This window comes from Nicotiana tabacum, chromosome 3 (genome assembly GCF_000715075.1).
Source record: "Nicotiana tabacum cultivar K326 chromosome 3, ASM71507v2, whole genome shotgun sequence".
Classification (NCBI taxonomy): Eukaryota; Viridiplantae; Streptophyta; class Magnoliopsida; order Solanales; family Solanaceae; genus Nicotiana; species Nicotiana tabacum.
Genome location: NC_134082.1, coordinates 176,857,182 through 176,929,270, shown reverse-complemented (window position 1 = coordinate 176,929,270; position 72,089 = coordinate 176,857,182). Strand labels below are relative to the sequence as shown.

Below are 72,089 nucleotides of genomic sequence, written 5' to 3'. Positions count from 1 at the left end.
AAAAAGTTGGAATATCTGGAGTACAGTCTGCTGGAATTGGAAGGGAAAGTGAGGAAGAGAGTCACCGACTGCCAGAATGCCGAGAGAAATGAAGGAGAACACATGGCAAAGGCATTTTTATTGGTGAACCTACTCGAACTAGAGGATTTGATCAACAAGAGCATTCAACCCGAGGAAGGTCCTTCTGGGACCAAATAGATAGGATTTTTATCTTTTTGCTTTATGAAATGTAATAAGGCCAATGACCATTAGTGATTTTTCATTTCTTGTTTATTTAGTGTCAATTTGGCATTCGTCTACTTTTTATCAATAAAATGAGGCATTTAGCATTCTAAGTTCTTCAAATTAATTTATCGCTAGGCCTACCTCGGGCACAAAGAGGTTCCAAATTAGGACACGTTTTACATCTCGCACTATGTGTTTAAATATTGCAATACTTCCTATAATCCTCATTAACTTGGTTACCTTTTTGTTTTTACTTTTGTTTTATTATTCCCCTCCCCAAAGGTTAGTTCGTGCACTCTGACAACATCATCCTATTCCACGAGATTCAGGGCCCTCCACCCACTCCTCCTCTTAGTCCTGTCAAAAACAAGAACAAAGAGAAGATGGAAGATTTGAACAACTTCAGAAAAAAGAACACAACTGAACGGGTAGAGGTCGCTCATGGTCATAGTACTCAGGTTCCTAAGGAAAATGCATCCCAACTTGAACAAAAGCTGCTGAAATTCCAAGAAGACTGTCATTTTCCCTCACCACTCCAGATATTAATTTCCCAAATGCTCAGAACCCTACACCTCCGCAGAATATCCTAAAGCAACAAAACCATCCTGCTCCTGACCATCATTGCAACACCTGCCATACCTCAAACAACACCTCGTTGCTTATCCTAGAACTCCAAAACTCCACAAATGACCACTTTCACACCCACCATAACACCCTCATCTACGTGGAGATTGTGCCACACTCCACCTAACCCGAGTCTGATGATAAGGACTTGCTCATCAGGAACCTTGTCGAAGAACTTAAGAAATTGACTAGCCGGATTCAAGGCGTCGAAGGAAGCAAGGAAATTGAAGGGCTGAACTATGAAGATCTTTGCATACAACCCGATGTCGAACTGCCCAGGGGGGTACAAACCTCCGAAGTTCGAAATGTTTGATGGTACAGGGGATCCAAGGGTCCATTTAAGAACGTAGTGTGACAAACTGGTTGGAGTAGGGAAAGACGAGAGAAGCCGCATAAAGCTTTTCATGAGGAGTTTGAAAGGAGATGCTTTGTCTTGGTACATCAGCCAAGATCCGAAGAAGTGGTCAAGCTGGGTAAGCATGGCGTCCGACTTTATGGATAGGTTTAGGTTTAACACAGAGAAAGCGCCGGATGTGTTATATATTCAGAATCTAAAGAAGAAGCCTACAGAAACATTTCGCGAGTATGTTACTCGCTGGAGGTCTGAAGCTGCTAAGGTCAGACCTGTCTTAGAAGAGGAACAAATGAACAAATTCTTTGTCCGGGCCCAAGACCCACAGTATTATGAGCGACTGATGATGATTGAGAGCCACAAATTTTCTGACATTATCAAACTAGGTGAAAGAATTGAAGAGGGTATCAAAAGCGGTATGGTTACAAACTTCGAGGCCTTGCAAGCTACAAATAAGGCCTCACAGTCCGGTGGTGTGTCCAAGAAAAGGGACGTGGGGGTCATAATGGTTGCACAGAGAACCAAGTCTCCCATCAAATACCAAACTTATCCAACACCTCCACTCATATATCAACCAACTCCGAACTGCCAAGCACCATCACCATCCTATCAAGCTCCGTCACCCACTTATCAATCGCCTCCACCTCCCACATATCAGCATACTTCACCCAGATATTCCCAACCCGCATATGTCTACCAAACCTACAATGCTCATCCATCCCACTATCAATCACCTCCTACACGCCAAAACTTCCCTAGACCTCGACCAAATTTTGATTCCAGACCTCCGAAATAATATACAACCATTGCTGAACCTATTGACCAGTTGTACGAGAGACTCAAAGCTACTGGTTATGTCACCCCCATCCTTGCTGCAACTCATGAGAACCCTTCTCAGTGGGTTAACCCAAACAAATCCTACGTATACCACTCCGGCATGAAAGGGTACACCATCGATGAATGTCGTTACTTGAAAGAGACTTTAATTGATAACAAGATTATTGTGGCAAAGGAACCCACTCCAAATGTCCGCAACAACCCTATGTCAGACCATAAGGGTGGAGGTATCCACAATTGAAATAGAGGATGATTGGGATCCAGAGGGATCAATCGGGTTGATCGCAGCCCCAAAGAAGCCAATAGTTACTCTTAATACCATCATAGTCCAGATTTAGTCGTCCGGAGACGTTGAGGTAAATATGTCTGTGCCACTTGAGTTTGAAACAACGTCATCTGCAAAAATACCAGTGCCAATTGAGGTCGAATTCGTGTCTCCAGCAAATGTACCCACACCATTTGAAGTTGCAGTTTTACCACCCAAGGCACATGCTCCGTTCAGAGTGAGGATAGCCACGCCGATCCCAGTGGCAATATCGATCATGACCCCATTCCATACAAAGGCTGTACCCTGGGATTATACAGTCGAGGCAAGGAGTAAAGGCAAGGTTAGGTTCGAAGAGACTATTGCAGCACATGGTATGACAAGAACCGGTAGAGTTTATACCCCATAACATCTGGCTGAGTCAAGCAAGTATGCTTCTAATCGGTCACCCATCATTGAGACAGGTCCAGACAATCTTTGGAGAAAGATACAGGCCAAGGAATACTCAGTCATCGACCAGTTGAACAAAACACTGGCGCAAATCTCCATTCTTGCTTTGCTACAAAATTCCGAAACATGCAAGAATGCTCTATTGAGGGTGCTGAGTGAAGCATACATGCCAAGCAACATCACTGGCGGAGAAATGGCTAACATGGTAGGACAGGTATTGGAAAGTCATAAAATTACTTTTCATAAGGATGAGCTGTCACCTGAAGGGTTGAGTCATAACAAGGCACTGCACATCACCGTGCAATGCGAAGACTATTTTATCACCAGAATCCTAATCGATGGAGGTTCCAGTCTCAACATCTATCCACTGATAACACTCTAGAAGTTGGGTAAAGGATTGCACGAGATAAAGGATGGAGCAATCAATCTGAAAGACTTCGACGGCTCCCAGAGGTCCACTATTAGGGAGATTAGTCTATGTTTACAAATGGGGCCAACCTGGTTCGATGTTGATTTCTAGGTGATAGATATGCCAGCATCTTACAATCTGCTATTGAGACGACCATGGATCCATGCCTCTGGGACCGTAGCATCAATACTGCATCAGCCAGTAAAATTTGAATGGAATCATCAAGAGGTGATCATTCACGGCAATGGGAGCAACCCTATATATAGTCGCCAGACCATTCCGGCAATCGAAGGGAGAAGGAAGCTGGGTGGAAAGACTTACCATCACATTGAACGGGTAAATGCTGTGGACAAAGACAAATGGTGGGATAACAAGATCGAGAGTATACTGAATTGGAGTGGGTACGAACCTGGCAAGGGGCTCGGCAAGAACCTCCAAGGAATCACTAAGCCCATAAAACGCAAGAAACATGGCACCACTTTTGGTACGGGATATGAGTACACCTAGGAAGAATTCAACAACTGGTCGCCACCATGGCACGGTCCTTACTAACCGCTGGGGCAGGCAATACCACGTTTGTAGCAAACTTTCTAGCCGACCGATATTATTTATGGGTCAGATGAGGAGGAAGCACTGACAGCGGTGAAGAACTTGTTCTTAGGAGACAATGACATGGACTGTTGTGTTGTTCTCGAGGAGGAGGGGGAGGAAGGCCCTTCCATACAAGCTGTAAGCAGAGGTGCACGTCTCAATAACTGGACCATCAGGATAATCAGTGCCCGACGAGCCTCGGGGTAGCAAGGATAAAAAAAGCACTGTTTTATTTACTAAAAGATTTTATTTTTCGCATATTTTTCAATTCCCGCAAATAAGATTTACAATGTTCAAAACGATTATGCAATTTATTAAAACATTTTGATTTTCCCTATGAATCAACACTCATTATTACTTCTTACTTCTCTCTCATTATTTTACTTATACATCATTACTATTACTTATCTTGATGAACCAATGAGTGTGACATGTAATGAGACAACGCAACAAACGGACATAGATTCAGATGAAGATGACATACCAAAAGAGATTGTTAAAGAAGTTGAGAATTTTAAAACAGACCGAAGTCCAATCTGGACGAGACTATGATTGTTAACCTAGAGATTCGGAAAACGTCAAAGAAGCATGAATCAGCATCCACTGTTCGCCATCAGAAAAGAAGGAATACATAGATTTTCTAAAGGAATATAAGGACATATTTGCCTAGTCGTATGATGATATGACTGGTCTGAGTACTTTTATTGTCGCTCACAAATTGCCAACTGATCTAATATGTCCGCCGGTAGAGCAAAAGCTCAGAAAGTTCAAGCCTAATATGAGTCTTAAAATCAAGGAGGATGTCACTAAGTAGGTCAAAGCTAAAGTTCTCAGGGTAGTAGAATACCCAACATGGTTAGCCAACATTGTGCCAGTACCAAAGAAGGACGGGAAAGTCAAAGTCTGTGTCGACTACTGGGATCTCAACTGGGTCAGTCCGAAAGATGACTTCCCTTTGCCAAACATACATATTTTGATTGACAATTGTGCCAAGCACGAGTTGCAATCATTTGTAGATTGTTTCGCTGGTTATCATCAGATCTGGATGGATGAAGAAGATGCTGAAAAAATGGCTTTCACTATGCCATGGGGAATGTATTGTTACAAGATGATGACGTTTGGGCTAAAGAATGCTGGGGCCACTTACATGAGGGCCATGACTACCATTTTCCATGATATGTTACACAAGGAGATAGAGGTGTACGTAGATGATGTTATCATCAAGTCCAAGAAGGCCACGGATCACAAGGAAGACTTGAGGAAGTTCTTCAATAGACTGCGAAGGTACAACCTGAAACCGAATCCCGCAAAGTGTGCATTTGGGGTCCCTGCTGGAAAATTACTTGGGTTTATTGTGAGTCACCAAAGAATAGATCTGGATCCATCAAAAGTCAAAGCCATTCAAGAATTACCACTGCCAAAGAGCAAGAAGGACGTGATGAGTTTCCTAGGAAGACTTAACTACATCAACCGGTTCATAGCACAGTCTACAGTCATCTGTGAGTCAATCTTTAAGATGTTGAAAAAGGATGCCGCTACCAAATGGACTGATGACTACCAAAAGGTCTTCGACAGAATCAAGGAATACCTGTCAACACCACCAGTCTTGGTCCTGCCTGATCTAGGTAGACCTTTATTACTCTACCTTGCAGTATTTGATGGAGTTTTCAGTTGCATTCTAGGACAACATGATGAAACGAGGAGAAAGGAGTAGGCCATTTATTACCTCAGTAAGAAGTTCACCCCGTATGAGGCTCGGTATTCTCTGTTAGAGCGCACCTGTTTTGCTTTGACTTGGGTAGCTTAGAAGCTGAGGCACTACTTCTGTGCCTATACTACATATCTCATATCGAGGATGGATCCTTTGAAGTACATCTTCCAGAAGCCCATGCCCACTGGCAAGCTAGCCAAGTGGCAAATCCTGTTGAGTGAGTTCGACATTGTCTACGTGACTCAGAAAGCAATCAAGGGTCAGGCATTGGTAGATCACCTTGCTAAAAATCCCGTAGATGGAGAATATGAACCCCTGAAAACGTATTTTCCTGACGAAGAGGTATCATTCATAGGAGAAGACATTGTAGAATCCTATGATGGTTGGAGAATGTTTTTTGATGGAGCGGAAAATTTCAAAGGAATTGGCATAGGAGCAGTCCTAGTATCTGAAACCGGTCAGCATTATCCGGTGTCTGCCAAACTTAGGTTACCGTGCACCAACAATATGGCTGAATATGAAGCTTGCATCTTAGGGCTTAAAATGGCCATCGATATGAACATTCAAGAGTTGCTAGTGATCGGAGATTCAGACTTGCTTATACATCAGGTACGAGAAGAATGGGCGACAAAGAACTCCAAGATACTCCCGTATTTGCATCATGTACAAGAACTGAGAAAAAGGTTCACGAAGACAGAGTTCCAACATATTCCTAGGGTCCAGAATGAGTTCGCTGATGCATTAGCTACCTGTCATCCATGATACAACATCCAGACAAAAATTTCATTGATCCCATTCCAGTAAAAATCCATGATCAGCCGGCTTACTATGCCCATGTCAAAGAAGAAGCAGATGGAAAGCCTTGGTTTCATGATATCATGGAGTATTTGGCAAAAGGCGAGTACCCAGAACTTGCAAATCCTACTAAAAAACGCACACTTCGGAGGTTGTCCGAAAATATCTTTCACAACGGAGGAATCCTGTATAGGAGAACTCCTAATTTGGGATTATTAAGGTGTGTTGATGCAAAGGAAGCATCCAAGCTACTGGAGGAAATTCACGCTGGGACCTTCGGTCCACATATGAGCGGCTTTGTCTTAGCAAAGAAGATACTCTGAGCTGGTTAGTTTTGGATGACTATGGAAACGGACTGCATCTAGTATGTCCGAAAATGCCACCGCTGTCAGATACATACGAACACGATAAAGGTACTTCCAAATGGGCTTAATGCAACAAGCTCACCATGGCCATTCACCGCCTGGGGGATGGATGTTATTAGACCAATCGAGCCTGCCGCTTCCAATAGACACAAGTTTATCCTAGTAGCAATCGACTATTTCACAAAATAGGTCGAAGCAGTATTTTTCATAGCAGTAACCAAGAAAGTCGTGACGGACTTTGTCCGTGACCGCATCGTTTGTCGATTCGGGATTCCAAAGTCAATCATTACTGATAATGGCTCCAACCTCAAAAGTGACTTGATGAAAGCTATGTGTGAAATTTTCATGATCAACCACAAGAATTCTACAGCCTACAGACCTCAGATAAATGGAGTCGTAGAAGCCGCCAACAAGAATATCAAGAAGATATTGAGGAAAATGATAGAGAAGCATAAACAGTGGCACGAGAAGTTATCATTTGCTCTATTAGGGTATGGCACCACAGTCCGCACATCAACCGGGGCAACCCCCTATATGTTGGTTTATGGTACAGAAGTTGTCATTCTCGCTGAGGTAGAAATCCCTTCCTTAAGGATCATACAAGAAGTTGAGCTCGACGACGCAGAATGGGTAAAAAGTTGTTATGAACAACTAGCTCTTATAGACGGAAAAAGAATGAATGCAGTTTGCCATGGTCAACTTTATCAGAACAGATTGTCCAGGGCCTTCAACAAAAGAGTCAAACCGAGACAGTTCACACTGGGGCAGATGGTGTTAAAGAAAATTTTTTCGTATCAAGATGAAGCCAAAGAGAAGTTCTCTCCCAACTGGCAGGGTCCATACATGGTTCACCGGGTCCTGACAGGAGGAGCCCTCATACTTGTAGAAATGGACGAACAGGTCTGGCCAAAACCAATCAACTCAGATGCAGTCAAGCGTTACTATGTGTAATCTTTATGCCTTCCTATATGATGTAAATTGATTTATGCCTGACCTGATTCCCTTTTAAGAGAGGATACGTAGGAAGCCCTATGGGTTCGGTCATAATTCAATAAAATCTTCATTTCCTCCCGCAATTGGAAACTGGGGCAGAATTTTGAGGAGGACCCTCAAAATTCCATATCAAGAGAGGTTGCAATGTCTTGAGCCACGTCGTAGCCGTCGGTTCATCTAAAGTTGTTTTTTTAATTATATATACTTATGACATATTTTTTTACTAAATCATGCATGTTTATTACTGAAATTGCCTTGTTTAGCAACGCTACCCCAATAATGCAAATAGTATCCCCAGATCAAAGCCGAGTAGATCAAGCAGAGCCAGCGGGGATACAAACTAACCTTCCCCCTTACAAAACTTATGATTTTTCTTTGAACGCAGGCACTTGGATTACGAAAACATCAGACGTACTATACACCCACAGAACTGTCGCACTTACTCACATTTTCCATCCATACACACCGATGACGTTTCGTGCAGTCACAATATCGCAATCTACTATCAGTTAAGAAAGCTCTGTTACCGCTTGCCACATTATTTCTTACATAAGGCTACCATTTTGCCTTCCGAGACTAAACATTGTCTCCATCTGCATCTCTGCATTGCATAAGGCTACTATTCTTCCTTCTGAGACTAAACGATGTCTCCATCTACATTTTTTGCATTGCATAAGGCTACCATTCTGCCTTCCGAGGTAAGCTCTACCTCCTACTGCATCTGCATGGCTAAAAGATTGCCACCTACTGCATCTGCATGGCTGAAAGATTGCCACCTTATCTACATTTGCATGGCTGAAAGATCGCCACCTACTGCATCTGCATAGCTGAAAGATCGCCACCTACTGCATCTGCATGGCTGAAAGATCGCCTCATCTATATTTTCATAGCTGAAAGATCGCCACATCATCTACATTTTCATAGCTAAAAGATCGCCACATCATCCACATTTGCATGGCTGAAAGATCACCACCTCATCTACATTTGCATGGCTGAAAGATCGCAACATACTACATTGCATTGCTGAAAAATCGCCATATATTGCATTTGCATGGCCTGAAAGATCGCCAAATACTGCACCTCATGGGCTGAAAGATCGCCAAATTATCCAAAGACATCATCATTCGGAGGCACCATTTTCGTAGCCCGAGAACACCATGTCATGGCCTGAAGACTCCTTTTAATCTTTTGCATATCATTATTCAAAGGCATCATGGTTCAGAGGCATCATCCTCACAGCCCGAGAGCATCATTTCATGGCTTGTGAATCCTTTATTATACGCTTCATGGCCTAGGACATCATGGTCTAAGGACGTCATTCTAACCGTCCAAAGACAACCTTCATTGTCCGACAGGAATTTGCATCATGTCTAAATTTATGCACAATATATTCTTGTATTGCTTACTTGCAGGTAAACCGACGAGCAACGGCCATCTCAGCAGGAGCGATCCTGCTCCAATTCCTGCAGCCCTATTAGACCTTAACCGTTCACCCCGTCTTGGATATTGCGTTCGTTCTTGAAAAGTCTCCATCGGCATACTCCGCCGACGGATCCTGAACTACATCTGGACTGATTCTTGTAAAACCAAGGATATGTAGGCAATTCAGAAACCAGGGCGCGTCTTAAACCTCTTCGAACCGTTTCGCTCGGTAAATATTGGCCATCATATCTTTACCCGACAACTCTTTCATCCTTCCTGAGTAAAGAGGGGTAGTTGTTGATACCCAATTTTTCCTGTATATTTTAATATGCAAAATACTTATAAAATAGCATATGTGCGCAAATATAAGTATGTCCAATTGTTTTCTTAATTTTTAAAGATTTTTAAACCAATTTATTTCCCTATTTTATTTATAAAAAATCCAATAATATTTCCAATATTATCATTTTGGTAATTCATTCATTGGACTCTCATATTTGTGCCAAAATATAGCTAAAATAATTTTTGTACATTTTTCACAAATTTATTTAGTATTTTTAAAGCTAAATTGCATAGAATTGCAATATTAGCCGCTTTTTAGATTTAATTGCGTTTATATCTATAAAAATTAAGTCCAGTATTTTTATTTTGATAATTATATGTTATAAATCATTTTAGTGCTTTTAATTTATTTTCAAAAATTAATTTAATATTTTTTATAAAATAAATGGGGAAAATTGGCTATTTAAATGTTAGCCCCATTCTATTTCGATTATAACCTAAATTGGACCCCAATTTGAATCCCAAATACCCTGGCCCAATTCCTATTAAACCCCGACCCAATACCATTTAAATAACGCACCCGGACTCCCACCTAATCACAGTCGTTGATCGTTTAGATCAACGGCTCTCATTACCCCTTTCCTAATTAAACCCAAACGAAACCCCCTAAACCCTATCATTTCCCACCATACGTCGACTCTGAATCCCACTCTTCTCTCAAATCCTCTCTACAACAACATCTGACCCTAGCCACCGTCACCTTAATCTACCCTAATCCGTGGCTCTCCAGGATCATCTAAGACCTGTATCAGCCTCCCATGGCTTTTACGTGTTCGTTTCTGTGGTCTCATGACCAGATTCTAAAAGGGCTTGGTCCATCCTTTGCTCGATGACTGCTCTCTGGTCTTTTTTGACCTTTCTCCGGCCAGCCCTGGCCATTCGATTCAAGCCTTTGACTCTCCTGCTTAGATCGATGGCTTTCAAGGCCTTTCTCATCACTTAGGGTTCTTCTGAAACCCTAATCTCTAAGGTTCTTTCGATTTCTTTTAGATCTGCTTCAAATATATGTTTGCTTTGAACTTCTAAGCACTTTTCTCGAAGTTTCTTTTAAAACTTTGCTTTCAGAACTCCTTATCTTTTCTGATTTTGGTTCTTGTGAAGTTATTTCAAAACTTTTCTTTGATTTTTGACATGTTTTGCTATGTTTGCTCATATCATTCTTCTACTTGAGTTTGCATGTTAAAAGGCCTAATTTCTTTTGACTGTTTATTAGACGAATGCTTGTTTGCTTGAGGTTTTGTCTGATTTGTTTGTTTATCCTCTTTTAAAACTCTACTATTGTTGAAAACCCTATGGCTTTGGGCATGAGATTGTTCGTTTAAGTACGTGACTCGATTTGAAGTTCTCTTATTCCTTTGTGTGATTCTTCTGATTTTGGGTTTCTATCATCTCTAAAACTCGATTATGCTCGAAACCCTAATTTTTTTTCTTTTTCAAAAAGGGTTTTCCTCACCTGCTACTATGAGATCTTCACATGCTTTTGATATTCTATATTTTCTTCACTACAGATTCAATGTGACTTGACCTACTGGACTATCATGCTTCGAATGCTGCTATCTACTGAATTTTGTGCTACTATCGTATGCTATTTCCTTTTGCCAATAAGCTTGGCTTCGCGTGTATAGTGTTTGTGCACTCTATTTATATGTTGAGTTTCCTTCTTTGATTGATCTTCAAACTTGTGACTGATTCAAACTTTTCCTTTGTGAAATTCTAATTTCACTCGCCTGTTAAGGTTAATTGATTTCTTTTCCTGTTTTGCCTTATTTAATCCTTTCCAAAATAAGTGTATTTATGTATCTAGACTTAATTACTTACTCTATTGTTTTACTACTACTTTTATGCAACTATCAGCCTGCTTACAAATTGATTTCTTTCCTTATTTTGGACTTGTCATTGCCCGTTAAGCGAGTGATCCCTTAATTAAAGGCAATCACTTGTAGAATTGATTCTTAATTGTGATTGTTTCCATGTTTGTAGCTTTTACTTCTCTTTTAATCATTTTCAAAAAGCTATAAATACCATGTACTTCTTTTCTTTCAAACACACGAACACAAGGCATAAAACACTTGGGTTCAGACACACACTCCACTAAAATCTCTCTCTTTCTCTGTTGCTACTTGTATTGCTGTCTTACCTAGCCGGCTGAAATCCAAGGCTAGGCTGTGGGAAGTTTGCTTATTTTTCCTGCATTTGTATCTTTACTGGTATGTTCTAATTTAGCTTCTGCATCAACAACAACATGCTTCTCTATTGTTTCTTGCATTCTTGTCTGTCCCATGTTTGTATTTAACCAAGTTCCACTATTAAGCATGCTATAATCTGCCCTTTCGTAATTCTGAGTTAATGTTTTGCCATTACTTATCATGACATATGAATCCTAAATCCCCACCCCAATGCGTTTAATACTTGTGATTGGTTTTGGGCATGATAGCATTGGACATTGTTGTGCATGACCCAAACCTGATTCCCCTGGGATCATATCCTCCATGTTTCCTCGAGATGTTGTGTGTTCTGATTGTTTTATAAGCATGTCAGCACCTTCTATTGTTGTACATGCCCAAAACTGATCCATGCCTAAGTGCATGGGCTCCTTGCAATGGATTCCCAACCCTTGACCCCCCTTTGTATGAAGTTATTAACTCTATGTGTTATTGATTACTGTCTCCCTATCATCCCTTACCCTCTCCTTTGTCCCTTCAGTTTTGAAACTCTGTTCCTGCACTTTCACTATCTTCTTAGAACTTAAGTTCTTCTCCCTTGTGTGAGCCTTGCCTTGGGACCCATGAGCTCCCTCTGAACTTGGACACTTAAGGGCTGACACTCCCATACTGCACTCATTTTTATTCTGGTTATGTAACTTGGGTGTGAGCACTGTAGGCATATGATTTTTGACCCTCCCCACGATTTTACACATTTTTAGAGTAAAATATTTAGTTTAGGTTTAATATCGTTATTTAAATAGTTTTGACTCTTTTACTTTAGTTTATCATAAAAAATAAAAATTACAAAAAAATAAAACAAATATTTTCATCTTTAGGTTAAAACCAATTAGTATATTTATATTTATAGTATTATAACATTTGAAAATACAAAAAAATTAGTTTCACTCGTAGTATTTAGTTTTATATTAGTTTATTTTAATTTAGAGTAATTTTTACATTTTTATAGATACATTGTATTATTTGGTCTTTTTAGCCTAAGTTCAAACCCAAAAGACATGGTCCAACCCAATTACCCTTGGCCCATTCTTCTCATCTAATTAGCCTATTTAAGTGCATGATTTAATCCTACCCATCTATTTCCTTCTAATTCAATGGTCATCATACCTTCCCACCTCCATATAAAATACTCAATTATAAAAATACTACCCATGTTTTCAAGACCTAAGACTAAAAAAAAGAACGCCAGCACTTCTAATCTCGAAGACTGCGGTCTCCCAACTTCCCCCAAATCAAAGACCTTCAAGGTCTAATTTCACCAACTCCAAACACACACACACAGAGAACATGCAAGGAATTCTTTGCACAAAAATTGGGGGTGGAAAAATAAAAAGAAATGAAAGAGTCTTCAACCCATATCACTTCACATATATAACCTTAAACCCATTTGAAATTCCATTAAACCAGCTTTAAAAAAAGACCCGAACAGTCATCAATTTCTCCATTTGTTTTCACCGACGAAGCTCCGTTTCAGCCCTGTAATGTCACGGAAGATAGATCGAGATAGTCGAACTTCCATTTGAGAGCTCCGTCTAAAGTTCCGGCAAGGTTCCTGTTTAGTATGGTTAACGTGTTACTGGTCTTATTTCCAGACTTTTGTTGCTTTTTAAAAAGGTCTGTTTCTTGTTGCTACTCTTCGGGATCCAATCTATCCTATGCTTTATTATTGTTATTTTATTTTAGCCTCTTTACTTAAGGTTGATCCATGACTAATTTATTACTTCACTTTGTCTTTCTTTGATGAATACTTTAATCTAGCTGGGTGTTTCTTTTAGTTTTTTTATTTATAAAGATAAATCAATAAGCATGGTTTTGGTATGCTTTGGAATCTGCTGATAATTCCTTTGGGTTAAGATGTGGGTTTTATTTGCTTTATTCTCCTTTTTTCACTATCTTTGTTAGTACCTTTTTTTGGAATAATCTTTGATGCGCAAAATATGGGTTTGGAGTTTAATTGGTGAATGAGGTACTACTATAGTTTCTAGTTTGAATACATGGCCAAAATTGCCAATAAGGCTATAAGCTCGGACATCTTTCCATAAATAATTTAATTTATTCCTTCCACAATAAATTCCATAGCTTATGGCCTTACAATAATCTTAAATTAGATTAGGAAACAAATCAAATATCGTAGTTAGCTTTAGGAGCGATTAATAAATCATCATCACTATGGGTACGGTTCCCGCGGCATGGTCACGATACATAAATCCCAATTCGGGTGTGCATTTCAAGTGACCCGACTACAACTACGAACAATAATTAAAATAAACATGTTGCAAATCGTGGGTGCATTTCATGTAGCGTGGTTTGCGGTGTGTTCCAAAACGGCAAGTATACGACAATCGTAACCTGTTCAAGAAATAATTCCATAAATCCTAAAAGTAGTTAAAATAATTATAAAGCGGTTATAAAGCTAAAAATGCACAATAGAATTAAAATATAAAGTAAATCAGATAATAGGCCAATTATTAATAGTTTAAGCGACCATGCTCGAACCGCGAAACCCGAAAATGCCTAACACCTTCTCCCGGGTTAACAAAATTCCTTATCTAGAATTTCTGGTTTCGCGGACTTTTAAATAAAGTCGAAATTTTCTAGATTTTGGATTTAAAATAAACCAGTGACTTGGGACACCATAATAAATATCCCAAGTGGTGACTCTCAAAAAATTAAATTAAATAATCTCATATCGAATAATGTCACTTAAATTAGAAAAACTCCCTTATATCCGCCCTCGGGTGGTAAAAAGGAGGTGTGATAGTTCTGGCGACTCTGCTGGGGAAAAGAACCCAGAATCTCTGGTTCAGGTTTCAGAATTCGAGCTTAGAATAGCTGTTACGATTGGATTTTATTTGTTATCTGATTTTTACATGTTTGAGCCTAATGTGTTAAATGCCGATTTTTATCGCTTTGATTTTGCTTGACCTGGATATAAATTGTTTTGAAACCCTTCTTCTCTCTGAGTCTTCTAAATCATCTGGGAAGTGTGCACTTCGTGTGACTTCTTTTCTGTTAGAGTCATATCCCAATTTTAGAACAAGGTTCGGACAAGTTGCAAAGCCGGTGAAGCTTCTGTATTCCCGGTACGCTGCCTCCCCCCCCCGGCTCGAGCTGTCCGCTCGGGTAAGCCAGGTCTAGAACAATACACCCAGGTTTTAAACCTAGAATAACATAGCCTCATGCCAGATCCCTAGTAGGAACGCTTGTTTGCATTATGTGCATTTGACTTTGGGGACTCCACATAGGGGTTGGGTACATCTAGGACAGGTGTACCCAAATTAAAAGACCATCCTGATGCATCTTACGTGATATTTGTGTATCTGTCTGTTTCGGCTTGCATGTTGACTGGCTCCTAGAATAGGGAAAGAAAATGAAAAAAAAGGAGAAAATCCAAAAAAATAAAAACAGAAAAAAAAAGAAAAAGAAAAAGAAAAGAGAGTGAGAAGTAGGTATTTGAATTATCCTGAAACTCTACCAAAATTTTGAGAAAAAGAGGAAAAGTCATTTCAAAATAAGTCAATTTCTGTTCCGTCAAAACTGGGCGAACTACGCGGGTCTGATTCTCACCGGATGTGAGATACGTAGGCAAACCTCATCGATTTCGGCCCCAATTTTCAAAAAATCCAAGAATATTTTCCTTTACTTCCTTCTTTAGAAAAATCTTTCTTTGAGACCCCAATTTTTTTAAAAAAAATCCAAAAATATTTTCTTTTAATTTCTTCTAAAAATCCAGAAATATTTTCATTCTTCTTCAAAAGTTTTCCTTTCGAAAATTAAAAAGAAAATTCAAAAATATTTTCTTTTTTCTTTAGAATCATTTCTTTCATAAATTCAAATATGAGTCAAAAAATCTAAAAAATATTTCCTTTCTTCTTTAGAAAATTTTTCATTCAAAATTCCAACAAAAAAAAGAAGTCGAAATTCAAAAAGAAATTATTTCTTCTTTAGAAGTATTTCTTTCGAAAGTCCCAAAAAAAAATTGAAATCAAAAAATATTTTGTTTTTTCTTTATAAGTCTTTCTTGCGGAAATTAAAAAGTTCCAAAATTAAAAAAAAAGAGTTAGTTTATTTACGTTATTTCTGATCTTCCCGAACTACACAAGATCTGATTCATGTTCCCACATGATACGTAGGCAACCCACATCAGGTTCTATCAACCATTGAAAAGAAAAGAAAAAAAATGAAAAAATATGAAAAAAGTGAAAAAATGATGATAATAATAAGGACTGACTGAGTCCATTCTAACATGTCTTGTTTTGAATTGTAAAGAAAGTTGAGGTGGTCGGTTTGTGGTAAGCGGACAACACAAGATCCAAAGAAAAATGATAACTGACATCGAAGCTGTTACAAGTGCTCAAGAGACTCAGGGTCAGAGGGTTCGACAAGAGTCTACTGTGTTTGAGGAAAATAGAATACTGAAACAGCAAATGGCCAAAATGTGTTAAGCATGGGGCAATAGCCAAGGACAGCCTTGTCATGAGTCACAATTTGCTACCCAACAAAAGCAGTACCACTCTCCTGAGTACCACTCGTACTTGTTTGATCTTCCTGCAAACATTGAGAAGCCTGCCCGAAAGATGGCACATGAAGAAATGACCCAAAGAGTGAAAAGCTTATAACAATGATTGAAAAACATGCAAGGTTTGGCAGGTTAGAAGAGTATTGCCTTCAAGGATCTATGTATGTTCCCCGATGTCCATTTACCGCATAGTTTCAAGACTCCTAAATTTGAAAAGTATGATGGACATGGAGACCCCACAGCCCACCTAAAAAGGTATTGCAATCAACTAAGGGGTGTAGGAAAAAATGAATAATTGCTAATAGCTTATTTTGAAGAAAGCCTTACGGGAGTAGCATCCGAATGGTTTATGGATCAAGACACATCTTGCTGGTATGTCTGGGATGACATGGCACAGGCATTTGTCAAACAGTTCCAATACAACATCAACATCGCCCCAAACTGCAATTCCCTTTCAAACCTGAAGAAGAAACCAACTGAATGTTTCAGGGAATATGCCATTAAATGGAGAGAGCAAGCAGCTAGAGTTAAGCCACCCATGGATGACCATGAGCTAATCACTGTTTTTCTTCAGGCTCAAGAGCCAGATTATTTTCAAAACATGATATCCGCAGTGGGTAAATCCTTCTCGGAGGCAATCAAAATGGGGAAAATGGTTGAGAATGGTCTTAAGATAGGTGGAATTATAAGTCAAGCACTTATCAAAGCCGCAACTCAGGATGACCAAATTGAATATGATAATTTTAGTGACACAAATGAGAAGGACGAAGAAATCATGATGACATCAGGGTCGAGAAGAGGTCCTAGGAGAGCATCTCGAAGGTATGACCAGCCTCATCTATTTTTCGATAACTCCCTTGAGCATTACTATCCCCCTCAGAACCCACAATACTCTATCGCTCTACCTCAGTATATTGTCCAGCCACCAAAATACCCTAGTAGGCGGTCACAAGCATCACAAAATCTCCACCAGCCTCTACAAAATTTTCAGGTACCCTATAACCCACATCCAAGCCAAAGGTAAAAAGGAGAACAAAGGTTGAAAGATAATTTTACACCAATAGGAGAGTCCTATGCAAGCTTTATCTGAGGAGTTAAAGCATTATGACATGATTGCACCCGTTCCTCCAAATCATGTGAACCAACGTGCAAGAAGCTTTGACCCTTCTAAAAGGTGTGAATACCATTCCAATGCTTAGGGGCACAATGTTAAAAGATGTCGGGATTTGAAAAGAGAAATAGAAAGGATGATCCAGGAAAAACTGATTGTGAACCAAGACAGTGACAACCAGAGTATCGCGCAGAGTACTTTACCAGCACATGATGATGCACACTTTGTAGGGGTGAGGCGTGGCGACATGGAGTATGAGAATCCACTTGGGAACTTGCCGACTGAAATTGGAAAAGGCCATGGTGATTCTGATGAGCAAATTTGTGGCTAAATGTCAAGCTTAGAAGTTGAAAAGTCATTCTCTCCTCACTAGGGAGGAATCTTGGTAGCTTGTTTTGATGTTTTTTCTATTATCTGGATTATTTCAGGATTGTGATCTAGATTTTATTTGTTTTATTGAGTCAAACCCTTCTATCTCTCTATCCTGTTTGTATGAGTCATGTCTGTCTGTTTTGTTGCTATTTTAATTATCAGGGTTATTTTCGAGTTGTAACTCGATTTTAGGTTGCTTGTTTAGTTGTCAAACCCTTCCATCCTTATTCAATAAAATACAGTTTGTCCTTTCGTATCATTCTGTGCTTAGTTTCTTTCCCGCTAATTTTAGTGATATGACATGCATGCAGACTTTTTGGCCAGATTTTAGAAAATTGATTTAAGCTTGAATTGGATGATTGAGAACAAGACACTTTTGAGGATGAATAAAGAGTTGAAATACTTTGGAATTAAGGTCGAGTAAAATTCACCGTCAAATCATTGTGAAGATCGGGCTTGAGGATATTGAATCAATTGAAGCTTGGTCGAAAGTTTGACATTAAGGGATGGAAAGTGTCTTGTGACCATGACAAACCAAGAATACAAACATGTTTGTCAATGCTGTGATTGTCAAAAGATACAATAATTGGCGTTCTCGAGGCTGGGAGGCCCTTTTTCTGCTATTCAAATACTTTATACTCTTTGTTACCCCTTTTGAGACTGTGTTATTTTCTTTGACCACCCTCTTTTAGAATCAAGTATATAGTCAAGAGTCAAAAAAAGAAAAAAGAAAAAAAAGAAAAGTCCATGTCCTAAGAGTACAAACCGGGGCAATTCTTAGAAAGTTCATGTGAAAAGAAATGAAGAAGAAAAGAGTTGTCAAAGGTCCATGTCCTAAAAAATAGAAGCTGGAGCAACTTTTTTGAAAACAAAAAAATATAGAAAAAAAAAGAAAAGAAAAAACATAAAGAAAAATGAAAAAATTAGTTAGGTCAGATGTTTGAACTACGTTCAACCTGATTCCTTAAAAAAAATACGTAGACAGCCTCACGGTTCGGTCCAACCAAATAAGAGTTTAGACGAAAAAGAAAAAGAAAAAATAGAAAAATCCAAGAAAATTCCCAGTATCTGAAACTGGGGTAAAGATTTTATTTCGCTTTTGAAATAGTCGATTCCAATAGTTGTAAGTCTGCAATCCCTCAGTTCGAGTCTACTTTGAGCCTTCATGCAGTCCTTTCTTTCCAACCTTATCCAAAAACCTTCCAAATAAATACCTCCTGATATGCCATCAAGAATGCCAAGAGAAGCATGCAATGAGCAACGGCTATCAAGCGACATAGAACACTGTCAAGTTGCTCACAAAAGAAAAAGAAAAATGAGAGAGTCTTACTAGTGAAAACCTTCACGGGCACTGTAAGGCGACAATAAGTAGAGATAAATAAATGAGAGAGACTTGTAGGTGAAAATCCCTCGGGGCACCACTAGTCGAAAGTGAGTCACGAAGCTGATGCAAAGAATTGGCACGAACAAGCCCAAATTCAAAGCTCATAAGAATGGCAAAAGGGAATATTGGATTAGTTTGATAGATCATGCCGTTGAGTCCAAAATGCATGTCATGACCATTAAGGCTAGTTATTCGAAAAAAATGAAAAGAAAAAAAAATCTTCATTCTGTCCTTCCGAGAGGGGCATTTCTTGTTAATAATTGTCTCCTTGCATCATTCTGTCCTTCACTCAGAGTCACCCCTTGTCAAAACAAGCAAAAAGAGATTTCAAAATCTGCTGCTAGCTTTTCAGTTACATAAAGTAAATTTGGCCAGCACACTCAGTTGTCACAGTCAACATGCCTTGAGGATTCATGCAAAAGCTCCCCCCAAGACTCTTGTCACCCTATTTGGCGCAAGCAAAGATAACTTGTGATCCTCTCTGACAGCAAATTTCTCAAAAAGAGGAAGTCATTCAAGATATCAGAAAATATCATCTAAGCAAAGATCTCAAGTTGGGATAAGGCTGTTTGAGCTACAAATACAAATGGCACTGGGAGCGAAACAATCAAGGTTGATGTAGAGCAAAGGTCTCTTGAAACCGACTCAAGCTGATTAAGCAAATGGCAAGCTGCCCAGGACTCAAGGCCACAAACCGACCACCATTTTCAAAACTGACAAATTTTTCTGTGTGAAATAGGAACAAAGCAGTGCAAAGAAAGTGATTCCAAAAGGAAAGAGGATGAAAAATCAAAAAACGAAATCAAGAGAAGAGCCGACAAAGGGAAATTTCTCAAATCTTTGCCTTTATTTGTCTTGCTATTGTGCATAAAATCTTACCATTGATCTTCACATTTTTTTCCTCCTAGGATAAAAAGTCCTAGTCTGATGGATTTTTCTCCCAATAAATATCCTAGTCTGATGAATCTTTCTCCTAAGATAGAAAACCTAGTTTGATGAATTTTCTCCTAGGATAAAAATCTTAGTTTGATAAATCTTTCTCCTAAGATAACAAAAAAGGGACCCTAGTCTGACGAATCTTCTCCTAGTATCGCAATCTTAGTCTGATGAATTTTTCTCCTACGATAGAAGACCTAGTCTGATGAACTTTTCTCCTAGGATCGAAATTTTAGTCTGATGAATCTTTCTCCTAAGATAGAAAACCTAGTCTGATGAATTTTCTCATAGGATAAAAATCTTAGTCTAACGAATTTTCTCCTAAGATACAAAAAAAAGACCTAGTCTGATGAACTTTCTCCTAGGATCAAAATCTTAGTCTGATGAACTTTCTCCTAGGATCAAAATCTTAGTCTAATAATCTTTCTCCTAGGATAGAAAACCTAGTCTGATGAATTTTCTCCTAGGATAAAAATCTTAGTCTGATGAATCTTTCTCCTAAGATAACAAAAAAGGGAATCTAGTCTGACGAATCTTCTCCTGGGATCGCAATCTTAGTTTGATGAATTTTTCTCCCAAGATAGAAGACCTAGTCCGATGAACTTTCTCCTGGGATAGAAATCTTAGTTTGATGAATATTTCTCCTAAGATAGAAAACCTAGTCCGATGAATTTTCTCCTACGATAATAATTCAAAAAAAGGGAAGTCTGAATTTGAATAATTCAAAAAAAAGGGTCAATTTTTAGTTTTCTTAAGTTATCAATGTTTAGTTTTCTTGAAATCAGGGGCCCCGCCTAGAAAATAGGGCCAGTCTTTACTTTAGTCAAGCTTAGTTTATAGTTTTCCACAGGTTCAATCACATTTAGGAGACACACATCCTTGTCGAGTCATTAATTTTACTTTCATCATTGCATCCTTCATCAGCAGCGTAGGTGATCTATAGTTCTGCTAACAACTCACAAATATTCCTAGTGCAAACTGGGGCAGAAAAGTTTCTTTTGTTGTCTGTTTTGCTGTAGTATCAGGCGCTCACCTAGAGAATAAGGCAAAACAGTTCAAATTTCAAGGAAAAGCAATTTCGAAGGAAGACAGTTCAAGTTTCAAGGGAGAACAGTTCAAGTTTCAGGGAAAGCAGTTCAAGTTTCAAAGGAAGTCAGTTCAAGTTTTAGCAATCAGGCGCCCACCTGGAGAACGAGGGAAGTCATTTCAGAATCCAATTCAAGTTAGAAGTAGCAGAAGCTCGCCTAAAAATGCGGGTCGACATGGGTCCGAGATAACAAAAAAAAGAAGTCTCAATCAAGAATAAAAGAGAAAAAAAGTGAATCCAAAGTGCAGAAGTGGAGAAAAGATATGGTCTGCTCAAGACATAATTGAAGTCACAAGCTCTGCATGTCCCGTCTTGATCTAAAAAAGCTGAAGAAGGTTGAACCAATACCTGCAGCTAACAAGCATCAAGATTCAGATCAAAGTCCGCATGAAGAACCAACCAAGACTCAAGATCAAGCTTCAGAAGACTCATAGATAGGAATCTTCTAACTCATAGCTGATAGGTTTAGTTAGTCTATTTCATATTTTGATTTTGATGTAATAATAGGACCGCGGACAGGAACCTCGACGGAACGTCACCTCAATCGGCTCACCACCTTGGTACTCTATCACCTCATTCACTTCTGAACTACACGTGGCCTGATTCCTTTATACCCAAGGATATGTAGGCAGCTCAGATACCAGGGCTCGGTTACATTCTCCTTTCTTTTAGTTTTTGGTCTCTCCAAATATGGGTCAGGTCAAAATACCTGTCTCGTCGTTCTTTGTCTGAAAACTCTTCGTGTTTCCAGTTAAAGAGGGGCAACTGTAGGCATGTGATTTTTTACCCTCCCCAAGATTTTACACATTTTTAGCGTAAAATATTTAGTTTAGGTTTAATATCGTTATTTTAAATAGTTTTGACTCTTTTACTATAGTTTATCACAAAAAATAAAAATTACAAAAAAATAAAATAAATATTTTCATCTTTAGGTTAAAGTCAATTAGTATATTTATATTTATAGTATTATAACATTTGAAAATACAAAAAAATTAGTTCCACTCGTAGTATTTAGTTTCATATTAGTTTATTTTAATTTAGAGTGATTTTTACATTTTTATAGATACATTGTATTATTTGGTCTTTTTAGCCTAAGTTCAACCAAAAGATAGGGTCTAACCCAATTACCCTTAGCCCATTCTTCCCAACTCATTAGCCCATTTATATGCAAGATTTAATCCTAGCCATCTATTTCCTTCTAATCCAATGGTCATCATCCCTTCCCATCTACATATAAAATACCCAAGTTTTCAAAACCTAAGACTAAAAAAAGAACGGCAACACTCCTAATCTCGAAGACTGCCGTCTCCCAACTTCCCCCAAATCAAAGACCTTCACGGTCTAATTTCACCAACTCCAAATACACGCACAGAACATACAAGGGATTCTTTGCACAAAAATTGGGGGTGGGAAAATAAAAAGAAACGAAAGAGTCTTCAACCCATATCACTTCACATATATCACCTTAAACCAATTTGAAATTCCATTAAAACCAGCTTTAAAAAAAAGACCCGAACAGTCATCAATTTCTCCATTTTTTTTCCTCCGACGAAGCTCCGTTTCAGCCCTGTAATGTCATGGAAGATAGATCGAGATAGACGAACTTCCATGTGAGAGATCCATCTAAAGTTCCGGTGAGGTTCCCGTTTAGTATGGTTAACGTGTTGCTGGTCTTATTTCCAGACTTTTGTTTCTTTTTAAAAAGGTATGTTTCTTGTCGCTACTCTTCGGGATCCAATCTATCTTATGCTTTATTATTATTATTTTATTTTAGCCTCTTTACTTAAGGTTGATCCATGACTAATTTATTACTTTACTTTGTCTTTCTTTGATGAATACTTTAATCTAGTTGGGTGTTTCTTTTAGTTTTTTTTATTTATAAAGATAAATCAATAAGCATGGTGTTGGTATGCTTTGGAATCTACTGATAATTCCTTTGTGTTAAGATGTGGGCGTTATTTGCTTAATTCTCATTCTTTCACTTTCTTTGTTAGTACCTTTTTTTGGAGTAATCGTTAATGCCCAAAATATGGGTTTGGAGTTTAATTGGTGAATGAGGTACTACTAAAGTTTCTAGTTTGAATACATGACCAAAATTGCCGATAAGGCTATAAGCTAGGATATCTTTCCATAAATAATTTAATTTATTCTTTCCATAATAAATTCCATAACCTATGGCCTTAAAATAATCTTAAATTAGATTAGAAAATAAATCAAATATCGTAGTTAGCTTTAGGCACGATTAATAAATCATCATGACTATGGGTACGGTTCCCGTGGCTTGGTCACGATACATAAATTTCAATTCAGGTGTGCATTTCAAGTGACCCGACCACAACTTCGAACAATAATTAAAATAAACATGTCACAAATCACGGGTGCATTTCATGTAGCGTGGTTTGCGGTGTGTTGTAGAACGGCAAGTGTACGACAATCTTAACTTGTTCAAAAAATAATTCCATAAATCCTAAAAGCAGTTAAAATAATTAAAAAGTGGTTATAAAGCTAAAAATGCATAATAGGTTTAAAACATGTAGGAAATCAGATAATACCCCAATTATTAATAGTTTATGCGGTCGTATTCGAACCACGAACCCCGGGAATGCCTAACACCTTCTCCAGGGTTAACAGAATTCCTTGTTTAGAATTTCTGGTTTCGCGGACTTTTAAATAAAGTCAAAATTTTCTCGATTTGGGATTTAAAATAAACCGGTGACTTGGGACACCATAATAAATATCCCAAGTGGCAACTCTGAAAAAATTAAATAAAATAATCGCATATCGAATAATGTCACTTAAATTAGAAAAACTCCCTTATATCCGTCCTCGTGTGGTAAAAAGGAGGTGTGACAAGTATTGCCCATGGTCCTATTGAGACCCTTAGGGAACTTTGACACACTCAAGTATGAGAAAGACTTTGAATCAATGGCATTTGAGGTGGTTTATTCCATAACTCAGAGAGGAAGTCAAGAGTCAGGTTTCCTCTGGTTGTAACTTTTCTTTGAACTTTTCTGATGTATTTAATTATTTCTGGTCTGTAATAATTTGTAATAATTACTTGGGGCTGGCTAGTGAAAAGGGTTGGGAAATCATGTATGCTCAAGGAGAGAAAGCATGCCTATAGGACTATTTTTTATTCTGCGTGTTCAATTCTGCATTTTAGACACCATGTCTATAGGGTTTATCTTAATTTCTTCATGATCAATTTCACATCTAGATAACCCGCCTATAGGACTTATTTAAAATTCTGCATGCCACTTAGATATCATGCTTTAGGTTCTAAACGGCTATAAGTAAGTATCATGTTCATGATGTTGAAATCATTCAATATTAGATATCATGCCTATAGGGATTAAAATCAGCAACATTAGATACCATTGCCTACATAATCTGGATTTAGTTTAAATCAGCCTATTCTGAACTGGTTTTAAACAACCTAATTCCCTTGTTTAACGAGGTTTAGCAAGCATGCCTATAGGATTTCAAACAATTTGTTTTGAGTTATTACTGTTTCACCACATTCTGAATCAATTAGATATCATGTCTATAGGACCTCATCTAACACTTAGGCAAACCTTAGAGTAATAACCATAAAATTGAATCCGTTTTTGTTAATTGCTACAACCAGCAGGCAGACCTAACTGGGACTTCTTATCTGAATTATGTAATAAACTAATCTGCCTCAATGATCAAACTCCCCTCGTCTTTAGTATTTTAATCAGACCTAAAAGTATGTGCAAATCATACTATTTATGTGTTTTCATTTGAGGAGGTGTACATGGAACTTTATCTGTTTATATGCTTCCCCCAACATGCAGTTTATGTGTTTTGCATGTCGCTTTAGATTTTTACCTTTTGAAACCAAAATCAGCCTAATATCCCTCCCCTTTAGGAAATAGTAGTCCTAAGCTCCTCCGGGACTGATAGGAATGGGACAGGTAATAGCATGCAATAGTGATCGAGACCAATCCGCGCTTTAAATACCTTAACGGGGTGGGAAGGGTAGATATGGATATGATGACCGGTGCGCTAATACCACGTGTATCCCTTATTTTGAGGAGTGTCATACCGGGTATCGTATTGATGTGATCCATATTAAATATAAACCTAGGACCCCTTCCCTTTTATTTGCAAACTTCTTTTCAAAACTCTTCTTTTAATTATCTCTTCTCTTATGTGAGCCTTATCTATTTACTTGTTAATTACACAAATTTACAATAAACTGTCTGGCCGGAAATCACACCAGTGGATCCTGAGGGGTGCATAACACTTTCCTATAAGGATAATTTCAAGTCCTTACCCTATCTCTGGTTATTCAATCAAACTTAGAATTGAACCCTATTGGTGTCCTAATGCACCTTAAATCATTAGGTGGCGACTCTTCAAATGCAAAACCCTGTTCCCAAAAGGAACGAGTTGTCCCAACCAAATGTCATAAACCCAATTTCGCGAGAAAAAGGCTGCGCGACACTGAGGGCCTCAGGTGAGTTTAGGATGGTTGAACGGACCATTTCAAGTTAAAGGAAGTTGTAGTTTTGGCTTCAGCTGTTGTAGAAAATTTGTGCTTCGCGTTCGCGAGTGGGCCCTCGCGTTCACCAAGGGCTAGGATGAGAGGCCGAAAATTTGGCCTTTGCGTTCGCGAGGGAGGTCCCGCGTTCACGAAGGGTCAGAACAGGAAGCATGGCGTTCGCGAGTTGTCTGACGCATTCGCGATGGTTTGGGATGCTGAGGCATCTCGTTCACGATGGTGTGGTCGCATTCGCGTAAGAGAATTTTGGTAAATGGTATTTTTGTGCTTCGTGAACGCGAGGCTTTGACCGCGTTCGGGAAGAAGGATTTCTGATCGCTGGGCAGAATGTTTAAAAGACCATTTTCGTGAGTTTTGGCCTATGTCCACCAATTTTGACTCGGTTTTGGAGATTTTTGAGAGGGATTGAAAGGAAATCAAAGAGAACTTATTGGAGGTAAGAATTTTGGAGTTAATACTCGATCCTATTGTGATTTCTAACCTAATTAAACATGAAATTTGGGGAATTTGAAGCCTAAATTAGGAAGTTAGGGCTTGGAAATTTGAGACTTTAATCTAGGGATTTGAGGGGCCATTTGTGGTCGGATTTTGGTACTCTTGGTATGTATGACCTCGTGGGAGGATAAGGATTCCATTGATGTGACTTATCGAATTTTGAGACATGGGCCCGGTGGTCGGGTTAGACCAATTTCGAGATTTTTGGTATAATTTGATTAATTTCGCATGGGCTTCGTCCCTTTGGCATATTCTAATGTTATGATTCTGATTTTGGGTAGATTCAATGCGAGTTGAGGCCGAGGCGAGAGGCAAAGGCATTGCAGAGTAGTAATTCACCCGGTTTGAGGTAAGTAACCATTGTAAATATGGAATTGAGGGTACAAAACCCCGGTATTTCGTATCGTTTTGATAAATGAGGTGACGCACATGCTAGGTGACGAGCGTGTGAGCGTGCACCGGTAGGGATTGTGACTTAGTCCGCCCCGTAGCCATATTAAGTCACGTACTTGATTTGAAATCTTATGATATCCCGTATTTTAGAAATTTATACTGTATTATGGGTTGTATGCCATGTTTGGGGCCTTGTGACGACCTGTTGAGACCCTTAGGGGCATATTTACTATTTTTCCGCACTCTATTTGTTTGAAAGCATATCCTCAGTCATGTTTCACCTATTTATTATTTAAAACTGATTTTATCACTCTACTTTTTAAAATGTGAGAACTGTTCAGATTGAGTTCCCTGATTTCTACTGTTATGCCCGAGTGGCTGTGAGGTTAATACCTGAGAGAGGCTGAGGACCTAATGGTGATGATTATAAATATTATGGATTGGGAAGCACCCCGCAATAATATTATATGTATATATTATGGATCGGGCTGCACACCACAGCAATACTTATATAGATCGGGCTGCGCGCCGCAGCGATATGACGCTTGGGTTGTAGGAGCCCCTCCGGAGTTTGTACACCCCCAGTGAGCGTAGTCGACTATAAACTATTGATCGGGCTGCACGTCACAGCGGTTATTATGATTATCACTATTATAATGTGTATTTGAGCCTGAGATGAGAGCTGAGTCACGAGTGCACGAGAGGCTATATTTATGAGTGATACCTTGCCCGAGGGGCCCATTTATGATAGTTTTTGCCGATTTCACTCTTCTTTTAAAATGAGCCTCTATTGAAAACTGCTAAGTAAATGATTCAAAATATTTCAATCGAAACGGAAGTTTTATGAAGAAACTGGTTTAAAACTGTTGAGTTTGACTTGATATTCTATCATTTACTCTTCTATATGATATTTAACTGCTCGTCACTGCTTTTAGACCTTATTTACTTTAGTTACATACTGAGTTGGCGTACTTATGTTACTCTCTGCACCTTGTGTGCAGATCCAGGTGACCGAGCGGCAGAGTGAGGGTACTCAGCATTATCAGAGTTTTCCGGAGACTGCAAGGTTGCTGCATGGCGTCCGCAACCCTGCTTTCTTCCTTCCTATCCTTGTTTTCCCCGCATTTTAGATTTGTTATGTATTAAACGGTCGAACTTTTATATTTAGAGGCTCTAGCCTCGTGACACCAAATGTTTAGGCTGTGTTGGTTTAATATTTTATTGATTTCCGCACATTTTAGCTGTTTTATACATTTCTTTTGAGAATTTGAGATTTAAATCAGTGTTAGAAAATGGTTTTATAAAAGAAATTTATTGTGGTAGATGGTTTGGATTGGCTTGCCTAGTAATGTGATAGGCGCCATCACGACCGGGTATTTGAGGTCGTGACAAAAACAAAAGATGCAGCAAAATCCAAATAGTCGGGACCCAACATAGATCTTAGTTAAAATTGAATATAAGTTGTTTTAATTGTATTCGAAGATTTTTAAAAATTTATAAAACAAAAACCGCTCTTCTTTAAATTGCAGAGAAACTATCTTACCAATAAAATTAATTTGATTGAAAAGAGATTGGCGAGAATATTACACGTAAACTGCATTGTGTCTAACGAATTTGCATACAAGTTAAGGGGGAAAATATGTATTAAGCCAAAATCATTTTACCTTCTAATCTGTATTTAAGTTAAATAAAATGAGACAAAAATACAAACTAAATATCAGCAACAATTATGAGTTTACGATAAGGTTTGATTATATTATTGAGAGCTTTCATTTATAAAACTGTAAATAGAGAATGATCATCAATTAATGGGAATTTTATATATGTAACATTTGAAAATATCAATATTATTATTCAAAGTTTAATTTGAGTCAATTATCTGCTCGGACCTGAAGTAGTTTAATCTCTTTAATGCGTTGGAAAAAAATAAAAATAATCTCTTTAATGCAACTTCAGAATTCAAATATGAAGTTCTTTTATTTTTCAAATGCAACTTCAGAAATTCGAATCTTAAGTAGTTCAATCTATTGAATGCAACTTCAGATTTTCAATCTTAAATTCTAAAACATAAACTTGTTTTTCGATTTTCAACAATTCAATACACGAATGCTCAAATCTACTTCAAATGAGCTCAAATTTGAAATATAACTTTCAAATATTATTATAAGGAACAAGTCTCAATCATCAAATTGTCGAAATAACCGTAAAACAAATCGCAATCATCAAATTGTCTAAACAATATAAATTTAATAAATTCATTTTGCAACTAAAAAGAAGAAGAAGAAACTCTAAGTACAAGAAAAAGAACATTAAAGAAGAAGAAGAAAAAAGTGTATGTGTCTCAAGTTATCTAAAAGTTGGGTATTAATTAAACTTTTGCTAAAAATTGGATATAAATTCAACGGGTTATGCCACATGAAAATTTTGCCTTTAACTATGGTTGTTGGGCCTGGGCACATCCCGGTCTAATTGTAACTAGTGTAAGTACAAGCTATAGATTGAGATGCAGTAACCAAAATGTATGGGTCAAAATCTGATCGAAGTAATCTCGTCTAGGAAAGGATATCTAAAAGCTGATAGGCCAAGGTCACGCTTAAGGAATAACATATCGGCGAGCTGAGCACTTAAGGTCGAGGTCGAGCACTCTGATCGGCCCCAAACGACTAGTTTAGTAATAAGATATTTTAAAGGAATATTCTACAGAATATTTCTTGCACTTGTACTTTCAGTTAGGTAGGGAAAATGTCTGCCACGGCCCCAAACCGGATCCAGTAGTTATGGCGCTTCTCGTGAAGACAAGGCTAGCCAACAAAATCCCCAGATTCACTCCAATAATTTTAATAAGTCAATTTAAGCCTTTTTAATTAATCAGATATTGCATAGTGTAAGTTTAAATGAACAATACGGAAATAGATACAACCCGATATCGGGGTGTCACAAGTCACGAGCATCTACTAAGGTCTAAAATACAAAGGAAATTCTGGAAATATACTAAACACAATCTAATGACATCAAGAGGAAGAAAAGCAGTGTTGCGGACGTCGGGCAGCTACCTTGCTAAACTCCAATGATTCTGCCTCTGATCAACCAATACCCGCTACCGGGTGCATAAATATCTGAATCTACACACAAGGTGCAGAGAGTAATGTGAGTACTCCGACTCAGTGAGTAATAATAATAAATGAAGACTGAGCGATAAGAAATCACATAAAGCACGTCAACATGTTGTATAGAAGCAGTATAAAACCAGTAAGAGAGCAATGAAGCTATGAAACCTCTTAAAGTATCTTAGCTCAGTTTAAACTTCTTTAAAATACATTTTTAACAGTTGAGCAATTAAATGCAAAGCAACTAGCACATATAAGCACAGAAAATCTGCCTCTCGGGCATAAATACCAACAGAAACAGCCCCTTGGGCAACAACACGGAACAACACCAGCCCCTCGGGCTATGTCTCCCATCACAATGGGTATCCGCGCTCACTGAGGGTGTGCAGACTCCTAGAGGGACCCCTTACGGCCCAAGCGCAATATCAAGCCATCCCGTGGCATCATCACTAGGCTCTCGGCCTCATATCAACAAGCCACCTCATGGCGTACAAATCTTAGGCCCTCGACCTCATAACCATAATCAGTGTATCAATGTTGCGGCGTGCAGCCCACCCCCAAAAGTATCCTCACAACACAGGACCTCAGCCTTACTCAATCAAAATCTTGTAAGTCACTCGGGCAACAGTAAAACATGATGCTCAGCCCAAAATATTATTTGAAATATCATTTAATATGTTAAAACAGAGTAAACATGGCGGAGTTATGAAAACAGCAGAATATAGCATAATTGAGTACAAGTTTAAAGTCAAAACAGTGAGGAATTATAAAAATCCCCTAAGGATTGAAATAGTTGGCACGATGCCCAAATATGACATTCAGCCCAAAACATAATGATAGCAAATAGTTTTCAATCAAATACGTGGTAAAACAGTCAGTCGGGATGGACTAAGTCACAATCCCCAACAGTGCACGACCCCACGTTCGTCATATAGCGTGTGAGTCACCTCAATATAGCACAACGATATGCAAATCCGGGGTTTCGTACCCTCAGGACAACATTTACAATCATTACTCACCTCGATCCAGTCCAAACTCTAGCTTGCGATGCCTTTGCCCTCACGAATCGACCTCCAGATGCTCCAAATCTAGCCACAATCAGCACATAACCATTAAAATATGCGAAGGGAACAAAGCCCACTCGAAAATATCCAATCTACATCAAAATCCCGAAATTGCTCTAACCCAGCCCTCAGGCCCACATCTCGGAATCAGACAAAATTAACATCAATAGAATCCTCGTCCTCCCACGAGTTTATACATATCAAGAACATCAAAATCGGACCTCAAATGGCCCCTCAAATCCCCACTCAAAGGTCTCTTAATCTCAAGCCCTAATCCCTCAATTTTCTTCCTTAATTTCCACTAATACCATGATTAAACAATGGAAAAATGATCATAAACATGAGTAGTGAAGCTCAGGGAACTTACCCAACTTATTCTCTTCGATTTTCCCTTGAATTCACTGCCCTGGCTCGCTTCCCGTTTTTAAAAATGGAGAACTTAGCAAAAATTCGCGAAGGAACATTATATACTTTCTGACCCAGGCATTTTGGCACCTGCGGTCCATTTCCCGCTTCTGCGACCAAATCCACCGCATCTGCAGTTTTCATTAAGTTGCCAATTTTTGGCGGTTAAAAACTCGCACATGCGCTACCGACATCGCTTTTGTGGTTCCTGAAGGACTTCAACTTGGCCGCATCTTCGGCTGCCTTACGCTTCTGTGATCATCGCACCTGCAGCCTCCCAACCACAGGTATGGTTATGACAGAAATCAAATGCTTCAGCTGCAAAAACTCAATTTCAAATTCTTCCGTCACCCATCTAGAATCACCCCGAAGCCCCAGTGACCTCAACTAAAAGCACAAACAAGTCACATACCACCATTCACACTTGTACCAATCTTCAAAACACCTCAAACAACATCTAATCACCCAAAATACATCGGATTCAAGCTGAAGCTTCCAAAATATTCCGAATTACGCTTTCGATCAAAAAGTATACCAAACCACGTCTGTGACTTGGTACTCACAGTTACCTACGCATTCCATAGAAACATTCGAGGAAATGGAAGACAAGTTCGTCACCGCCCATGTCGGGGCCAAAAAAGCAGAGGCGAGGGTGAACGATATATTCGCCACTAAGAAATCGCCTGGCGAAGGGCTCAGGGACTTCCTCACCCAGTTCAATTATGTAACAATGACCCTTCCAAATATTCTGAAGGAATGGCGGTAACCACTTTCCAGAATGGTCTAAGTAGAAGTGGGTTGTTGTCGACCAAAAGGTTGCTGAGCTGACTCATGAAATACCCTCCAACCACTTGGGACGAGATACACAACGCCTACTGTGCCGAGGTAAGAGCCGACAAGGACGATCTCAACGGACCTATCCAACATTTGACCTCGGTCCAAATGGAGTCTAGGAAAGACCGGAGAAATGATAACGGGAGGGATCTAGCGGGATCCCGACCTAATCGAGAAATACATCAGCATTATGTCAGAGGCACCCTCATGCCGCCTCTACGCCACGATGAAGGTCCATCCCGGCCACGAACGGGAATCCACTGAAATGAAAAAGGTATGCCCCCTTATTATCAGCTTACAATTTTTGTGTTTCCCCCTCAGAAATAGTCTTCGCACTAGAGAAGCTCGGCCTAAAAGTGAAATGGCCACAGAAGATGAGATCCGACTCGAGCACTAGAAAGTCAAATTTCCTCTGTGAATTCCACCAGGAATGGGGTCATAAAACCGAGGACTACATCGCCCTTAGACAGGAGGTCGTGAACATGCTTCACCAAGGGCACTTGAAAGAGCTGATGAGTGATCGTGGAAGGTCCAACTTCGCCTGAGGATGAGAACATCACCAGGGAACACCCAAACCACCTTAACTAGTTCGGACCATTAAAATAATTATCGGAGGAGGCAACGACGCTTCTATCAACAACGTAAAGTTCACCACCACCCACAAACTCAAGCGGTCCATCACCCACGAACAGTATGATAAACTCGAAGAAAGTATCATCTTCGATAAGTCAAATACCAATGGTTTGGTCTTTCCTTACTATGTCACTCTTGTCATTACTTTACATATTTTTGATACTGATGTAAGACATATTATGGTCGATGACGGAAGTGGCACATGCATCATCCATCCTCGGGTTCTCACCCAAATGAAGCTCGAGGACAAGATAGTGCCACGTTGTATCACGCTGACAAGCTTTAACAATGCATTTCAACGGACATCGGGAGAAATCACACTGCCCATCCTGGCCGGCAGCGTCACCTTGGAGAACACGTTCCACATCATAGACCAGGATACGGTGTACAATGCCATCATAGGCTGACCGTGGATACACGCCATGAAAGCTGTCCCCTCCAGCTTATACCAAGTCATTAAATTTCCCACCCCCCCGGGGAATATTATGCATCCGAGGAGAGCAACACACGGCCTGATAATGCTATCACATCGCCCAAGACTGCACATACACCCAACAATTAAAAGGAAAGGCCGAGGAGAGCAATTCACAAAGTCGGGATCAGATGGCCGTCACACCTCTTTTTAACCCGAAAGGGGATATAAGGGAGTTTTTCCAATTTAAGTGACATTATTCGATATGGGATTATTTATTTAATTTCAAAGTTGCCACTTGGAATAATTTATGGTGTCCCAAGTCACCAGTTTATTTCAAATCCAAAATCGAGGAAATTGACTCTATTTTATGGTCTGCGAACATAGAAGACCGGGTAAGGAATTCTGTTAACCTGGAAGAAGGTGTTAGGAACTCCCGAGTTCCATGGTTTTAGCACGATAGCTCAACTATTAATAATTGGCCAAATTATCTGATTTATTACATGTTTTAAACCTATTGTGCATTTCTAACTTTATAACCGCTTTATTCATTTATGGAGTTTATTTAAATAAGCCGCGATGTCGTGCACTTATTATTTTTTGAACACATTGCAAATTGAATCACATGAAATGCACCCGCGATTTACAACATGTTTATTTTAATTATTGTTCGAAGTTATAGTTGGGTCACATGAAATGTACACCCCAATTGGGGATTATGTATCGTGACTATGCCATGGGAGTCGTACACATAATCACGATGATTTATTAATTGCTCCTAAAGCAAGCTACGATGTACATGATTTTATTTATAAGGTTAAGATTATTGATTATGTCCTAAGTCATCTCATTTTGGTATGTATAGTCATAAAGAAATCATTTGATCCTAAAAAAAATATCTCATCCCAATCGGTAGATCAAATGAGATATGCATATGGGCTAGCTAATATTGACTTTGGACCAATTTTATTATTGACTTTGGACTGCTAGACTTGAAGTGTTGCACCTAAAAATCTTCTTTTCTGTTAGCCCAAAAGACCAATTTCTTAAGAAATATAATCAAACACCAAGAACATTCATACTACTGCAAATATTCATCAATGTGTAAAATAACAAACAAGAGAGAATTAAATTTAAATAAGCAGGAGTATCATCAAGGCAAATATTAAAACAAATATATGACGGGGTACTTCACACAACAATTCTTTCAAAAAGGAACTCAAACCAATATTTAAGAAAAACACCCACAAATAAGTAAACAAAGATTTGAGATAGAAGATTGTACCTTTAGTCACAAAATCTCTCCTTTATTAGCAAGCATCTCCAATGAAATTACAACAGATAAAATTGACGCCGAATAGACTCCAAACTCAAAAGAGACGCAACGGCACCGAAACCTCAAAGGCGACCTCCAATGGAACCTCTGATTCTCGGACTCACTCGACTATAGTCGTGGGTAGAAAATTAAACAAAGTTGTTTCATGGCCTGTTTGGACTATTTTTCAACCTATTCTACTTCCAGTATTGTGCTGATTTTTACACCAGACATAAGGCGATTTAATGGGGTGCGAGGAGGTTGAGATATGAAGGAAAATGGGTTGTTTATATGGTTGATTTTCAGTAGTAACACAACTGTTTTGGGGCTAGTTTGGGGTCGTTTTTGGACTGCTTTCAAGCTGTTTTTTCAGCTAAAGTTTGGGGGGTGTTTTGCTAGAGTTTTTGGCCAGTTTTCATGGAGTTTTGGGTTGTTTTTCAGCAGAGAAAGGTGTTGTGTTTTGGTGGTTGAAAAGGAGATGTTTCTGGGCTGATTTTGTGGTGATTTTTGCAGCTAAAAGCCTGCTGGAGTTGGGCTAGTTTTTTACTTCAAAGAGGTGGCTGAAGCTTCTTGTTTTGGATTTGGTGGTCAACGCTAAAATTTTAGAAGATGATCAGATACAAAAAGAAAAAATGGGATCTTTCTTGGGAGTAGGCTGCCGTGAACTTGGGGGGGGGGGGAGGGGGTCTAGAATTAGGTTTAGGTTTTGGGAAAGTCCCCCTTTTAAAAAGAGAAAATTAGGGTGTACTTTAGAGATGAAGGGATATTGGATTTTGGGTAGTGGGCTAGGTGAATTGGGTTAAGTTTTGGGCCAATTTAAGCCATGACATTTGGACAAAGCAAGACTTAATAGAAATAGTCCGAATTAAAACTTTCTTTCCTTCATGTTTTTTGTGATTTTGATTTTTTCTTTTATTGATCAAATAGATGAAAATAATAAAAATACTACTCCTAAGTAAGATAAAATACTAATCACACAAAATTTACTTAACAAACTAATATATTTTTTGGGAAACGTTTTCTTTATTTTGTAAATGAAGATAAAGCTTATATTAAAAATATGACTCTTTTTTTATTGTTTTCAATTTTCTTAAATAAAATATATAAAAGGATAAATAAGTGCTAAAATATGTAGATTAAACTAAAATATATTTACCTACTAAAAGTGATGAAAAACTCAAATTCCAAATTTGGTGCTCACAGCTGTCCCTCTTTGCTTGGAAACATGAAGAGTTTTCAGGCAAAGACAAAGTGAGCCATGTGACTAATTTTTGACCCTATTGTTATTCAAAAGGGGAAGAAAACAAAAGAGAAAGGTGCAAGCGAGTCCTGGTTTTGGATAGCATACATATCCGGGGTTATAAGGGAATTAGGTCGCGTGTAGTTCAAGAAAAATGATGGAGTGATGATTTCGAGAGTCGAGTGAGGTTCCGTCGAGGCTCAGGTCCGTGGGCCTGTTATTACATCAAAATCAAAATCAAAAAGACTAACTAAGCCTATTAGCTACGAGTTACAAGATTCCTATCTATGAGTCTTCTGAAGCTTGATCTTGAGTCTTGATTGGTTTTTCATGCGGACTCTGATCTAAATCTTGATGCTTGTTAGTTGCAGGTGCTGGTTCATTCCTTTTTCAACTTCTCGGATCAAGAAGGGATATGCAAAGCTTGTGACTTCAATCACGTCTTGAGCAGTTCACATCTTTTCTTCGCTTCTGCACTTTGAGTTCACTTCTTTTCTTTTTCTTCTATTTTCTTTTATTATGGATTGAGACTCCTTCTTTTGGTCATCTCGAACCTTGTGCCTCGAGGTAAAACCTGCTCGGACACCAAAACATACGAACGAACAAAATTCTTCTGTCCCAGTTTTTACTAGGAAAATTTCGTGAGTTATTGTAACAAAATTCTAAACTACTTCTTTATTGAAAGCAATAAAAGTCAGGATTGTGTATCCTTGGGAAAAAGAGATTAGGGAGTGGAGACCTTATATGTAAAATGAAATCAACTAGGGATTGGAGACCCTATTGTTGGAAAATCATCAACTAGGGAGTGATAACCCTATGTTGGAATCAACTAGGGAGTGGTAACCCTATGTTGGCATCAGGTTATACTGGCATCAGGTTATGCTGGCATCAACTAGGGAGTGAAGACCCTATGTTGGAATCAACTAGGGAGTAGTGACCCTATATTGGCATCAGGTTATACTAGCATCAACTCAGGAGTGGAGACCATATGTTGGCATCAACTATGGAGTGGTGAACCTATGTTGGAAAAGGAGACTAGGGAGTGGAGATCCTATGTCTAAAATGAACCAAGAAAGCTTTTTTTTTTTCTTCTTTTTTTAATGTGAAAAATCATTTTCATTATTTATTTTTGAGAAAATCATTCTTTTAAACAAATTGCCCCGACTCTTACTTTCTGAGGACGTGAACAAATGAACTATTTTTAAACAAAAATCCAGACTTCTTCTTTTTTTTAATTATCCCAGGAGAAAATTCATCAGACTAGGTTTTCTTATTTTAGGAAAAAGATTCATCAGGCTAGGTTTCTTATCCTAGGAGAAAGATTCATCAGACTAAGATTTCGATCCTAGGAGAAAGATTCATCAGACTAAGATATTTATCCTAGGAGAAAGATTCATCATACTAGGTTTCTTATCTTAGGAGAAAGATTCATCGGACTAAGATTTCGATCCTAGGAGAAAGATTCATCAGACAAGGTTTTTTTTTGCATCTTAGGAGAAAGATTCATCAGACTAAGATTTTTATCCTAGGAGAAAGTTCATCAGACTAGGTCTTCTATCTTAGGAAAAAGATTCATCAGACTAAGATTTCGATCCTAGGAGAAAATTCATCATACTAGGTCCTTTTTTTGCATCTTAGGAGAAAGATTCATCAGACTAAGATTTTCATCCTCGGAGAAAGATTCATCAAACTAGGTTTTTTTTGCATCTTAGGAGAAAGATTCATCAGGCTAAGATTTTTATCCTAGAAAAAAGTTTATTAGACTAAGATTTCGATTCTAGAAGAAAATTCATCAGACTAGGTCCTTTTTTTGCATCTTAGGAGTGGGACGACCCGGCCGGTCGTCTTAAGAATTAACACCTCGATTCCCTATTAACTGCTTTCCCTAAGTTTATTTTTGCTAATGTGATTTTTCGGGATGTTCGGTTTTGAGTTTCGGAGAGTATTGGGACACTTAGTCCCTAAATGAGAGCTTAAGTGTTGGAAAGTTGACCGTAGTCAGCACAGTGTGAAGACAGCCTCAAAATTAAAATATGATGGTTCCTTAGCTCCGTAGGTGATTTGGGGTTAGGAGCGTGTTTGGATTGTGTTTTGGAGGTTCGTAGCTAATTTAGACTTGAAATACCAAAAGTTGAATTTTAGAAGTTTCCAGTTCGATAGTGAGATTTTGATCCGAGGGTCGGAATGGAATTCTGAGAGTTGCGGTAGCTTCGTTATGTCATTTGGGATGTATGTGAAAAATTTCAAGTCATTCGGACGTGTTTTTGTTGGGTTTTTGATCGAAAATGGAATTCGGAAGATTTTTAGAAACTTAGGCTTGAATCTGATGTGTTTTGGTTGTTTTGATGTTGTTTGAAGTGTTTTGAAGATTTGTACAAGTTTGAATAAGGTTTTAGAATATGTTGATGCCTTTGGTTGAGGTCTCGGTGGCCTCGGGATGAATTTAGATGGTTAACGGAGAAAATTTTGGAGTTGAAGTTGTGCAGCAGCTCGCCTTCTGGTATTTTTGCATCTGCAATTTGGGAACCGCATACGTAGAGCCGAAGAAGCGGCTAAGGATCCGCAGAAGCGAAAATTGGCCATATCTCCAGGAACCGCAGATGCGGTATATTTTCTACAGAAGCGTTACGCACCTGCGGGTAAAGGGTCGCAAATGTAGAATCTGGCCTTAAGTGGGAAGTCGCAGATACAACATTTGTTCCGCAGAAGCACAGATGCAGAAACTGCTGGGCATTATTTTAAAGGGGTTCCGCGACTTGGGAGTTTATTTCCACCATTTCTAATCGTTTTTGAAGCTTTTGAGAGTGATTTTTGAGGAAAACAAAGTGAACTCGCTTGGAGGTAACATCCTTGACTTCTTAACTCGTTTTTATGTGATTAAAGACCTAATTAGTGGTGAGAAATTTGGGAAAAATGGGTAATTAGGGCTTGAATTTAAGAGGCCTTTAAATGAGGATTTGAGGGGCCATTTGGACTCTAATTTCAGTGTTCTTGTTATGTATAAACTCGTGAGAGTATGAGGTTTCTGAAAATATAAATTTTACCCGATTCCGAGACATGGGCCCGATGGGCGTTTTGGTTATTTTGCATAATGTCGCGTATTAGCTTAGAATTTAATTGTAGAATCAGTTACTTGAAGTGTTATTTACATTATGAAATTGAATTGAATAGATTTGGGTCATTTGGAGTCGAGTACTCGTGGCAAAGACATGGTGTTGGGTTGATTTTTAGCCGGTTCGAGGTAAGTGGCTTGTCTACCCTTGTGTGGGGGACCTTTTTAGGATATGATATATTTGGTAATTGAATTGCCTTGTACATGAGGTGACAAGTGCGTACTTGAGCTAATTGTTAAAAATCCGATTTTACTTTTAAGTATTTCAATTGATTTCCTTTTTCCTGCTTTATTCTACTTGTGAATTTAGCCTGTTATAGTTTAGAAAAGCATGTTTAGTTGATTTAATTGCATTATGTGAAGAATGTTAGGCTAGAATTAACTGTTACTTAGTACGGAATTTTGCATTTAATTTTGCATTCTTGTGTTGCTACTATGTGTTTTTAATTTGGGACTACGGGACGACATCCCAAGAGATCACCTGTACGTATTTATGATCTGGACTGAGGTGCGCGATACCAAGAGATCCCCGGCACGTGAATTGAGGATACCAAGAGATCCTCGGGATACCAAGAGATCCCTAGCATTTATTGAGGATACCAAGAGATCCTCGGGATACCAAGAGATCCCTAGCATTTATTGAGGATAGTAAGAGATCCTCGGGATACCAAGAGATCCCTAGCATACATTGAGGATATTGAGAGATTCTCGGGATACCAAGAGATCCATGGCATATATTGAGGGTACTAAAAGTCCTTGGGATACTGAGAGATCCGCGGTTATCATCCTTGTTATGAGTGGTACTTCCTGGTGTTTGCCATTATTTCTGTTTCCGTTATTGTACTCTTTATTATCCTGTGTAGATTCTTACTGTAGATTTTCAACTGCACTGCTTATCTTATACTGTCATGTCTCATATTCTCTATATTTATTTAATCTCAGTAGGGCCCTGACCTTCCTCATCACTACCCAACCGAGGTTAGGCTTGGCACTTACTGAGTACCGATGTGGTGTACTCATGCCTCTTCTGCGCATATTTTTCATGAGCAGATCCAGGTACTTCTACTCAGGACTACCATCCTTGAGGGAGGCGACTACTTAGAGACTTCAAGGTACATCTGCCGCGTCCGCAGACTAAGGAGTCCCTTTCTATTCCTGCCTTTTTGTATTTAGCCCTTCTATACTTTCTGTTCTTATTAGACAAATTCCGGAGTTAGAGCTATGTAGTATTTCCTTTTCTTAGCTTGTGATTCATGGGTTTCCGGGTCTTGGATTTGGATATTGGTTTTGAGATTTATGTATGGTGTATGCCGAGCGGCACATTTAAACACTATTATTGCCTTATTTCTATTTTTAAATTGTTTACTTTCGTATGTTTTAGTTATCTTCCGCAATTTAAGCTTACCTAGTTGTAGAGACTAGGTGTCGTCACGATGGTTCACTGAGGGCAAACCGGGGTCGTGAAAAGTTGGTATTAGAGATCTAGGTTCATAGGAGTCATAGATCACAAGCCGGTTTATTAGAGTCTCGCTGATCGGTACGGAGATGTTTGTACTTATCTACGAGAGGCTATGTAACTGTTAGGAAATTCCACTTCATTTGATTTCCTTGTCGTGCGATATTTTGACATCACAATTCTAAACTTCTATCTCTATTCTCGCACAGGTGGTGAGGACACGGGCTATTCGAGATGATCAGGCACCCGCGCCCCTACTGTAGCTGTAAGAGGCCGGGGCCGGGGTAGAGGCCGAGGACCCATACGTGGTGCAACCAGAGCACCTGCGCAAGCTGCCGCCGAGGTACCGCCCGCAGGTCCAGCCAGAGTCCAGGCACCTGACACGCCTACTGCTACTATTACTCCAGCTCTTCAGGAGTCTTTAGCGCAGTTCATGAGCATGTACGCCACTTTGGCTCAGGCAGGGTTATTTCCCCTTGCTGCAGCTACATCTCAGGACAGGGGAGGAGCACAGACTCCCGCCTCCCGAACTCCTGAGCAGCAAGTGCATGTTGAGTAGGTCCCTGAGATAATTCCTGTACCGCCTGTAGTGCCAGCTCAGCCCGAGGACAGGGTAGCTGCTTTCGAGGATGAGTAGTTGTGGCTTGAGAGGTTCAAGAAGTACAAGCCTCATGTATTCAGTGGTCTAGCATTGGAGGATGCTCTGAGATTTATTGATGATTGTTACCGCATTCTCCATACCATGGGTATTTCAGGATCGAGCGGGGTTTCTTTCACTACCTTTCAGCTTTGAGGAGCCGCCTATGAGTGGTGGCGCACCTATGAGTTAGACAGTCCAGATGAGGCTGCTTTACTGACTTGGGCTCAGTTTTCAGATCTGTTCCTAAGGGAGTATGTTCCTCAGAGCCTCATGGACGCATGGCGGCAGAGTTTGAGCATTTGCGCTAGGGTGCTATGGCTGTTTCAAAGTATGCTATATGTTACACTAGTTTGGCTAGACATGCACCAGCCTTGGTTGCTACTATCCGCGAGAGGGTTCGCCGATTTATTGAGGGCCTTATTCCCAGCATCGAATCTAGCATAGCTCGTGAGTTGGAGATGGATATTTCTTACTAGGAGGTGATGAGCATTGCTAGAAGGATTGAGGGTATGCATGCTAGGGAGAAAGAGGAGAGGGAGGCCAAGAGGTCTCGAGAGTCGGACCATTATTCTGGTGCCCGTACCCCAGCTGCAGGTCGTCATGGTAGGGGTTATATGAGTCGCCTTGTTCATTCAGCTCTTCCAATAGCCAGTGGTATTCTAGCTCCTCATAGACCTCAGGAGCCTTATTATGCACCTCCGATTTCTAGCACGCCTTCTGCGCGGGGTGCTTTCAGAGGTCAGTCCAGCAGACCTGGCCCTAGCCAATCACAACCACCACGTTCTCCTAGAGCTTGTTTTGAGTATGGTGACACATGCCACATGTTGAGGGATTGCCCTAGACTTGGGAGGAGTGCACCTCCACAGACTTCTTAGCAACAACGTTTCCTGCAGAGTTCTCAGACTATAGTTACAGCTCCAGTTGCTACCGCACCTGCTCAACTAGATAGAGGTAGAGGTCGGGGAGGTAGAGGTTGCTCTAGAGGGGGAGACCAGGCCAGATACTATGCCCTTCCTGCCCCTACCGAGGTTGTTGCCTCCGATTCTTTCATCACAGGTATTATACTGGTTTGCCACAGAGATGCATCAGTTCTATTCGATCTAGGCACTACTTATTCTTATGTCTCTTCTTATTTTGCTCCACATTTGGGTGTACCTCGGGATTCTTTGAGTTTCCCTATTTATGTTTCTACTCCTGTGGGAGATTCTCTTGTTGTGGACCGCGTTTATTAGTCGTGTTTGGTTGCTCTTAGTGGTTTTGAGACCAGAGCCGATCTATTGTTACTTAGCATGGTTTATTTTGACATTATCTTGGGCTTGGACTGGTTGTCACCCCATTATGCTATTCTTGATTGTCACGCAAAAATTGTGACGCTGGCTATGCCAGGTGTACCGCGTGTTAAGTGGAGGGGTACTTTAGATTACTCTCCCAGTAGAGTTATTTCTTTTCTTAAAGCTCAATGTATGATTGAGAAGGGGTGTGACGTGTATTTAACTTATGTGAGAGATGTCAGTATTGATACCCCTTCAGTTGATTCAGTTCCAGTAGTACGGGATTTTCCTGATGTGTTTCCAGCTGATCTTCCAGGCATGCCACCTGATAGAGATATTGATTTTGGAATTGATCTGTTGCCGGGCACTCAGCCCATTTCTATTCCTCCGTATCATATAGCTCCTCCTGAGTTGAAGGAGTTGAAGGATCAGTTACAAGAATTGCTTCATAAGGGTTTTATTCGGCCCAGTGTATCACCTTGGGGTGCTCCTGTCTTGTTTGTGAAGAAAAATGATGGTTCTATGCGTATGTGTATTGATTATCGCCAGTTGAACAAGGTTACAGTGAAGTACCATTATCATTTGCCTCGTATTGATGATCTGTTTGACCAGCTTCAGGGCACACAGATGTTTTCTAAGATTGATTTGCGCTCAGGTTACCATCAGTTGAAGATTCGGGAGCCAGATATCTCGAAGACTGCTTTCAGGACTCGGTATGGTCATTACGAGTTCCTTGTTATGTCATTTGGGCTGATCAATGCCTCAGCAGCCTTTATGCATTTGATGCACAGTGTATTCCAGCCGTATCTTGCCTCGTTTGTCATTGTCTTTATTGATGATATTCTGGTATATTCCCGGAGTCGGGAAGATCATGAGCAATACTTGAGGACTGTGCTTTAGACTCTGAAAGAGAAGAAGTTATATGCTAAATTCTCGAAATGTGAGTTTTGGTTGGATTCGGTGGCATTATTAGGCCACGTGGTATCGAGTGAGGGTATTCAGGTGGATCCGAAGAAGATGCCATACAGAGTTGGCCCAGACCATCCTTAGCTATAGAGATCCGCAATTTCCTTGGTTTGGCGGGTTACTACCATCATTTTTTGGAGGGGATTTCATCGATTGCAGCAGCTATGACCAGGTTGACCCAAAAGGGTGCTCCGTTTCAGTGGACGGAGGAGTGTAAGGCGAGCTTTCAGAAGCTCAAGACAGCTTTGACCACAGCCCCAATTTTGATATTGCCTATAGGTTCGGGGTCTTATATGGTCTATTGTGATGCTTCGAGGGTTGACCTCGGAGCGGTGTTGATGTAGGACGGTAGGGTGATTGCCTACGCGTCTAGACAGTTAAAGATACATGAGAAGAACTACATTGTTCACGACCTTGAGTTAGCTTCTATTGTTCATGCCCTGAAGATTTGGCGCCATTATTTATACGGGGTTCCCTATGAGATTTATACTGACCATTGGAGCTTGCAGCACTTGTTCAAGCAAAAGGATCTAAATTTGCGCCAGAGGAGGTGGTTGGAGTTGCTAAAGGACTATGATATCACTATTTTATATCAACCAGGCAAGGCCAATGTGGTGGCCGATGCTTTGAGTCGTCGGGCAGAGATTTTGGGGAGTTTGGCCTATTTACCAGCATTTGAGAGGCCTATGGCGATAGATATTCAGGCCTTAGCTAGCCAATTTGTAAGATTGGATCTTTCGAAGCCCAGTCGGATTCTAGCTTGCGTGGTTTCTTGGTCTTCCTTATTTGATCGTATCAGGGAGCGGCAGTAGAATGACCCTCATTTGCTTGTCCTCAAGGACAAGGTTCAGCACGGTGATGCTAGGGATGTGACTATTGGTGATGATGGGGTATTTAGGATGCAAGGTCGGATTAGTGTACCCAATGTCTATGGGCTTTGAGAGTTGATTCTAGAGGAGGCCCATAGCTCGCGGTATTCCATTCATCCAGGTGCCGTGAAGATGTATCAGGATTTGAGATAGCACTATTGGTGGAGGCGGATGAAGAAAGATATAGTTGGATTCGTAGCTCGGTGTCTCAGCTGTCAACAAGTGAAGTATGAGCACCAGAGACCGGGTGGATTGCTTCAGCGGATAGAGATTCCGGAGTGGAAGTGGGAGCGGATCACCATGGACTTTGTAGTTGGGCTCCCACGGACTTTGAAGAAGTTTGATGCTATTTGGGTAATTGTGGATCGGCTGACCAAGTCCTCTCATTTCATTCCTGTGCGTACTACTTATTCTTCGGAACGGTTGGCGAAGATTTATATCTGGGAGATTTTTCGTCTGCATGATAACCCTATGTTGGAATCAACTAGGGAGTGGTAACCCTATGTTGGCATCAGGTTATACAGGCATCAGGTTATGCTGGCATCAACAAGGGAGTGGAGACCCTATGTTGGCATCAACTAGGGAGTAGTGACCCTATATTGGCATCAGATTATGATGGCATCAGGTTATACTAGCATCAACTCAGGAGTGGAGACCATATGTTGGCATCAACTAGGGAGTGGTGAACCTATGTTGGAAAATGAGACTAGGGAGTGGAGATCCTATGTCTAAAATGAACCAAGAAAGCTTTTTTTTTTGGTTTTTCATCTTTTTTTAATGAGAAAAATCATTTTCATTTTTTTTTGAGAAAATCATTCTTTTAAACAAATTGCCCCGACTCTTACTTTCTGAGGATATGAACAAATGATTTTTTTTTTAAAAAAAAATCCAGACTTCTTCTTTTTTTAATTATCCCAGCAAAAAATTCATCAGACGAGGTTTTCTTATTTTAGGAAAACGATTCATCAGGCTAGGTTTCTTATCCTAGGAGAAAGATTCATCATACTAAGATTTCGATCCTAGGAGAAAGATTCATCAGACTAGGTATTTTTTTGTTTTGTTATCTTAGGAGAAAGATTCATCAGACTAAGACATTTATCCTAGGAGAAAGATTTATCATACTAGGTTTCTTATCTTAGGAGAAAGATTCATCAGACTAAGATTTCGATCCTAGGAGAAAGATTCATCAGACAAGGTTTTTTTTTGCATCTTAGGAGGAAGATTCATCAAACTAAGATTTTTATCCTAGGAGAAAGTTCATCAGACTAGGTCTTCTATCTTAGGAAAAAGATTCATCAGATTAAGATTTCGATCCTAGGAGAAAATTCATCAGAGTAGGTCCTTTTTTTTTGCATCTTAGGAGAAAGATTCATCAGACTAAGATTTTCATCCTAGGAGAAAGATTCATCAGACTAGGTTTTTTTTGCATCTTAGGAGAAAGATTCATCAGGCTAAGATTTTTATCCTAGAAGAAAGTTCATTAGACTAAGATTTCGATTCTAGGAGAAATTCATCAGACTAGGTCCTTTTTTTTTGCATCTTAGGAGTGGGACGACCCGGCCGGTCGTCTTAAGAATTAACATCTCGATTCCCTATTAACTGCTTTCCCCAAGTTTATTTTTGCTAATGTGATTTGTCGGGATGTTCGGTTTTGAGTTTTGGAGAGTTTTGGGACACTTAGTCCCTAAATGAGAGCTTAAGTGTTGAAAAGTTGACCGTAGTCAGCACAGTGTGAAGACGGCGTCAAAATTAAAATATGATGGTTCTGTTAGCTCCGTAGGTGATTTTGGCGTTAGGAGCGTGTTTGGATTGTGTTTTGGAGGTCCGTAGCTAATTTAGGCTTGAAATACCAAAAGTTGAATTTTAGAAGTTTCCAGCTTGATAGTGAGATTTTGATCCGAGGGTTGGAATGGAATTCTGAGAGTTACGGTAGTTTCGTTATGTCATTTGGGATGTGTGTGAAAAATTTCAAGTCATTCGGACGTGTTTTGGTTGGGTTTTTGATGAAAATGGAATTAGGAAGATTTTTAGAAACTTAGGCTTGAATCTGATGTGTTTTGGTTGTTTTGATGTTGTTTGAAGTGTTTTGAAGATTTGTACAAGTTTGAATAAGGTTTTAGAATATGTTGATGCCTTTGGTTGAGGTCTCGGTGGCCTCGGGATGAATTTAGATGGTTAACGGAGAAAATTTTAGAGTTGAAGTTGTGCAGCAGCTCGCCTTCTGGTATTTTTGCATCTGCAATTTGGGAACCGCATACGTAGAGCCGAAAAAGCGGCTAAGGAGCCGCAGAAGCGAAAATTGGCCATCTCTCCAGGAACCGCAGATGCGGTATATTTTCTACAGAAGCGTTACGCACCTGCGGGTAAAGGGTCGCAAATGTGGAATTTGGCCTTAAGTGGGAAGTCGCAGATGCAACATTTGTTCCGCAGAAACACAGATGCAGAAACTGTTGGGCATTATTTTAAAAGGGGTTCCGCGACTTGGACGTTTATTTACACTATTTTTAATCGTTTTTGAAGCTTTTGAGAGTGATTTTTGAGGAAAACAAAGTGAAATCGCTTGGAGGTAACATCCTTGACTTCTTAACTCGTTTTTATGTGATTAAAGACCTAATTAGTGGTGAGAAATTTGGGGAAAATGGGTAATTAGGGCTTGAGTTTAAGAGGCCTTTAAATGAGGATTTGAGGGGCCATTTGGACTCTAATTTCAGTGTTATTGTTATGTATAAACTCGTGAGAGTACGAGGTTTCTGAAAATATAAATTTTACCCGATTCCGAGACATTGACCCAAGGGGTGTTTTGGTTATTTTACATAATGTCGCGTATTAGCTTAGAATTTAATTGTAGAATCAGTTACTTGAAGTGTTATTTACATTATGAAATTGAATTGAATAGATTTGGGTCATTTGGAGTCGAGTACTCGTGGCAAAGACGTGGTGTTGGGTTGATTTTTAGCCGGTTTGAGGTAAGTGGCTTGTCTAGCCTTGTGTGGGGGACCTTCCCCTTAGGATATGATATATTTGATAATTGAATTGCCTTGTACATGAGGTGACAAGTGTGTACTTGAGCTAATTGTTGAAAATTCGATTTTACTTTTAAGTATTTCAATTGATTTCCTTTTTCCTGCTTTATTCTACTTGTGAATTTAGCCTGTTATAGTTTAGAAAAGCATGTTTAGTTGATTTAATTGTGTATCTACTTAAACTGCCTTAATTGCATTATGTGAAGCATGTTAGGTTAGAATTAACTGTTACTTGGTCCGGAATTTTGCATTTAATTTTGCATTCTTGTGTTGCTACTATGTGTTTTTAATTTGGGACTACGGGATGACATCCCAAGAGATCCCCTATACATATTTATGATCTGAACTGAGGTGCGCGATACCAAGAGATCCCCGGCACGTGAATTGAGGATACCAAGAGATCCTCGGGATACCAAGAGATCCCTAGCATACATTGAGGATATTGAGAGATTCTCGGGATACCAAGAGATCCATGGCATATATTGAGGGTACTAAAAATCCTTGGGATACTAAGAGATCCCCGGTTATCATCCTTGTTATGAGTGGTACTTCCTGGTGTTTGCCATTATTTCTGTTTCCATTATTGTACTCTTTATTATCCTGTGTAGATTCTTACTGTAGATTTTCAACTGCACTACTTATCTTATACTGTCATGTCTCATATTCTCTATATTTATTTAATCTCAGTAGGGCCCTGACCTTCCTCATCACTACCCAACCGAGGTTAGGCTTGGCACTTACTGAGTACCGATGTGGTGTACTCATGCCTCTTCTGCGCATGTTTTTCATGTGCAGATCCAGGTACTTCTACTCAGGCCTACCATCCTTGAGGGAGGCGACTACTTAGAGACTTCAAGGTACATCTGCCGCGTCCGCATACTAAGGAGTCCCTTTCTATTGCTACCTTTTTGTATTTAGCCCTTCTATACTTTCTGTTCTTATTAGACAAATTCCGGAGTTAGAGCTATGTAGTATTTCCTTTTCTTAGCTTGTGATTCATGGGTTTCCGGGTCTTGTATTTGGATATTGGTTTTGAGATTTATGTATGGTGTATGCCGAGCAGCACATTTAAACACTATTATTGCCTTATTTCTATTTTTAAATTGTTTACTTTCGCATGTTTTAGTTATCTTCCGCAATTTAGGCTTACCTAGTTGTAGAGACTAGGTGTCTTCACGATGGTTCACTGAGGGAAAACCGGGGTCGTGAAAAGTTGGTATTAGAGATCTAGGTTCATAGGAGTCATAGATCACAAGCCGGTTTATTAGAGTCTCACTGATCGGTACGGAGATGTTTGTACTTATCTACGAGAGGCTATGTAACTGTTAGGAAATTCCACTTCATTTGATTTCCTTGTCGTGTGATATTTTAACATCACAATTCTAAACTTCTATCTCTATTCTCGCACAGGTGGTGAGGACACGGGCTATTCGAGATGATCAGGCACCCGCGCCCCCTACTGTAGCTGTAAGAGGCCGGGGCCGGGGTAGAGGCCGAGGACCCATACGTGGTGCAACCAGAGCACCTACGCAAGCTGCCGCTGAGGTACCGCCCGCAGGTCCAGCCAGAGTCCAGGCACCTAACATACCTAAATGAGGCAAGGTGCCGTGAAGATGTATCAGGATTTGAGATAGCACTATTGGTGGAGGCGGATGAAGAAAGATATAGTTGGATTCGTAGCTTGGTGTCTCAGCTGTTAGCAAGTGAAGTTTGAGCACCAGAGACTGGGTGGATTGCTTCAGCGGATAGAGATTCCTGAGTGGAAGTGGGAGCGGATCACCATGGACTTTGTAGTTGGGCTCCCACGGACTTTGAAGAAGTTTGATGCTATTTGGGTAATTGTGGATCGGCTGACCAAGTCCTCTCATTTCATTCCTGTGCGTACTACTTATTCTTCGGAACGGTTGGCGAAGATTTATATCTGGGAGATTTTTCGTCTGCATGGTATTCCAGTTTCCATCATTTCGGATAGAGGTATTCAGTTCAAATCACGGTTTTAAAGGGCGTTCAGCGTGAGTTGGGTACTCGGGTAGAGTTGAGTACAATATTTCACCCTCAGACGGACAGTCCGAGCGCACTATTCAGATTCTTGAGGATATGCTCTGTGCGTGTGTGATTGAGTTTGGGGGGTCTTGGGATCAGTTCTTTCCATTGGCGGAGTTTGCTTACAACAATAGCTATCAGTCCAGCTTTTCGATGGCATCGTATGAGGCTTTATATGTGAGACGGTGTAGATCCCCGATGGGTTGGTTTGAGCCGGGTGAGGCCAGATTAATGGCACAGACTTAGTTCAGGATGCTTTAGAGAAGGTTAAGGTGATTCAGGATAGAATCCACACAGCCCAGTCCAAACAAAAGAGTTACACGGACCGGAAGGTTCGTGATGCTTCCTATATGGTTGGAGAGCAGGTTCTGCTTCGGGTATCGCCTATGAAGGGCGTTAAGAGATTTGGGAAGAAAGGGAAGTTGAGTCCGAGATTTATTGGCCCTTTTGAGATATTGAGGTGTGTTGGGGAGGTTGCTTATAAGCTCGTCTTACCTCCCAGTTTGGCAAGAGTTCATCCAATATTTCATGTTTCGATACTCTGGAGGTATCACGGTGATCCGTCGCACGTGTTGGATTTCAGTTTAGTCCAGTTGGACAAGGATCTATCTTATGTTGAGGAGCCAGTAGCAATATTGGACAGGCGGGTTAGAAAGCTAAGGTAAAAGAACATTGCTTCGGTAAAGGTTCAGTGGCAGGGCCAGCCGGTCGAGGAGGCGACATAAGAGACCGAGCAGGATATGCGCAGCCATTACCCTCATCTTTTCACTACTTCAGGTATGTCTCTATGTTCGTTCGAGGACGAACGAATGTTTAAGTGTAGGAGGATGTGACGATCCGACCGGTCGTCTTAAGAATTAATGCCCCGATCCCATATTAACTACTTTTCCAAAGTTTATTTATGCTAATATGATTTATCGGGATGTTCGGTTTTGAGTTTCGGAGAGTTTTCAAACACTTAGTCCCTAAATGAGAGCTTAAGTGTTGGAAAATTGACCGTAGTCGGAACAATGTGAAGATGGACTCGGAATGGAAATTCGATGGTTGTGTTAGCTCCATTAGGTGATTTTGGGGTTAGGAGCGTGTTCGGATTGTGTTTTGGAGGTCCATAGCTAATTTAGGCTTGAAATGCCGAAAGTTGAATTTTGGAAGTTTTCGGTTCGATAGTGAGATTTTGATTCGAGGGTCGGAATGGAATTGCGAGAATTGCAGTAGTTTCGTTATGTCATTTGGGATATGTGTGTAAACATTTCAGGTCATTCGGACGTGTTTTGGTTGGGTTTTTTATTGAAAACAAAATTCGGAAGATTTTTAGAAACTTAGGCTTGAATTCGATGTGTTTTGGTTGTTTTGATGTTGTTTGAAGTGTTTTGAAGATTTGTACAAGTTTGAATAAATTTTTAGGATATGTTGATGCCTTTGGTTGAGGTCCCGGGGGCCTCGGGATTAATTCAGATGGTTAACGGAGAAAATTTTGGAGTTGAAGTTGTGCAGCAGCTGGCCTTCTGGTATTTTTACATCTGCGGTTTGGGAATCGCAGAAGCGGCTAAGGAGCCGCAAAAGAGAAAATTGGCCATCTCTCCAGGAACCGCAGATTCGGTATATAAAGGGCCACAGATGCGGAATCTGGCCTTAAGTGGGAAGTCGCAGATGCGACATTTGTTCCGCATAAGCAGGACCGTAGATGCGGAAACTGCTGGGCATTATTTTAAAAGGGTTCCGCGACTTGGGAGTTTATTTCCACCATTTCTAATCGTTTTTGAAGCTTTTGAGAGTGCTTTTTGAGGAAAATAAAGGGGAATCGCTTGGAGGTAACATCGTTGACTTCATAACTCGTTTTTATGTGATTAAAAACCTAATTAGTGGTGAGAAATTTGGGAAAAAATGGGTAATTAGGGCTTGAGTTTAAGAGGCCTTTAAATGAGGATTTGAGGGGTCATTTGGACTTCAATTTCAGTGTTTTATTTATGTATAAACTCGTGAGAGTATGAGGTTTCTGAAAATATAAATTTACCCGATTCCGAGACATGTGCCGAGGGGCATTTTGGTCATTTTACATAATTTCGCGTATTAGCTTAGAATTTAATTGTAGAATCAGTTACTTGAAGTGTTATTTACATTATGAAATTGAATTGAATAGATTTGGGCCATTTGGAGTCGAGTACTCGAGGCAAAGACGTGGTGTTGGGTTGATTTTTAGCCGGTTCAAGGTAAGTGGCTTGTCAAACCTTGTGTGGGGGACCTTCCCCTTAGGATATGATATATTTCATATTGAAATGCCTTGTACGTAAGGTGACGAGTGTGTACTTGAGCTAATTGTTGAAAATCCGATTTTACTTTAAGTATATCAATTGAGTTCCTTTTTCCTGCTTTATTCTACTTGCGAATTTAGCCTGTTATAGTTTAGAAAAGCATGTTTAGTTGATTTAATTGCCTATATTCTTAAATTGCCTTAATTGCATTACATGAAGCATGTTAGGCAAGAATTAACTGTTACTTGGTACGAAATTTTGCATTTAATTGTGTATTCTTGTGTTGCTACTATGTGTTTTTAATTTGGGACTACGGAAAGCATCCAGGAAGATCCCCTGTACGTATTTATGATCTGTACTGAAGTGTAGGATACCAAGAGATCTTTGGCACGTGTATTGAGGATGCCAAGAGATCCTCGGGATACCAAGAGATACCAAGAGATCCTCGGGATACCAAGAGATCCCTAGCATACATTGAAGATACCGAGAGATCCTCGGGATACCAAGAGATCCCTGGCATATATTGAAGGTACTAAGAGATCCTCGGGATATTGAGAGATCCCCGGTTATCATCCTTGTTATGAGTGGTACTTCCTGGCATTTGCCATTATTTCTGTTTCCGTTATTGTACTCCTTATTATCCTGTGTAGATTCTTACTGTTGATTTTCAATTGTACTGCTTATCTTAAATTGTCATGTCTCATATTCTCTATGTTTATTTAATCTCAGTAGGGCCCTGACCTTCCTCATCACTACCCAACCGAGGTTAGGCTTGGCACTTACTTAGTACCATTGTGGTGTACTCATGCCTCTTCTGCGCATGTTTTTCATGTGCAGATCCAGGTACTTCTACTCAGGCCTACCATCCTTGAGGGAGGCGACTACTTAGAGACTTCAAGGTACATCTACTGCGTCCGCAGACTAAGGAGTCCCTTTCTATTCCTGCCTTTTTGTATTTAGCCCTTCTATACTTTCTGTTCTTATTAGACAAATTCCGGAGTTAGAGCTATGTAGTATTTCCTTTTCTTAGCTTGTGATTCATGGGTTTCCGGGTCTTGGATTTAGATATTGGTTTTGAGATTTATGTATGGTGTATGCCGAGCGGCACATTTAAACACTATTATTGCCTTATTTCTGTTTTTAAATTATTTACTTCCGCAAGTTTTGGTTATCTTCTGCAATTTAGGCTTACCTAGTCGTAGAGACTAGGTGCCATCACGTTGGTTCACGGAGGGCGAACCAGGGTCATGACAAGGAGAAATATTCATCAAACTAAGATTTTAACCTAGGAGAAAGTTCATCAAACTAGGTATTCTATCTTAGGAGAAAGATTCATCATACTAAGATTTCGATCCTAGGAGAAAATTCATCAGACTAGGTGCTTTTTTTTTTGTTATCTTAGGAGAAAGATTCATCCGACTAAGATTTCTATCATAGGAGAAAGGTTCATCAGACTAGGTCTCTTTTGTTCGGTATCTTAGGAGAAAGATTCATCAGACTAAGATTTCTATCCTAGGAAAAAATTCGTCGGACTAGGTTTTCTATCTTAGGAGAAAGATTTATCATACTAGGTTTTTTTCTTTTTATCTTAGGAGAAATATTCATCAGACTAAGATTTCTATTATAGGAGAAAGTTCATCAGACTAGGTCTTCTATCTTAGGAGAAAGATTCATCAGACTAAGATTTCGATCCTAGGAAAAAATTTATCAGACTAGGTCTTCTATCTTAGGAGAAAGATTCATTAGACTAAGATTTAGATCCTAAGAGAAAATTCATCAGACTAGGTCGTATTTTTTTATTATCTAAGGTGAAAGATTCATCGGACTAAGATTAGGATCCTAGGAGAAAATTCATCAGACTAGGTGCTTTTTTTATCTTAGGAGAAAGATTCATCAGACTAAGATGTTTATCCTAGGGGAAAGAATCATCAGACTAGGTTTTCTTATCTTAGGAGAAAGATTCATCAGACTAAGATTTCTATCCTAGGAGAAAGTTCATCAGACTAGGTATTTTTTTTGTTATCTTAGGAGAAAGATTCATCAGACTAAGACGTTTATCATAGGAGAAAGATTCATCAGACTAGGTTTTCTTATCTTAGGAGAAAAATTCATCATACTAAGATTTCTATTGTTAGAAAATCCATTAGACTAGGACTTTTTATCCTAGGAGGAACAATGGGAAGAGAAATGGCAACATTTTATGCACGCTAACAAGAAGATAAAGGCAAAGATTTGAGAAACTTCTCTTTTGTTGGCTCTTCTCTTCTTTCTTTTTTTTTTCTCTTTTTTTGAACCACTATCCTTGCACTGCTTTGTTCCTGTTTCATATAATAAAAATTTTGTTAGTTTTGAAAGTGGTGGTCGGCTTGTGGCCTTGAATCTTGGGTAGCTTGTCTTTGTAATCTTCCAGCCTTTGAAAACTGACTGCATTGGTAGTTAGCTGCACTACCGGGAGACTCTGTTGTTGCTCATAAGGGGCCTTTACTTTTTGTATCAACCTTGATATTTTCGCTCCCAGTGCCATTTGTGTTTTGTGGCTCAGTCAGCCTTATCTCAACTGGAGATCTTTGCTTAGGTTACCTTTTCTGATATCTTGAACGACTTCTTTCTTTTTCCGCAATTTATTTGTCAGAGAGAATCACAACTGGTAAGTGCCTTTTGCACGATGTGCACACTTCATAGCCCTTGTTCGGTACTATAGAGAATCCTTGAATATCCTTGAGGTTATATTTGCTTGTGCCAAGTAGGCTGACAAGTGTCTTTTGGGGGGACGCCTTTGCATGAGTCCTCAAGGCATGTTGACAGTAACAACTGAGTGTGTTGGCCAAATTTACTTTGTGCAACTGAAAATCTGGTAGAACATTTTGAAATCTTTTCTTGCTTGTTTTGAAAAGGACGGACTCGGAGCGAGGGACACAAAGATGCAAAAAAAAAACAATATTAACAAGAAATGGCCCCATGTCGGGAAGGACCGAAGGAGGAGTTTTTTTTCAATAACTAGCCTTAATGATCATGACATGCATTTTGGACTTAACGGCCTAATCTTTCAAACTTATCCAATTTTTCCTTTTACCATTCTTATGACCTTTGAAGTCAGGCTTGTTCGTGACGATTCTTTGCATTAGTTTCACGGCTCACTTTCGGCTAGTGGTGTCCCGAGAGGTTTTCACCAACAAGTCTCTCTCATTTATTCATCTGTGCTTATTGTTGCCTTACACTGCCTGTGAGGGTTTTTACTAGTAAGACTCTCTCATTTTCTTTTATTTTTCTTTTTTCTTTCTTGTGTGAGAACCATGACCTTATCCTCCATATGATAACCACTGCTCATTGCATATTTCCCTTAGCATTCTAAAAACTGATCAGGAGGTCTTGTTTGGAAGGCTTTTTAATATGGTTAGAAAGAAAGGATGACATGAAGGCTTAAAGTAGACTCAAAATGAGGGGTTGTAGAATTACAACTCTTGGAATCGCCTCTTTCAAAAGTGAAATAAAATCTTTGCCCCAATTTCAGATACTGGGGATTTTTGAATTTTTTTTATCTTTTTTTTTGTTTTGTTTTTTTGAATTCTTATTTGGTTGGACCGAACCATGTAAGGCTGCTTACGTATCCTTTATTTAAAGGAATCAGGTCAAACATAGTTCAAATTTTCAACCTAACTATTTTTTTCTTTCTTTATGTCCCTTTTCCTTTCTTTTTTCTTCTTTTTTTTTCTTTCGAAACAAATTGCCTCAGCCTTTATTTTCTGGGGCATGGACCTTTGATTTTTTTTTTCTTGAACTTTCTAAGAGATGCTCCAGTTTGTACTCTTCGGGCATGGACTTTCTTTTCATCTTCATTTACATTTTTTTGTACCTTTGACTTTAAACGTGATTCCAAAAGAGGGTGGTCAAAGAAAATAACACATGCTCAGGGGTAACAAAGAGTATAAATTGTTTGGGTCGCAGAAAAAGGGCATCTCAGCCTCGAGAATGCCAATCACAGTACCCTTTCGTGATCACGGCATTGATGAGCACGTCTGTCTTTGGGTCTTTTTCAGTGTAAAGTTGTATGAGCAATACTTTCCTCGCAGTGAATGACCATTGTCAATTCGGATGACTTTTTCTTGGATTTTGTCTTGATGTAGAAGATGCATTTTGTCAATAAACTGATCCATTTCAAGTTGATTGGGATACACCTTCTTTTAAAAAACACTTTCTATCTCTTAGTGCTAAACAGACTTCAACCCCTCCAATCATCCTTAAGATCGATATTCTCAATGATTCAAAAGGTAGAGATCCTTAACTTCTATGAGCATAACTGCTTTGATTCCATGTAAACTTGGCTTATGCTTATTTTTCAAATGTTTCATGTCTCTATTCATCTTCAAAAGTGTCTCTTTCTCACTTATCCAATGCAAAACTAAGTTAGTTTTTTAAGATCTGGCCAAAAATTCCGCATGCATGTCGTGTTTCACTAGAACTAGCGTGAAAAGAACTATGCACAAAATGGATACAAAATGACTGGCTTTTTTTAATATTGAATAAAGGAAAGTAGAGTCTGATAATACAAAAAGAAGAAGAAAAGATAACAAAATAAGCTACCATGGCTAAAAGAGAAGTGACTTTCCAGTTACTAAGCGATATCTTAGCCAAAAATTTGCACATCAGGACTGCTGCGGCATTCAACTCTTTTATTCTTTCAGATTCAGCACTCAAATTTTGACTTTTTGATCAAACATTCTCAATATTGGTTGTCGAATTTCAGGACTGGCGACATGGGAAATTTCAAAGCAACTAATTCGCTAAAGGACTTGGACGATTCTGATGTCTCCCTATCATCACGGATCATCCAAGCAGAGCATGTCCTGTTGCTCAAAACTGGTAGAAGTCAGCCAACATTTGCTTCTATTTTATCACCAACTTGTCTACTTAATTTTCTGTGACCTTAGTTCGATCAACAATAGTGGTTCTTGTTCCTTCAGTTGAGAAGATGCTTTTATTTCTGAGGGATCCTGGACTCGCCATCGCAAACCAACAACCAACCACCTTTAACCAAGTTTTATTCCAAATTAACAAACATGTTAGAATAAACACTCTCTTCCTTCTTTTTTTTCCTTTTTTCTCTTTTCTCTCCTTTTTTTCCTGTCCTTTTTTTTTAACTCATTCAGTCGAACTTGATGTGGGTTGCCTACGTATCATGTGGGAATATGAATCAGATCTTGCGTAGTTCGGGAAGACCGAAAATAAAGTAAATAAACTAACTCTCTCTTTTTTGAATTTTCAATTTTTTCGAAAGGAAGATTTATAAAGAAGAAAGAAAATATTTTTGGATTTCGATTTTTTTTTTTTGAGAATTTTTGAAAAGAAAGACTTCTAAAGAAAAGAAATATATTTTTCATTTTTTTAGTTTCAATTTTTGTTTTTGGTTTTTTGTTTTGCGATTTCGAAAGAAAAACTTCTATAGAAGAAAATATGTTTGGATTTTTGGACCTTTATTTTGAATTTATGAAAGAAGTACTTCGAAAGAAAAGAGAAAATATTTTTTGAATCTTGAATTTTCGAAAGAAGAATGAAAATATTTTTGAATTTTAAGAGAAATTAAAAGAAAATATTTTTGTACTTTTTAAAAACTGGGGTCTAAAAGAAACACTTTTTAAAGAAGGAAGTAAAGGAAAATATTTTTGAATTTTTGAAACTGGTGAGCCGGAACCGATGAAGTTTGCCTACGTATGTCACATCCGGTGAGAATCAGACCCCGCAGTTTGGCCAGTTTTGATAGAACAGGGAGACATGATGTTTTGAAAATATTGGCTTATTTTCTTTTCTTTTTTTTTTCAAAATTTCGGCAGAGTTTTGGAGTTCAAATACCTACCTCTCACTCCTTTTGTTTTTTGTTTTTATTTTCTTTCCCTATTCTAGAAGCCAGTCAATATGCAAGCCGAAACAAACAAATGCACAAGTAGCTCCGTAAAATGCATCAGGATGGTCTTTTTAATTCGGATACACCTGTCCTAGATGGACCCAACCCCTATGTTGAGTCCCCAAAGTCAAATGCATGTGATGCAAACAAGCGTTCCTACTAGGGATCTGACATGAGGCTATGTTATTCTAGATTTAAAACCTGGGTGTATTGTTCTAGACCTTGCTTACACGAACGGACAACTCGAGCCGGGGGGAGGGGCAGCGTACCGGGAATACAGAAGCTTCACCGGCTTTGCAACTTGTCCGAACCTCGTTCTAAAATGGGGATATGACTCTAACTGAAAAGAAGCCACACGAAGTGCACGCTTCCCAGAAGATTTAGAAGACTCAGAGAGAAGAGGGTTTTGAAACAGTTTTTATATACAATTCAGTCAATATCAAAGCGGGAAAAACAGCATTTAACACATTAGGCTCAAACATGCAAAATCAGATAATAAATAAAAGCCAAGTATAACAGTTATTCTAAGCTCAAATTCTGAATCCTGAACCAGAGGTTCTGGGTTCTTTTCCCCAGCAGAGTCGCCAGAGCTGTCACACCTCCTTTTTATCCGAAAGGGGATATAAAGGAGTTTTTTCAATTTAAGTGATATTATTCGATATGGGATTATTTATTTAATTTCAGAATCGCCACTTGGAATAATTTATGGTGTCCCAAGTCACCGGTTTAATTTAAATCCCAAATCGAGAAAATTGACTCTATTTTATGGTCTGCGAATATAGAAGACCGGTAAGGAATTCTGTTAACCCGGGAGAAGGTGTTAGGCACTCCCGAGTTTCATGGTTTTAGCACGGTCGCTCAACTATTAATAATTGGCCAAATTATCTGATTTATTACATGTTTTAAACCTATTGTGTATTTTTAACTTTATAACTGCTTTATTCATTTATGGAGTTTATTTAAATAAGTCGCGATGTCGCGCACTTATTGTTTTTTGAACACATTGTGAATTGCATCACATGAAACGCACCCACGATTTACAACATGTTTATTTTAATTATTGTTCGAAGTTATGGTCGGGTCACATGAAATGTACACCCGAATTGGAGATTATGTATCGTAACTATGCCACGAGAGTCGTACCCATAGCCACGATGATTTATTAATCGAGCCTAAAGTAAGCTACGATGTTCATGATTTTATTTCTAAGGTTAAGATTATTGATTATGTTCTAAGTCATCTCATTTTGGTATGTATAGTCATAAAGAAATCATTTGATCCTAAAAAAACATCTCATCCCAATTGGTAGATCAAATGAGATATGCATATGGGATGGATAATATTGACTTTGGACCAATTTTATTATTGACTTTGGACTGCTAGACTTGAAGTGTTGGGCCTAAAAATCTTCTTTTTCTGTTAGCCCAAAAGACCAATTTCTTAAGAAAGATAATCAAACACCAACAAAATTTATACTACTGCAAATATTCATCAATGTGTAAAACAACAATCAAGAGAGAATGAAACTTAAATCAGCAGGAATCTCATCAAGGCAAATATTAAAACAAATATGTGACGGGGTACTTCACGCAACAATTTTATCAAAAAGGAACTCAAATCAATATTTAAGCAAAACACCCACAAATATGTAAACAAAAATTTGAGATAGAAGATTGCACCTTTAGTCACAAAATCTCTCCTTTATTAGCAAACATCTCCAATGAAATTACAACAGATGAAATTAACTCCGAATAGACTCCAAACTCAAACAGAGATGCCACAGCACTGGAACCTCAAAGGTGACCTCCAATGGAACCTCTGATTCCTGGACTCACTCGACAACTGTCGTTGGTAGAAAATTAAACAAAGTTGTTTCATGGCATGTTTGGACTATTTTTAAACCTATTCTACTCCCAGTATTATGTTGATTTTTACACCGGACATAAGGCAATTTAATGGGGTGCGAGGAGGTTGAGATCTGGAGGAAAATGAGTTGTTTATATTGCTGATTTTCAGCAGTAACACATCTGTTTTGGGGCTAGTTTGGGGTCGTTTTTGGACTGCTTTCAGGATGTTTTTTCAGCTGAAGTTTAGGGTGCGTTTTGCCGGAGTTTTTTGGCCAGTTTTCATGGAGGTTCGGGCTTTTTTCAGTAGAGAAAGGTGCTGTGTTTTGGTGGTTGAAAAGGGGACGTTTCTGGGCTGCTTTTGTGGTGATTTTTGCAGCTAAAAGGCTGCTGGAGTTGGGCTGGTTTTTTACTTCAAAGAGGTGGCTGAAGCTTCTTGTTTTGGATTTGGTGGTCAACTCTAAAGTTTTTGAAGAAGATCAGATACAGAAAGGAAAAATGGGATCTTTTTTTGGGAGTAGGGTGTCATGAACTTGGGGGGGGGGGAGAGAATTAGTTCTAGGTTTTGGGAAAGTTCCCCTTTTAAAGAGAGGAAATTAAAGTGTATTTTAGAGATGATGGGATATTGGGATTTGGGTATTGGGCTAGGTGAATTGGGTTAAGTTTTGGGCCAATTTGGGCCATGACATTTGGACAATGCAAGACTAAGTAGAAATAGTCCGAATTAAAACTTTCTTTCCTTCTTTTTTTTGTGATTTTGATTTTTTCTTTTATTGATTAAATAGATGAAAAAATAAAAATACTACTCCTAAATAAGATAAAATACTAATCACTCAAAATTTACTTAACACACTAATATATTTTTTGAAAAACTTTTTCTTTATTTGTAAATGAAGATAAAGCTTATATTAAAAAATGTGACTCTATTTTTTTATTGTTTTCAATTTTCTTAAATAAAATATATAAAAGGATAAATAAGTGCTAAAATATGTAGATTAAACTTAAAATATATTTACATACTAAAATTGATGAAAAACTCAAATATAGTCAAAAATTAGGTGCTCACAATGGCGATGAAAGACAAGATGCCGTCGGAGACCCTGAAATCATAGAAGCCACAAGGTCAACCATAGAGGACCTTGACCCCGCCCAACTAGATGACGCCGACCGTAACGAGAAAGCTTTCAACGTCCATAAGTTCCAAGATCTAGGTAAATTTTGCCAATTCTTAAAAAGTAACGTAGACCTATTTGCTTTTTCCCATGCAGACATGCCAGGTATCCCGAAGGAGATAGAAACTCATAAGTTGAACGTCGACTCTTTTTACCCCCAGTGAGGCAAACTAGACGAAAGTTCAACTCTACAAATAAATAACGTTGTCCGTGAAGAAGTCGAAAAATTGTTAGTGGACGGTTCAACCAGAGAATCGAAGTACCCTTAGTGGGTTGCCAATGTGGTCATGGTGAAAAAGAAGAACGTTAAGTGGCGAATATACGTAGACTTCACAGATCTGAACAAAGCTTGCCCAAAAGACTCGTTCTTGTTGCCCCATATCGACCAACTCATCGACGCTATAACTAGACACGAACTGCTGAGCTTCTTGGACGCCTACTTGGGCTACAACCAAATCATCATGGAGGAGGAGGACCAGGAAAAAACCACCTTCATCACCCACCAAGGGACATACTGCTACAGGGTGATGTCGTTCGGGTTGAAAAACGCAGGGGCAACATACCAGAGGGTAATGACCAAAATGTTCAAAGATCAACTCGGCAATACCATGAAAATATATATAGACAACATGTTGGTCAAGTCAAAAAGAAAGAAAGACCATATCGACCACTTGAGGGAAGCCTTCGATATACTCAAAAGGTACGACATGAAATTAAACCCTGAAAAATGTGCTTCTGGCGTAACATCTGGAAAATTCCTTGGCTTCTTGGTATCACAACGAGGCATTGAGGTTAATCCCAACCAAATCAAGGCCATAGAAGGAATCCTAAAATATCTAACCAACAAAAAACAAGTGGAAAAGCTGACCGGCCAGATAACCGCCATGTCAAGATTCATCTCGCGGTCTTCCAATAGGTGCCACAAATTTTTTGGCGTACTCAAAAAGGATAACGGATTCCAATGGAATTCTGAGTGCCTCAACGCCTTAAAAGAACTAAATGCTTTCCTGTCTTCGCAGTTGTTAGTCGCTAAGGCGGAACTCAAAGAGTGCCTCTTTGTCTATCTGGTCGTGTCCGATGTCCCACTAATTGCAGTCCTAGTACGAGAAAATAAAGGTGGTCTCTGATCTATTACATTAGCAAAACTTTGGTCGATGCTCAAACGAGGTACCCCCCTCCAGAAGTTAGCTCTAGCCTTGGTCGTAGCTTCAAGAAAGCTTAGACCTTAATTCCAGTGCCACCCTATCTCGGTGGTCACGACTTTTCCTTTAAGGAGTATCTTGCACAAACCCGACTTGTCAGACAGATTGGCCAAGTGAGCCATAGAGCTGAGCGAGCACGATATAACCTATCAGCCGTGAACGGCGATAAAGTCGCAAGTTCATGCCGACTTCAGTGCGAAGATAATGCCCGAAGTAGAAAGGGAAACCGCCAGTACTTCCACCAAAATACACGACCAATGGGTTTTGTATACCGATGGCACTTCTAACGCATCAGGAACTGGGTTGGGACTCGTTCTCGAGGTCCCAACAAGCGAGATAGTTCGCCAGTCCATTCGATATCCTGATATGACTGACAATGAGGCTGAGTATGAGGCCGTCATTGCAGGGTTAAAGTTAGCACTCAAATACGGAACATGGTGAGTAATATTCGATGTGACTCGCAACTCATTGTCAACCAAATTACAGGGACTTTCCAAATTAAGGAGAAACGGCTATAGAAATACCAGGCCAAAATTTGCAAACTATTACCTAAGTTCCACGAATGCTAGTTTGATCAAATACCTCAAGCGCAGAAAATCGAAGCGAACGGCCTCGCTAAACTGGTAGCGGCCACCAAGAGTATAATCGGAGAGGAGGACGTGGCCACTCACCTCCATTCATCAATATATCAGATCGAGGTACGAACTATAAACCTGACTTGCGGCTGGCGCAATCGTATTATTTCATACTTGCAGGACGAAGTGCTCCCACCCGATAAAAAAGAAGCTAAGAAGCTTCGAATGCATATGGCCAGGTACAACATCGTCAATAGCGACTTGTACAAAAAAACGTTTGGCGGTCCCCTAGGAAAGTGCTTAGGACCGAATCAAACGTAGCACATCCTCTAAGAAGTACGCGAAAGCCATCGTGGAGCTCACATCGGCAACCAAGCTCTCGTTAGATGCCTTATACGAGCAGGCTACTATTGGCCGACGATGAAAAAGGAGGCTGCCGACTTCGTCAAGAGGTGCGAGCAATGCCAAAAATACGCCTCCATGATTCACCAAGCGGGCGAGCACCTTCACTCGGTCACTTTGCCCTAGCCTTTCATCAAATGGGAAATGGACATCATCGGACCCCTCCCAGCGGAACAAGGTAATATACGATTTCTTTTAGTTTTAGCTGACTATTTCTCCAAGTGGGTAGAAGCATGTTCATTCGCCTAAATACGCGAGCAAGAAGTAATCACATTCATATGGAAACATCATATGCTGCTTCGGTATCCCCAAAGAAATTAGTTGTGACGACGGACCCTAGTTCATTAGGAAGAAGACCACCGAGTTCTTCGAAAAATGGCACATCAAAAGAATACACTTCATGCAATATTATCCTGCAGGCAACGGTAGGCGGAATCCTCTAACAACACAATATTGAACATCATGAAAAAGAATCTTGAGAATGCCAAGGGACTGTGGCCGGCATTACTACCGGAAGTGCATGGGCATACCGCACGATGCCAAAAACATGCACAGGAGAAACACCATATTCACTAGTCTGTGGGACTGATGTAGTAATACCAGTCAAAGTCGGTGAGCCAAGCCTGAGGTATTCAAACGAGAGCGGGCCAAGTAACGAAAGCAGAAGACAAGACCTCGACGAAGCCGAAGAGCGGAGAGACATGGCCTACATAAGAATGGTAGCTCAAAAACAATAGGCAGAGCGGTACTACAACAAAGAAGCCAAGGTCAGGCCACTCAAAGTCGGGGACTATGTACTCAAAGCCAAAACACAAGCAAGCAAGGACCCACGGGAAGGCAAATTGGGAACCAATTGGCACGGCCCATACAAATCATAGCGGCGGTAAGCAAAGGGTCGTTCCAGTTAGAAACAATGGAGGCAAAACTACTACCAAATAATTGGAATGTCACCCACCTCAAATACTTCAACTTCTAAGGATTGACGTCTCTCAAGTCATATTCTTTTTCCCTCACCCAAGTTTTGTCCCAATTGGGTTTTCTCAGAGAGGTTTTTAATGAGACGACGAAGAGGGCATCTCGAAGTTAAGTGTAAGTTCATTGCTCGACCTCTCAACTACTTTTCCAAGTCAATCAATTAAGGGACTAGATAGACTGGACTTCTCCAATGTATGCATAAACAGTGCAAAAACATGTAAACTTCTCCAATGAATGTATAAACAAAGCGAAATACGCAAACACCCGAGTTTCTCATTTTTCCACCAAGTTCGTACATTACGCCAAACTAAGAGTCAACATTCGACCTCGCTCGAATCGACTCACATTCGACTTCATTCGAATAAATTCACTTAAGATTCGACCTCGTCCGAATCACTTAAGAGTAAACATTCGACCTCGCTCGATTCGACTTCGTTCGAATAAATTCACTTAAGATTCGACCTCGTTCGAATCACTTAAGAGTCAACACTTAACCTCGCTCGAATCAGCTCACATTCGACTTCGTTCTAATTAATTAACATTCAACCTCGTTCGAATCACTTAAGATTCGACCTCGTTCGAATCACTTAAGAGTCAACAATCGACCTCACTCGAATCGACTCGTATTCGACTTTGTCCGAATTAATTAACATTCGACCCCGTTCGAATAACTTAAGATTCAACCTCATTCGAATCATTTTAAAGTCAACATTTGACCTCACTCAAATAGAACTCACATTCGACTTCATTCGAATTAATTAACATTTGACCTCGCTCGAATCGACTTACATTCGACCTCGTTCGAATTAACTAACATTTAACTTCGTTCGAAATAATTAACATTCGACCTCGTTCGAATCACCTAAGAGTCAACATTCATTTGACCTCGTTCGAATCAACTCACAATCGACCTCGTTCGAATCAACTCACAATCGACCTCGTTCGAATCAATTAACATTCGACCTCGTTCGAATCAACTAGCATTCGACTTCGTTTGAATTAATTAACATTTGACCTCATTCGAATCAACTAGCATTCGACTTCGTTTGCATTAATTAACATTCGACCTCATTCGAATCAACTAAGAGTCAAGAACTCTTACAAAGAAAAACGTTCGAAGAAAAGCAAAAATGGCCAAGAACATACAACAAAAAGTTGGTCATTCCATTCCAAAATAAAAATATCTTACAAAAGGCCAGAAAGACGCCCCCACAAAAAAGAGAAAGAAAGAAAAGAACAAAAGCTAAGTACACAAGTATCACACTACTTCATCTCCGCATGCGCCATCGCCATCACCACATTCACCGCCTAGTCCAGCAGTACCAGCTCCACCATCACCCGCACCATCAGCATCCTCATCACATACCAAGCATCAGATGCAAGCCCATCCAAGTCCTCTTCGTCATCACCGGTCTCCGGCGTGGCAGGGTCATAACCACAGGCAAGCGTGGCATCACGTGCTTTAATATGGGCATCTTTGAAGTCGGCCTTAGGAACCTTCCCCGCCGTCATCAATTTCCTTTATATGTCTAGCTTAGCCTCAGCATGGATCCACATCTCCTATAAATCAAGAGGAATATCGGGGAAAGCGTAAGCATGATAGGAAGAAGGTCGAGCCAAAAATTGTACCTTCTCGGCCTCAAGGGCAGCAACTTGCTCACTTAGGCTCGAAACATCTTTCTTGAGCTCATGAAGTCGTGCCTCCCTTAGCGCGGCTGTTTCCGAATTAGTTGAACGCTCAGACCTGAGGATGCGGATAGAGTCCTCTAATGTCGCTACCTTTGTCAAAGCCGCTACCCGAGCCTCCTCGATCCCATCCAACTCTGTCACTTTCTCAGTCAACTCACCACTCAGGTCGGCAACTCTAATTGAGCTCTACTCGAGCTCGGCTTGTAGAGACGCCACCTGTGCTCCAAGATCGACGCACTCGTCCACGACCCCCTTTCTCACTTCGACCTCATCATCCTAGGCCCTAAGCAACCCCTCGAGTTCACTACATCTACCAATATTTCGCACAAGCTACTGGTCCTTCTGGTCCAACTCCTCCCTAAGAGATTGCAGGTTGTCGCCTGCTCTAAACCATGCACGCATCTCGCGGTACTTGTCACGATACCGGAGGTACTTCGAAACCATTTTCTGAAAGATAACCTTCCATTTTTCCTCCCGACGGGCGCTCTCAATCTCTAAAATGAAAGTCTAAAAAAGTGGGGAGAGGAAAAATAAAAAGAAAGAGCCAAAAATCAGTAAAGATAGAAAGAGGAAAAGGACACGAAATGCAGAAATAATGAGGAAGGAAACTCACCCTCAGAGATATCCCGGATATGCCCCGTGACAAGTTGGAATCCTTGAGAGCCTGAAGAGTCCTGTTCTCGGTGGCATAGAAAAGTGGGGCAAAGGAAGGGACAATGCTCAATGTATCCTCCAAACAATCGTAATCCAAAGGGATTATGATCGAGCAAGAGGATCCATCCGCTCTCACCTCCACCCTGGTAAGCCCTTCGTCGAATATTCTCACCTCTTCGGGATCGACGTCAGGACCGGATTTGTAATCAATTACGACCAATTTTTTTGCCCTCTCCTCAGCCAAAGAGGGAACGTTGGCCTGCCTTAACGATGACGGGTCACTCCTCGGGATGACCGCAGTCGTCTCTGGTCGATCCCCTTCTTCCACGAGAGTGATCTCTATGCCCGAAGGAGGCACGATCTCTGCATCCAAAGTCGTACCCCCCCCCCCCCCCAGCTCTCCATGGTTGACTTGGGTTCGCCCCTCGCAGGCTCCTCATCTTCGATCACTCCTCCATCAACCTCTACCCTTTGCCTCTTTAGCAGAGTCTCTTTTGTCTTTGCCCTGGTCCGACTCATCTACCAAATGAAACATTGTAGAAGCTAGAATCTCCGCTAGCGGGGCAGCAGCTTGGCGGCCATGCCCACGCAAGGCCGGGGTCCGAGGGGTAACAGCAGTCTGAGCAGGCTCGCTTGCAGCCACAACAAGTATAGGCCCGATCTAAGTACTTGACTGGCGTAAAGTAGGAGTAGGAGCCCTCGCCCTCCTCGAAGCCCTCTGACCTACAAGCAAAGAAAGACAAATAAAAAATAGAAGGAAAGAAAAGATGATACAAAGTTCAAAAATACTAAGATCAAGGCAAGGTGACTCATTGGCTGCAGGCTTGCGCCCAAACCTCTCGTTAAATTGCGACCACTCACGAATCCCCATCATATGAGGCGAAATCTGATTAACCCAGTTGCGAATGTCGGTGACTAGCAAAGGAGTGTCCCTCTCGGCTACAAAAAAGAGAGAGAGTAAAAAGGGAGAACGATTAGATCGCCAAAAAGAAACGACAAACAGCCATTTGGGAGAAACACTTACGAGCAAAGTTCCACTCCTTGAGGAATCCGCTGGGGTTCGATACCATGTGCTCCGTCCTCACATATAAGAAATTGGCCCGAATGAGGCAATTAGTTTTAGCGTCCATCTTCACTACCAATCCCTTGGTCCCACGGTGGCAAAGATGTATCATCGTGCCCCTATGAAAACTTGGGACGAAGAGGTGAAGCAGATGACGGAGAGAAATCCCATGGTTGGCCAACTCCGCGTACTTGATAAGCATAAGGAAAAGCGTGTATATGTACGGGGAAAGTTGAGTTGGGCATACATCGTAGTAACGGCAGAAGTCCTCCGCCAAGGAAGGAAGAGGAAGCATATAACCAATGACAAATGGGTACACATAGAATGCACAGTACAGGGGGCAGTGAATTTGCACTACATCGCTACCAGCAGAAACGAGTTCGACATGGGCCAGAAATTGCCATTTAGCCCTAAAAGCAACAAACATCGCCCCATCAATCTTAGAAATAACGGGTTTAGGATTGTCATTGGGTCGGTTCTTGAAATCCGACCTGACCCTCCCCGAACGTGGAATTACTTCATCCACAGTGGGGAAATTTTTATATTCTACCATGGTTGTCCCTTCTTCATAAGAAGGCATGTCCATAGCCAACGCTACAGGGTCAGTGGATCCCTCAAGATTAGACGAAGCGCTGTCCATTTTTCTGATTACGTATATGAAAAGAAAGTTCTAAGGTGAAAGAGATGACAATGGCGGAAAATGCTAAAGGAAGGGAGAAAATATATGTGCAAGAAATGTAAAGAAGCACAAGGAGAGGCTTGGGGTTTCAAATGCCTAAGAAATGCAGCAACTCAAGTGAGGAATGTCCATCCCTATTTATAAAATTACTAGCACCCTGATCGAGAAAGCCAAATGCCGCCAGATTAATTTCAAAATGTAAGAGGCGTGGAAAACGATGTAACGTATTGGGAATATACGCCATAATGATGCATGATGAAATGAAGTCATTTCAAACTGACGTAACAGTCAGACGTGGCTCCTGAAGCGTCACGTCATCACCTCGCCATAAAAGGGTCACTCCTCGGCCAACATGCTCAGATTTCTCGAAATTGCAACTGGCGAAGTCCGCCCATCGAGCTCGTCCAAAGACAACCCTGACGGGCGGAGGAACTAACTGTATGGGTCAAAATCTCATCGAAGTAATCTCGTCTAGGAAAGGATAACTAAGAGCTTATTAGGTCGAGGTCACACACTCCGATTGGCCCCAAAAGGCTAGTTTAGTAATAAAATATTTTATAGGAATATTCTTTGCGCTTGTACTTTCAGTTATGTAGGGAAAATGTCTCATATAAGTAGGAATAAAGAGAGAAGAGAGAGGTATGTAATATTCTATATGATAAAAAGTTAACCCTCAAGTAACTACAAAAATTGTCTTTACAAAAGATTCGATTTTTTGTTGGTCCCGAACTTTCTCACAACAGATCTGAGAAAGCTTTCTGTATTCCCACGTTTGATTGCTTTACATCATTGTCAGAGAGAGAATCATCCACCTCATTGAATATTTGGGTGAATCATTCTCTCTATTTACATTTATTGCCATTTATCATATTTATTGTTTATCATTATTCTCTCATTCATTCATAGCAATATCATTAAACACCCCTTAGTATTTAATAGCCTTGAATGCGGTTTTACATTGTTGACGTCTATTAATCTCAGATCTAGGGTTTATTATATTTAAAAAAGATTTGCTCATTATCATCTTATTTAATTAGTTTAACAAAAAGGTTTAACACTTTTGGTCAAACACAATATGCATCAAAGGTATAATTTTCTTACACATTAAATTAAAGAATTGTTGATGCTCTTCGTAGGAGATATTTTGGATAATCAACATACATATTGATAGCTGTGTCAAAAGCAGAGTAGTAACTTGGATTCTCCGGAAAAAAAAGAAATCCTAGTAGGCCTAAATTGACTCGCGAGCGCTAGAACCTATTGCCTATTGGGCTTGTAGACCTTCCAGGGCATGAGGCTTCAAAAGAAATAGAGAAATTTTCAGAAACCACTATGTTTTAGTGATTATTAGCTTGTTATAACTACCATTTACTAAATTACTTTTTAGCTATGTTTTCAGTTGTTATAGAGTGTATTCAATGTATTTTTGCTATTGTATTCATGAATACAGTAGCAAAACTCGGCGGAAAACATGGGAGTCCAACTAAGCAGAGAATGTATTCGACTGTATTCGCGAGTTGTATTCGTGAATACAGTAACGGAATTTGCGAAAAAAAAGATCTTCAGCTGTTTAAAAACGGTAAGTGAATCAATTAACAAGATAGACTCCTAATATAACTTAACAAACTCAATTATAACACACAAAATTTGTATTTTCAATTACAGAAAAGATTCTCAACCGAAAAACACCCCAAAAATAGAGCAATCTTCAGAGATTCAATCCATCCTTTCTTTTTTTAGTAGTATCTTTACTAAAATATTTTATAGTGGTATCTTTATAAATAGATTTATATATTAAAATTATATAATTACATTGAATACAGTTAAATACATAAAAATACATTGAATACATGAAGTATAGCAGGTCATCTATAGTGCAAAAATATATGAATACATGCTGCATATACATTTGAATGCATATATACATTTGAATACATAAATTATATTAATTAAAAAACATATGAATACATACATGAAATACAGTGAGACAGTAAATACAATGAAATACATGGAATACAGCGAGATACATTGAAATACAATAAAAAAAGACAGTAAATACAAGGAAATACATGGAATACAGTGAGATACATTGAAATACAATAAAAAAAAAGGTAACATACTCTTCAAGTTCCTCAACCCAAACTCCGTCCCCAATCCACCGATATCCAGGCCACCGCCATGTGGGGCATCGCCGCCGGTTAAATGAAGGCAGTTGTTGAAGAATCATCAATTTAAAGGATCAACGGAAACTAGAGACAGAACTTATTCAGATCTCACAAGGCAAACATGAACAATCAGTGCAAAATCTTAAAAAAAATTAGAATGTGTAACACAACTGTGTGAAAGAAATCGCCGGCCAGAGGAGGGGGTTAGGGGTGACACAACAAGGAAGGGGGAAGTGGTCACCGGCCGAATCTATCGTTGGCGGAACACAGCCCCTGCTAGGGTTTCTAAAAGCAGGAGAAGAAAAAATAGGGGGAAAAAAGAAGAAAGAGGAAAGAGAAAGGAGGAGAGAGGGAAGACAGAGGGAGATAGAAAAATAATACACAGCGTATTTAATGGCTTAAAGGTAGGAAGCGGCCATAAATAGATATTTTACTATAAAAATTAAAAGGTAGCTATAGGAGATAATTTTTTAAAAGGGTATTTATTTATAATAAATAAGGTATCAACCTTTGCTATAGGAGGTAAAATTTTAAAAGAAATACTCCTAAACACACGACGAAATTAACATGGTCAAAATATTAAATTGGCCGGTCGGTCGAAATTAATTGCATTCGCTAGTCAACAGTGTATAAAATATGTATATTATACGTATATAATACACATATATACAAAAATTATACATTTTGTTGGCTATTATTTTTGGGAACGACTAAAAATACACCTTTCACAAATAAAATAACATTTGTACTTTTTGGCACTTCGCCATTAATAATTTCCATGTGACCATCACATGCCTAACAGTATGGGTAATAAGGTACCTTAATTTCCTTTTAAAAGATTTTTTTTTTCTTCTTAATATTTTTATTTTGGACAGTCAATAAGTGATGTTACCTATCCATTCCAAACTCAAACAACTTACTAATTTTTTTCGTAGATCATGACTTCTTAAACAGTATTTAAGTATTTTTTCTTAATTTTAAAATATTGTGATATCTAGCAATTTTATACATGCAGTTTCAAGTAATTGATGTCCTAATTTACATAGAAATCAGATACACTGACCCACGGGGGATGCTAATTGTGTTATTGTTCTTGAAACAGAGGAAGCAATGCACAAGACCGCAACAATGTAAAAGTTATTTAGACAATTTCCAAGTTTATAGGGAGTTCATACTTCTTAGTACAAGGACTTGCCCATGAATAAAAACAAGAGAATAGAAGCAGGACAAAGAAAGTTCTACTAATTGTGGTTTCATTTTGATATGAGTTAGGTTTACAAAGTATATATAATAGGAGATATATTTGCGGTATAAACATATTTGTGGGTGGAAGAAGACGTACTTCTATTTTAACTAATCCTCTCTTTTTCAACGATGTATCTTTAACTTAGACCTAAGGTCATCCAACTAATTTTATATTTCACAAAAATCACTTATCTATTATTTATCACTTAAAAGTCACTCAACTTTATATTTATAACTTAAAAACCATTCTGGTTCAAAATCTACAAATATCCAATAAAAATATGACATGGCATTAAATTTAATTAAAAAATCTAACAATAATGCCACATAAGCTTAAATAGAACATATTTAAGTTAGACCCATTTCTTCCTCAGCCGGATTTGACCTATAACCAAAATGGGCTATTAATATTTTGACCATTTGATTTTGTGGTTAATTTGTAGAAAAAGAGGTCTAAGAAATTTAAGAAAAATTAGGTCTTTTGAATTTATCTTTAGGTTGTGGTTGTACGTTTTAGACAAATGTTGTCCCTTCTTTTGTCCAAACTATCCCTATAGGTTGTCTACGATTGCCGTGTATATTGACAACTTCAACTATACAATTTTATTATGGGTATTTCTTGCTGAGCAGTATTTTTGTCTGTTAGTGTTTCCTAATAAGTAACATTTTAGCTTTAATAGAATAGTAATTTGTAAAAATAGGTTCTTATTAGCTTGTTGTTCTTATATGTTAGCGGTACATTTATATATTATGAGAGATTGATATAGTAAAATTTTAACTTCATGAAAAATTATAAACTGATATGAAGGATGCAAAAATTTGGTATTGTGCTAGTTTTGTTCATATTTTTAATGAAACTAGTTTCTCGGCACGTGCGTTGCACGTGTATGTCGAGTCATGTCATAAATTTAATAATTAAACATAAAAAGTAAAGTATAAGTTTCTGTGAATGATCAATGTGAATGCTCACATTATGACTTGTTGATGTCAAGATGATTGGATATCCTTTGAATATCAAAATGAACAATCAAATTTTAATTTGATAATTGTGTTTTATATTATTTCAACTTTATGAGGTACAACCACGCAATAAAGTGAAGATTTTTTAATTTTAACATTAGGGACAAAAACACTCTAAAATTATTTTTTCGGATGTGGTATATGAATATCCTGTATAGTTTTGCTCTTAATTTTAGATAACGTAATTAGGACTTAGGAGTACATGAGAGTTACACTCTCACCAACATGTACAGTAGGACCTTATGGCTGTGATTTTTGTGAAGACTCTTATAGCCTGCCTATTTGGCCAAGCTTCTCCAAAATTAAGTTTTTGGAGAAATAAAGTATTTTTGAGTAGAAGCAGAAGTCGTTTTTGAGAAGTGAAAAAAGTACCATTTTTTTGAAACACTTTTTGAGAAAAATATACGTAGAAATACTTTTTAAAAGTTTGGCCAA

The 72,089-nt window shown here is 39.3% G+C and overlaps 2 long non-coding RNA genes across 2 annotated transcripts; one reads left to right on the top strand and one right to left on the bottom strand.

The window, feature by feature from the left end:
* The first annotated feature begins 22,137 nt into the window (after positions 1 to 22,137).
* Positions 22,138 to 27,694, top strand: LOC107761306 (uncharacterized). The gene is made up of 2 exons (XR_001642559.2): positions 22,138 to 22,717; positions 27,430 to 27,694. It is a non-coding gene; the product is annotated as an uncharacterized LOC107761306 (long non-coding RNA).
* A 1,579-nt stretch (positions 27,695 to 29,273) lies between these two features.
* LOC142179553 (uncharacterized) lies at positions 29,274 to 42,452 on the bottom strand. The gene is made up of 2 exons (XR_012708033.1): positions 34,169 to 42,452; positions 29,274 to 29,550 (listed from the first exon to the last, which is right to left on the bottom strand). It is a non-coding gene; the product is annotated as an uncharacterized LOC142179553 (long non-coding RNA).
* Positions 42,453 to 72,089: the final 29,637 nt, after the last annotated feature.